General features: G+C 45.7%; 2 protein-coding genes across 7 annotated transcripts; one reads left to right on the top strand and one right to left on the bottom strand.

Annotated features, from left to right (window-relative positions):
- Window positions 1–13633: 13633 nt before the first annotated feature.
- RBM7 (RNA binding motif protein 7) lies at window positions 13634–45373 on the bottom strand. Of its 6 annotated transcripts, none has more exons than XM_068123325.2 (7): window positions 45054–45373; window positions 43057–43223; window positions 34079–34138; window positions 29464–29577; window positions 19413–19491; window positions 18004–18094; window positions 13634–14866 (listed from the first exon to the last, which is right to left on the bottom strand). In XM_068123325.2, exons 1-6 carry the CDS (start codon window positions 45135–45137, stop codon window positions 18053–18055), a joined length of 546 nt encoding a protein of 181 aa, XP_067979426.1. In that variant the 5' UTR covers window positions 45138–45373; the 3' UTR covers window positions 13634–14866; window positions 18004–18052. The 6 variants fall into 6 exon arrangements, with proteins under 6 accessions (XP_067979426.1, XP_078638493.1, XP_067979423.1 ...); XM_078782367.1 differs by having other exon boundaries at window positions 34079–34142; window positions 43061–43223; XM_068123322.2 differs by lacking the exon at window positions 19413–19491.
- Window positions 45374–45739: 366 nt separating this feature from the next.
- Window positions 45740–53371, top strand: REXO2 (RNA exonuclease 2). The gene is made up of 7 exons (XM_068123321.2): window positions 45740–46339; window positions 48159–48242; window positions 48337–48414; window positions 50407–50518; window positions 50630–50738; window positions 52443–52496; window positions 52623–53371. Exons 1-7 carry the CDS (start codon window positions 46034–46036, stop codon window positions 52732–52734), a joined length of 855 nt encoding a protein of 284 aa, XP_067979422.2. The 5' UTR covers window positions 45740–46033; the 3' UTR covers window positions 52735–53371.
- The last annotated feature ends 18235 nt before the right edge of the window (window positions 53372–71606 follow it).

The raw sequence follows: 71606 nt of genomic DNA, 5'->3' as shown, positions 1-71606 counted from the left end.
GGGCCACCCGTGGTGGGTGGTCGACGTCCACGTGCGCCGGCTTGAGGCGGTCCACCGCAATCCGGTCCGACCTGCCGCCGATGTCGATGACGAACGACTTGTCGTCCCGTCGCAGCACCCGGAAGGGCCCGTCGTACGGCGGCCGGAGTGGCCCCCGATGTGCGTCGTGACGCACAAAAACATACTCCGCTGTGCGAAGTGCTGGGGGGACGTAGGACTGGGGGTCGCCGTGGTGGGATGTTGGCACGGGGGCAAACCGTCGGGCGGCCTCCTGGAGGTCCGAGCGCTGGTGAGCTGCGGACCAGGGACTGGTAGCGTCGGGCACAAATTCGCCCGGGACGCGTAGCGCCTGGCCATAGACAAGCTCGGCGGTGGATGCCTGGAGGTCCTCCTTGGGGGCCGTGCGGAGGCCCAAAAGGACCCACGGCAGCCGGTCGGCCCAACCGCCGTCTTGAAGGCCGGCCATGAGCGCGGCCTTCATGGAGCGGTGGAATCGCTCGCACAACCCGTTTGCTTGGGGGTGGTAGGCCGTAGTACGGTGGAGCTTGACCCCCAGGTTGCGGGCGACCGCGCCCCACAGCTCGGAGGTGAACTGTGGTCCGCGGTCTGACGAGATGTCCGCCGGTGCGCCGAAGCGGGCGACCCAGGTGGCGATGAAAGCCTGCGCCACGTCGGCGGTGGTGGTGGAGACGAGGGGAACGGCCTCCGGCCACCTGGTGGTCCTGTCCACCATGGTGAGCAGGTGTGTGAACCCCCGTGACGGGGGGAGGGGGCCCACCAGATCCATGTTGATGTGGTCGAAACGTCGTTCGGGCACGGTGAAAGGTGCCAGCGGGGCCTGGGTGTGTCGGTGGACCTTGGCCCGTTGGCAGGCCGTGCAGGTGCTGGTCCAATCGCGGACGTCCCGACGAAGGCCGTGCCAGACGAATCGCGCCGACACCAGCTTCTGGGAAGCTTTCCGGCCGGGTGGGAAAGGCCGTGGAGGGAGGCGAAGATGCGGCGTTGCCAGGTGACGGGCACGATGGGGCGAGGCTGGCCTTGGGAGACGTCGCAGAGCAGGACAGTGTCCGCGAAGGGGATGTCGGCCAGGCGGAGGCCCGTGTCCGCCGCCCGGAGGGCTTGCACCGTGGTGTCGGTGGTTTGGTCCGCCGCCATAAGCGCAAAGTCCACGCCCAGGTGGACCGCGTTCGCGCTGGCCCGGGAAAGACAGTCGGCCACGGCGTTGTTTTTGCCGGCGACGTGCCGGATGTCCGTGGTAAACTCCGACACGGCGGAGAGGTGGCGCTGTTGGCGGGCCAACCACGGCTCCCTGACCTTGGCCATGGCGTAAACCAACGGCTTGTGGTCGACGAACGCCGTGAAAGTTCGGCCCTCCAGGAGGTGGCGGAAATGGCGGACGGCCAGGTGTAGACCGAGGAGCTCCCGGTCAAACGTGCTGTATTTGAGCTCGTTCGGCGGGAGCTGCCGGCTGAAAAAAAGCGAGTGGCTGCCAAACCCCGTTCACCCATTGCTCATGTACGGCGCCCACCGCGTAGTCGGAGGCATCCGTGGTGAGGGCGATGGGAGCGTTGAGCACCGGGTGAGCGAGCAGTGTTGCGTCGGCGAGGGCCCGCTTTGAGCTTTGGAAGGCCGCATCCATTGCTGCGGACCAGGCGATGTCGTGCTTGGCCGGCTTGCCCCGGAGGGCTTCGTAGAGGGGCCGCATGAGTTGAGCAGTGCGGGGCACGAAGCGGTGATAAAAATTCACCATTCCCAGGAATTCCTGCAGGGCCTTTATGGTGCGGGGACGCGGGAACGTGGTGATGGCCTCGACCTTGGTTGGCAGCGGCACGGCCCCGTTCTTGGTGATGTGGTGGCCCAAAAAATCAACGGCCGTCATGCCGAAGTGGCATTTGGCCGGGTTGACGATGAGGCCGTGCTCGCTGAGGCGCCCGAACAGTGTTCGGAGGTGGAGGAGGTGCTCGGCCCGGGACGTGCTGGCGACGAGGATGTCGTCCAGGTAAACGAAAAGGAACGGCAGGTCACGCAGCACGCCGTCCATCAAGCGCTGGAACGCCTGAGCCGCGTTCTTGAGACCAAACGGCAGCCGCAAGAATTCGAATAAGCCGAACGGCGTGATGACTGCCGTTTTAGGGACGTCGGCCGCCCTGACAGGTACCTGGTGATATCCCCGCATGAGATCAATTTTCGAAAAAATGACCCGTCCCGCCAGACGGGCGGAGAAGTCTTGGATATGCGGGATCGGGTACCTGTCGGGGGTGGTAGCGTCATTGAGACGGCGGTAGTCGCCACACGGGCGCCATCCACCCCCCGGCTTTGGCACGATGTGCAGTGGCGAGGCCCACGCGCTATCGGAGCGCCGCACGATGCCGAGGTGCTCCAACGCGTCGAATTCGGCCTTCGCCACGGCGAGCTTGGCTGGGTCAAGGCGGCGGGCCCTGGCGTAGACCGGCGGGCCCGTGGTTGGTATGTGGTGCTCGATCCCATGCCGTACTGCGACGGCCGAAAACGTCGGCCGCGTGAGGGCCGGGAACTCCGTGAGCAGCCGAGCAAACTCGTTCGCCGCCGGGACGGCGCATGCCAGCTCGGTCGGCGCGGAGCTGCTCAATGTGCATACCAGGGAGCTGAAGGTTTCGGCGTTGATTAAACGACGCCGTTGGACGTCCACCAGCAGTCCGTGTGCGCAGAGGAAGTCGGCGCCTAGCAGAGCCATGGGCACGTTTGCGGTTACAAACGTCCAAGCAAAGCGTTGGCCGCTGAAGCAGAGGGTGACGTTGCGCGGGCCGAAGGTGCGGATGGTCGATCCGTTGGCCGCAACCAATGAGGGGCCGCAAACCGCGGATTGCCTGTCCTGGTCAGAGGCGGGTATGACGCTCAGTTGGGCGCCGGTGTCGCACAGGAAGCGCCGTCCGGACGCTTTATCCGTGATGAACAGTAAGTTGCCCGTGTGGCCGGCGCTCATGGCTGGTAATGAACGCCGGCCCGGCCGTTTCCCGGCCTGCCGAAGGTGCACGGGGGTCGGCATGTCCGGGCCTTCTGTCCGAACCTGGCATGATAGTAACACCACGCTTGGTCAGGTGGAGGCCCCGGTCGTCGTGCTGGAGGTGGTCGGCTCGGTGTCGCGGCCGCCAATTGCGTCGGCAGTTCGGTCGTCGACCGTGCCGGGTGCTCGGGCGCCATGGGTGTTGCGTCGGACGGCGGTGGGTCCCATGTCGCCGCTGCGATGCGCTGTCCTGCGGTGGAGATCTTGTCGGCTTCTCTGGCAAGGGCCCGGGGATCTGTGATCGTCGTGCTTGCCAGGGCGAGGCGTACCGGGTTAGGCAGCTGACGGAGGAACAGCTCCCGGAACAGGAATGCCGGAGAGTGCTCGCCGAGCAGTGAAAGCATGTAGTCCATTCGCTCGGAAGGGCGCGTGTCGCCGAGCTCGGGCAGGTCGAGCAGGCGCCGTGCGCGCTCCGCCGATGGGAGGGCGAAAGCGTCGAGGAGAAGCTTCTTAATTGCGCCGTATTTGTCAGCGGCTGGCGGGCTCTCGAGGAGGCTCAGGGCGCGGGCCGCGGTGGCCGAACCGAGCGCTGCTACCACATGGTGGAAGCGGGTGTCGTCGGCCGTGATGCCTTGCAGGGCGAACAGGGAATCCGCCTGTGCGAACCAAACCGCCGCGTGAGCCTCAAAGAAGGTAGGCAGTTTAAGGGCGACTGCCGTGTCCATGTCGGTAGGTCACCAATGAAGGAGCTGGGGCTCCCACGTCGATCGGAAGCATGGACGCGACAAAAAGCTGGAATTCATCCGAGTTGCTTTAATCAAACCAAACACTCAGGCACTCTGAAAAGCCCGTTTATCGGGCAGCAATATATATACCTATTATCCCGGAGCGTTTGCCCAGGAAAGGCGAGAGGGGGCGTGGCCCAGCGTCCTGGCTGCGGCCTGGCAAGTTGAGGGCGAGCCTGCCCGGGCATGCCCGGGCGTCCCGACCGAGGCCTGGCAAGTTGAGCGCGGGCCTGCCCGGGCGTCCTGGACGAGCCCGGCATGGTGATCGCTCCGCGTCCTTGATAGGTGCAAGGCGATTGTGAAAACCCAGCGGTAGCCGCTACACCAACACATTTATTGCTATCCACATCCTCTTCACCTCAACACACAATATAACGAGAGCAAGAGAACACACAACAACAAGAGCAAGAGAACGCACAATAAGGAGAGCAAGACAACGCACAATAAGGAGAGCAAGAGAACGCACAACAAAGAGAGCAAGAGAACGCACAACAAGGAGAGAAAGATAATGCACAAGGAGAGCAAGAGAACGCACAACAAGGAGATCAAGAGAACGCACAACAAGGAGATCAAGAGAACGCACAATAAGGAGAGCAAGAGAACGCACAACAAGGAGAGCAAGAGAACGCACAACAAGGAGAGCAAGATAACGCACAACAAGAAGCAAGAGAATGCACAATAATGAGAGCAAGAGAACGCACAAGGAGAGCAAGAGAACACTCAATATAACGAGAGCAAGAGAACACACAACATAACGAGAGCAAGAGAACGCACAAGGAGATCAAGAGAACACACAAAAAGGAGAGCAAGAGAACGCACAATAAGGAGAGCAAGAGAACGCACAAGGAGAGCAAGAGAACGCACAATATAATGAGAGCAAGAGAACGCACAACAAGGAGAGCAGGATAATGCACAAGGAGAGCAAGAGAACGCACAAGGAGAGCAACAGAACACACAGCAAGGAGCAAGAGAACGCACAATAAGGAGAGCAAGAGAACGCACAAGGAGAGCAAGAGAACGCACAACAAGGAGAGCAAGAGAACGCACAACAAGGAGAGCAAGAGACCGCACAACAAGGAGCAAGAGAACGCACAATAAGGAGAGCAAGAGAACGCACAAGGAGAGCAAGAGAACACTCAATATAACGAGAGCAAGAGAACACACAATATAACGAGAGCAAGAGAACGCACAACAAGGAGAGCAAGAGAACACACAAAAAGGAGAGCAAGAGAACGCACAACAAGGAGAGCAACAGAACGCACAACAAGGAGACCAACAGAACGCACAAGGAGAGCAAGAGAACGCACAACAAGGAGAGCAAGATAACGCACAACAAGGAGAGCAAGAGAACGCACAATAAGGAGAGCAAGAGAATGCACAATAAGGAGAGCAAGACAACGCACAATAAGGAGAGCAAGAGAACGCACAAGGAGAGCAAGAGAATGCACAATAAGGAGAGCAAGAGAACGCACAATAAGGAGAGCAAGAGAACGCACACTAAGGAGAGCAAGAGACCGCACAATAAGGAGAGCAAGAGACCGCACAATAAGGAGAAAGAACACACAATAAGAAGAAAGAACACACAATAAGAAGAAAGAACACACAATAAGGAGAAAGAACACACAATAAGCAGAAAGAACACACAATGAGGAGAAAGAACACACACTAAGGAGAAAGAACACACAATAAGCAGAAAGAACACACTATAAGGAGAAAGAACACACGATAACGAGAAAGAACACACAATAACTTGAATCGAAATTTAATTGAAGGAAAATATTAAATAATTATATCTCTGAAACCACTCACCCTATCGATGTGAGATTTTACAAATATCATCGAACAGCACTGTTGCATACAGTTTGAAAATGATGACGTCGTAGGTCACGTGATTTGGCAGCCATCTTGGACAGAAAAACGAACCTTATCCGATCAACATGAAACTTCACAAACGTGATCCCATACTCATGCATATGCAGTGTACATTTTTAAAGGTCATATGTCATGTGGTATGGCAGCCCTATTAGCTTGAAAGCTGATATAAAAAAAAAATTCCTTCTCTGAAACTGCTTCACCAATCGATGTGAAACCTGTCATGGCTGGTGAAAATGTGATACTTCAAAACAGCTGAAGGGATTTATATCAAATTAGTTCATTTTTAGGACAGTGAACGATGGCATCTACCCGTTGTGGGACTATGCCGTGGCATATTGGCGACAGTCGTGTTGTTCTCGTTATATATGTATGTATATACTCTACATGGCCAAAAGTATGCGGACACCCCCTTCTAATGAGTGGATTCGGCTGTTTCAGCCACATCCATTGCTGCCAGGCATACGTAAATCAAGCACACAGCCATGCAATCTCCATCAACAAACATTGGCAGTAGAATGGGCCCACTGAAGAGCTCAGTGACTTTCAACGTGGTACCGTCATAGGATGCCACCTTTCCAACAAGTCAGTTCGTCAAATTTCTGCCCTGCTAGAGCTGCCTGGGTCAACTGGAAGTGCTGTTATTGTGAAGTGGAAACGTCTTGGAGCAACAACAGCTCAGCTGCAAAGTGGTAGGCCACATAAGGTCGCAGAACTGAACCACCGAGTGCTGAAGCACGTAAAAATAGTCTGTCCTTGGCTGTAACACTCACTACGGAGTTCCATACTGCCCCTGGAAGCAACGTCAGCACAACAACTGTTCGTCGGGAGCTTCATGAAATGTGTTTCCATGGCAGAGCAGCCACACACAAGCCGAAGATCACCATGCGCAATACCAAGCGTCAGCTGGAGTGGTGTAAAGCTCGCTGCCATTAGACTCTGGAGCAGTGAAAACGCATTCTCTGGAGTGACGAATCACGCTTCACCATCTAGCAGTCTGACGGACGAATCTGGGTTTGGAAGATGCCAGGAGAACGCTACCTGCCCAAATGCATAGTTTGGTGGAGGAGGAATAATGGTCTGGGGCTGTTTTTCATGGGTTGGGCGAGGCCCCTTGATTCCAGTAAAGGGAAATCTTAATGCTAGAGCATACAATGACATTCTAGACGATTATGTGCTTCCAACTTTGTGGCAACAGTTTGGGGAAGGCCCTTTCCTGTTTCAGCATGACAATGCCCCTGTGCACAAAGCGGTCCATACAAAAAATGGTTTGTCAAGATTGGTGTGGAAGAACTTGACTGGCCTGCACAGAGCATCAGTGCCCGACCTCACTAATGCTCTTGTGGCTGAATGGAAGCAAATCCCCACAACAATGTTCCAACATCTAGTGGAAAGCCTTCCCAGAAAAGTGGAGGCTGTTATAGCAGCAAAGGGGGGACCAACTCCATATTGATGCCCATGATCTTGGAATGAGATGTTCGACAGGCACATACGGGTGTGATGTTCGGGTGTCCACATACTTTTGGCCATGTAGTGTATACAACAACAACATGCATTTTAAGGCCATGTTCCCTGCTAGAGCGGGGGTTAGCCTTGCGGTCCCCATGACAATCTTCTCCATTTTGCTCTATTTTCTGCATCTCTCCTTGTTAACCCCCTTGCCCGCATTTCTTCTTCCACCATCTTTAGCCAAGTCTTTCTCGGTCTTCCCCGTCCTCTACTTCCTTCTACATTAACTTCCATCACTCTTCTCAACCAGTCACTTTCATCCTTCCTCAATACATGACCAAACCATCTCAACCTGTTCCTCATCACAGCATCAATCACAGGCAATATTCCCATCATCTTTCGCAATTCATCATTTGTCTTCCTCTCTCTCAACGATACTCCGCACATCCATCGAACCATTCGCATTTCCACCCTTTCCAGCCTTCGTTGCTGCTCTACGTTCATTACCCATGTCTCGCTCCCATAAATCATAACACTTCTCACACATGCAGCATACACCTTTCCCTTCAGCTTCAGCGACACTCTCCTCCTCATCAGCACGCCACTCAGTTCCCGAAACTTCTTCCATGCACATCTCACTCGAGCAACCGTTGCCGAGTCTGATCCACCTTCTCCATTCAGCATGTCTCCGAGGTAGCAAAATGTTTTCACACCTTCCAGCTTCACGCCGTCTCCAAGATCCAACTCAACATTTCCTCCATCTGCAGCTCCCTCTGTGCACACCTTACATTTGAATGTAGCTGCCACACTGGTTAATGACCCTCTCAGACCACTACATTTTTGATGAACCCACTCAGCACACATTGTACATTGAATGGAGTTCACTCCGACACCCTTCCTGCACACAGCACACGGCCACTTCCCAGTTCTTTCCACCTCACCACATGCTTTACCACTTGCCATCACCTTTGTCTTTCCGATATTCACCTTCAGACCTTTTGTCTCCATACATTCCTTCCACTTGTTCATCTTTTCCTTCAGTCCATCCATACTTTCCGCAATCAACACCAGATCATCTGCATACAACAACTCCCACGGTAAACCCTCCTTTACGGTCTGAGCCAGCACCTCCATCACAGCTACAAATAGTAGTGGACTTAGTACCGACCCCTGATGCACTCCCACCTTCACCTCAAACTCACCACTGTTCCCGTCCTTCGTCCTTACAGCTGTGCGTGCTCTTTTGTACATTGCCGTCACTACTCTGATCAACCATTCCTCCACTCCTAACTTCCTCAATGCCCATGTCAATACTTTGCGTGGAACCCTATCGAATGCTTTCTCCAGATCAACAAACCCAAAAAACAACTTCTTCCTCTTATCCATGTACTTCTCCTGCAACTGCCTCACAATGAAAAGCGCATCTGTCGTTCCTCTTCCTGGCATAAATCCAAACTGCATTTCGTCGATCTTCACTTTCTTCCTTATCCTCCTCTCCAACACCCTTTCCAATACCTTCATTCCATGCTCCAATGACTTTATCGCACGGTACGAGCCACACTCCAGAGGGTCACCTTTCCCCTTGTATAGAGGGACGAGGGTACTCAGTTCCCAATCCACTGGAATGCGGCCTTCTTTCACCACCAGATTACAGATCTCTGTCATTCTCTTCACACCCCAACTTCCTGCTGCCTTCAACATATCTCCCACAACTCCCGTCGGCCCTCCCGCTTTTCCACTCTTCATTGCTTTTATCGCTTCCTCAACTTCCTTCTCAGTTATCTTCTCTTCTAGTAGTGTATCTAGTAGTGTATCTAGCTGTATCTAGTAGTGTATCTAGTATCTAGTAGTGTATGTAGGTATATACAGTGCATTCAGAAAGTATTCAGACTCCTTCACTTTTTTCACATTTTGTTATGTTGCAGCCTTATGCTGAAATCGTTTAAATTCATTTTTCCCCCTCATCAATCTATACTCAATACCCTATAATGACAAAGAGAAAACAGGATTTTAGAAAGTTTTGCAAATTGATTAAAAACAAAAAACTGAAATATTACATTGGCATAAGTATTCATACCCTTTGCTATGACACTTGAAATTTAGCTCTGGTGCCTCCCATTTCTCTTGATCATCTTTGAGATGTTTCTACACCTTGATTGGAGTCCACCTGTGGTAAATTCAATTGATTGGACATGATTTGGAAAGGCACACACCTGTCTATATAAGGTCTCACAGCTGACAATGCATATCAGAGCAAAAACCGAGCCATGAGGTCGAAGGAACTGCCTGCAGAGCTCAGAGACAGGATTGTGTCGAGGCACAGATCTGAGGAAGCCTACAAATTTTTTTTTGCTGCATTGAAGGTTCGCAGAGCACAGTGGCCTCCATAATTCTTAAATGGAAGAAGTTTGGAACAACCAGGACTCTGCCGAGAGCTGGCCGCTCGGCCAAACTGAGCAATTGGGGGAGAAGGGCCTTGGTAAGAGAGGTGACCAATAACCCGATGGTCACTCTGGCTGAGCTCCAGAGATCCTGTGTGGAGATGGGAGAAACGTCCAGAAGGACAACCATCATTGCAACACTCCACCGATCTGAGCTTAATGGCAGAGTGGCCAGACGGAAGCCTCTCCTCAGTGAAAGACACATGAAAGCCCACTTGGAGAATGCAAAAAGCACTTAAAGGACTCTCAGACTGTGAGAAACAAGATTCTGTGGTCTGATGAAACCAAGATTAAACTGTTTGGCCTCAATTTTAAGCGTCATGTCTGGAGAAAACCAGGCACCGCTCATCACCTGCCCAATACCATCCCAACGGTGAAGCATGGTGGTGGAAGCATCATGCTGTGGGGGTGTTTTTCAGCAGCAGGGACTGGGGGACTGGCCAGGGTTGAGGGAACAATGAACGGAGCAAAGTACAGAGATATCCTAAATGAAAACCTGAAACAGAGCGCTCAGGACCTCAGACTGGGCCGAAGGTTCACCTTCCAACAGGACAATGACCCTCAGCACACAGCCAATACAATGCAGGAGTGGCTTAGGGACAACTCTGTGAAGGTCCTTGAGTGGCCCAGCCAGAGCCCTGACTTGAACTCAATCGAACATCTCTGGAGAGACCTGAAAATGGCTGTCCACCGACGGTCCCCATCCAACCTGACAGAGATCGAGAGGACCTGCAGAGAAGAATGGCAAAAAATCCCCAAATCCAGGTGTGCAAAGCTTGTCGCGTCATACCCAAGAAGACTCGAGGCTGTGATCGCTGCCAAAGGTCCTTCAACGAAGCACTGAGTTAAGGGTCTGAATACTTATGTCAATGTGATATTTCAGTTTTTTTCTTTTTAATAAATTTGCAAAACTTTCTAAAATCTTGTTTTCTCTTTGTAATTATGGGGTATTGAGTGTAGATTGATGAGGGAAAAAATGAATTTAAACGATTCCAGCATAAGGCTGCAACATAACAAAATGTGAAAAAGGTGAAGGGGTCTGAATACTTTCTGAATGCACTGTATGTATGTGCATGTGTGTGTGTATATGTATGTGTGTATGTATGTGTGTATGTATGTGTGTATGTAGGTGATTGTATTATCAAAACACGACTCAGCTCTGTTAGAAGCATCACAATTTCTTAACCAGGTATCTAGAATATTTAATCAGACATTAATTTTAAAAGGAAGACAATCTTTTACAGTTTCTCATTTGATTACAACTTTGATGCGTTCTGACTAATGTAAAGTTAGTTGTGCCAAATACGTATCAGAAATACAATCAAGATAAAAATTCACCTACCCAAGGAACTTCCAATGCTCGAATGAATGAATGAATGATCGTTTTAAGGCCATTTTCCCCGCTAGAGCGGGGGTTAGCCTTGCGGGCCCCATGACAATCATGGTTCCCTGTTTGAGGCAATGTTTTTATGGCCGGATGCCTTTCCTGATGCCAACCCTTGGTCGCCCTTACGATGCGCAGGGATACGGTGTACCTATTCTAAATCGGGGTACGATTCCTTCAAAATAGGCACTTTATAAGAAAGCGCATTTTCAGGTCTGGTATTATGGCCTACAGGTACGCACACACACCTCTTAGCTGTCTAGCCTTGGTTCGAATCCTGACTCAGCTACAAACTAACATCAATGTGTGACTTCATCAATTCTTGAATGGACGTTAAACTGGGTATCCCATCTGCCGGCATTAGTTGGTGGACATTAAAGATCCTGTAGTGTCGTTCCTGAAAAGTGGCAGTGGCACCATGGCCCAGTTCCAAATTAATTCCTGCCCTGACTCTAGTCGAGCGTCAGGCCTGGCCTGCCGGTTTGTGAAAGACTTGGGTCAAAAACATCCCCTGGCCAATCCGACAAGAACGTGGGAATAATTGTGGCCGTCAAGAAAGAAGAGGCGGAAGGACATTTGAGCAAGCAGGCCTACGGTTGTAATAACTATTTTGAGGGGCTTCCTTTGGAATACTACATGGTTGGTTTCTAATTACCACTGTCATGTTATATGTATTTTTTTATTTTTTTTATTTTTTTTTGGTATACTGAATCGAGGCTCGTGAAAGAGCTAACATTTATTCCACAAACAAATCAACCAGACAAACAAAACATACAAAAAGAGGGAGCGGAACACAAGATGGGGAGAGGAGGGGAAGCACACAAACACAACACCTGAGAGCAGGGAGAAGCGCGGGAGGGAGAGGGCCTGGGGGGAGGAGGCGTGGGAAGTGGGGGGGGGGGGGGGGGGGAGGTATAAAACACAAGGAGACCAAGGACCTCCAGGAAAGAAGTTGGTATTTCAAAAAAATGTAGGATTTGGGGTGAAATTAGCAGGGGGATGGGATGGTCCGAGTATCCTTTAATCGAGGGAAATGTTTTCAGTAACGGGAAGAGGGGAAAATCACTTGTCAATATAACAGATGATGATAAAGGGGTAATGTGATGCTTTGCCAAAAACTGGTAAGCTAATCTTTGTGGCCAAAATTCAGAGTAATAGAATTTCCCCTTTTATCCCAACAATCACAGCATATTATTGCTGTCGTGGAGACAAATGCACTGACCCTAAAAGTGGGAATTGGAGTACGCCACACTTTAGCTATCAAAGAAACAACAAACAACCTGTTTGTCTCTTTTCAAGCATAGCCTTCCACTTCCACTTTATTTTGCCTAAATCAGAAGCAAATGTTTTAAAGGGAAGCTATGAGAAAAGATAAATAAATAAAGACAGCCGTTCTTGTTTGCATTCTTTGACATTTCAGTTCAGTTTGTATGCATTCCCAGAGTTTGACACAAAATGGGAGATCTATTTTCTGGTTCATCTAGTTCATGCTCTCATCTTCACATTGGCAGGGATAGGCCTTATGGCTGTATGCCAATAACGAGAACGGCAAGGAGTCATGTCAGCCTGTCTCCTTTTTAAGATCACCGCCTCCCCAATTCCAAGCTTGACTATCTAACCCGACCAAGCACCTCAAGCCTAATTTGGCCAGCATGGGGAGTATTTTATATAATGTGTTGCCACACCAGTTCGGATGGTAGAAAACTCACCCCCCACCCCCATGAAAAATTACAAAAAGGAAGCCCACAGGCATAAAGACAGAAGAGAAGATAGAGTGAAGTGGCAGCTGAATTACAGTTGGTTGAGAACAGAGCATAGCAAAGAGAAAATACGGGAGAGACTGGAGAGACTGGAGAGCAGGAGCAGTTTTCGACCGAGCACGAGTTGGATGCTGAACATGCCTCAGTCTGATCCCCGAACCAGCTTGCTGTACCTGTGCCGCCCACCAGTGTGGACTGTGAGCTCACCTCTTGGCGATTGCCATTGGTTGAGGACAACGTCTGGTAAACATTCATCCTTCGCGGGGTGAGATTTTAAACGTGTCATGCCCTTCGGTTCATCTAATCACCCCTCCAACTTCCCCTCAAGGCAATTGGAGGCATATCTTGAGAAATGTCAACACAACAAAATAAATAAATAAATAAAAGAAGCGCGGCAGAGCATTTATCAATGTAGAACCATACTGGAATATATAGATTATAGTAGATCAGAGAATCAGTTCACACTCAACACTTTGGGAGTGAGTGTAGCTCTGGGGGAAATGAATAATTTTGCAGATCAAATTTTGCCCTTTCAACATTTTGCAGATCAATTTTTTTTTTAACTCGCATTTTATTTAAAATGCAAAACGTATACAGCAACACCACTTTACTTCAGCACCGTACAAAGCTGTGTGTGCATGTGCAATTCTTTTTAAGCCCCTTTTAATGTACATTATAAATTGCAGTAGATATTCACCAACTTGGAAAGCACATTCAAGGTATAAAATCAGCTTGTGGTTAAATTGTCCATAAAAACGTTATGGTCAAATCAGACAACTCCAAACTGTGCTCACGGCTAATTGGGAGCGCAACGTTAAAGTCGGTCTGCGTGCGGACTCGCAACAAACCGAGTGTTTTCAGCACCTATAAATAAACCAGCCCAGGGAGTAACAGTACAAACCTCCAAATTAATCACTCCTTTTCCCACAAGCCAATCCAGATAAATAGAATAAGCCTCGTAGAATCGGAAACAATTTATTTGTCAGACAACAGTCCAAAACCGATGTAATGAAACAACCCAATCAAAATGCTTGATTTTTGTAGCTTTTCTTTTTCCACCCACTAAAAAACTCCAAAATGTTAAAAACAAAATGCTTTACAGTAAAAAAAGTTGTACAATTTACAGTATCACTTTCTTTTTTTTTCACCCCCGCATTCCTTCACACATTTACATCCTTTGTTTTTCAATACAAGTATAAACACTGGGTGACAATACTTTACATTACCTTTGGGATGAATTTTTTTTTTCCATTTGCTGTGAGGAAAGTATGCAAGGTCGTTCAAACCTATGCAGACGTTTTCAAATTTATCGGCATCATAAACTTGTACACCAGATGGGGAGATATTACGAGAAATTGATGTTGCAAATCATCGTACACCACTCCCCAAAAAAAAAAAAAAAAAAAAAACCCAAAAAAATAAAATAATACAAACCTTTAAAACTCGGTAACGCTAACAAAGGAAATAATCCGAAGGCCTCACATTTGTGCCCCATATATTTTTCGTTTGACCACCATGCCAATATTTTCAACATTAGCTTTTAAAACAGTTAAATATTCCTCGTATCCAGGACGGTATAATCATGGAAACTAAATTGGATAGTTTGCTATTGTTCATCGATTCGTAAGGTGTTTGATAAGTCATTGGCTCAAAATGGTTACAACTTAAAGGACAAAGGTTAGTTAAGTATTTGCTGGAAGTATGACATCCCAAGTTAGTGATCTCTCAATCAAAAGTCCAATACTCCCTCTCCGACAATGGTTTACCATGACATCCAACCCTGAGAATGTGCCAGACTCCCAAGTCAGGGCATAAAAAATGTGAGCAATCACATCATCTGTTAAGGCTATCTTACCCATGCTGTATTTACTAGGAAATATATAAAAGCCCATTAAGGAAGATTGAGACTTGTAAATGTCACTGGGAAAAAAATTCCCCCCCCCCCGCCCCCAAAAAAGCAACCACAGACATGGTGGGGTGACGGTTCACAAATTTGTCCATTGGCTGGCAGACAATCTGTATAGCTGGTTCGGCAATGACGCATGCTAGTACATGCGTGTTGCATATGACATTGGCATGCGGCCTGGCCACATTCCATTCTGTGGAGGTATACCTGGCTGAAGAAAGGGGAATGGCTGTCCAGTAATGGGCCCAGGTCTACCGATGGGCCGCATGCCTCTGTACTGGTTCATCTAGTAAAGGAAAAAAAAAAAACACATGGTAGACTAATTAATTAGCGTTTTCATTTGCCATCGAATAGTGTGGCGCAACGGCCAGCCTTTTAATTCACCAGATCGTGTTGTTCTTTTGCTAAAAATACGTCGTGCCGACGAGGTCCTTCAACAAGCTCGTAATCCTCAACAACCTCACCTTCATCAATGGCCCCCTCTCAGATTGCTCCGCTCACCTCTTCCGTACCATTCTTATTGTAACGACTTATTTCCGCTTCACATTCACAAATAAACACAGTTGCTGAACCACTGCAGTTAAACTCCTTTTGTAAGCTGTGCAATTTAAAACGTTTCATACTTTGATTAGAATTTCAAATGATACACAACAATGCAGCATTTTCTGTTGTTCTATTTCATCGGCTGTATTAAACCATGGTTTGGGTACAAGCTTTCATTTTGTATACATTTAAATAATTATAAAAAGCCCCATTGTCCAGGAAATGCAACTATTGGACCAAAACTGTTTGATGTGACATTAGCTTTGATTGCCATTAACAACTAACAATCAAATGATCCTTGCGAATTAAAAAGTATCTTCACCTTCAAATTCCCATGATCAAAGTCTATAATCTTTAAAATGCATTCACTATCACAGTCGTCTAATCTTCTCTTTTCCTACAAGGCCTGGTTTTCTCCTGTATGCTTCAAGTGTGAGTTGTGAATCAACAAAATGCATTATTTTTACTCAATATCATTTTTGTACAACTAATTTCTAATTTTTTGCAATATAAAGCAATTCATCGAATCTGTTGTTCTTGGGTTACATATGAATAAAAAGATATCCAAAATGAATGAAGGTAAGAGAGGATTGTGTCGGTTCAGGAATTGGTACGGTCCACAAGCCAATTGAAGGTTACTTCAATTAAAGAGCAAAAGGAAATATGATGCAATACTTAAATTGTCATTCATAATAAGCTTTGCTGTTTAATTTAGTTATTCTTGGTATTTCTTTCAGCCTTAATATTCCTCTCCCTCCTGAATCTATCTATCACCTACCCACATAAAAAATTTTTTAAAAAAAGATTTAAGGACAACTTTTCATGGAAGGAACTTTTTTCTTTTTTTTTCAAAACATACCCTGTAATATGGGAAGGGGCAATAGGTCAGTTTTTAGGTCCAACCAGCGGAGAACAGCATTAGCAAGGTCCAACAGGATGGAGCGGTGGCAGCACATTTGCCTTTGAACTAGTGCTGTTAGCTAGATTCAAAATCCCGTCTCGGAACCGTCTCGATAAATTTTCAATTTTCATAACGGGATCTCGGATCGGCTCGGTTCCCGGCAAAGTAAAAAAAAAAAAAAAAAAAAAAAAAAAAAATAAGGCTTCAAAAATAATGGAATTTCATTACAATATATAAACAACAATGAAAAAAATTCATTTCTGATGTTGAGTACTTAAATTCCGACTTAGCTTCCATTTCCCGGGATGAAATAAAATACACCGCCTACATGCAGATGATCAGCCACCGATGGGACCGGGTTATCTCATTACAGTTTGTATTGTCGTGTAATTTCTTGCTCGGAATGTCAGAGAGAGAAAATGTTTCTGCCCAGGCATATTCGAGTCCCGGTTGGAGTTTCATTATCATTTTGTGAGTTGTGATCGCCAAGGGGCTCGCTCCCCCGCCCGGCAGTGCCGGGTACTTCTGCTAGTAAATTATAAAGCAGGCGGTGTAGTGACACCCCCCCCCCCCTCCTTATTTTGACTCTGTGACTAAAGTAAACGTAATCAACTTATCAGGCCTAAAGTGGAGATAAGATAACCAAAATACTTTCACATTCAAACCGTCAAACCAAACCCCGAGGGATTCTTACAATTTATAGATTTAGCGTTGCAATTAAACATAAACGTTCATCAAAAACTCATTTCATAAAACTACATAATGTATTGTACTTGTATTAATACATTGTGTGTAGAATAATCCGTTATAAACGTGTTTTTAATCTAAATAAACATCGTCCCTCCATTCACGGAGCCTCGAGCGAGTCCCTCAATATTAATGTGCAAAAGACCATAGCAACCACATTCCGTAACTCGTCTCCAAGGACGGACACGTGACCGCAGCGTAAAGCGGAGCGAGGCGGAGTGATACAGCGGAAGGATTCAACGGTTTAAATAAAGCAGCGACGCGGCGGATTTTCATTGGGACCTTTATCCTGATTTCGTTACTTCCGCCACCAAAGGTGGATGGAGGTTATGTTTTCACTCCTGTCTGTTTGTCCGTTTGTTTGTGAACACAATATCTCAAAAAGTTGTGGACGGATTCGGACGAAATTTTGTGGAGATGCAGCGTGTGTGACAAGGACGAGCTGATTAGATGTTGGTGAAGATCCGGATTCGGAATTCGGATTCGTTTGCAGTGCATTGTTTGTTGACAAGGGGAAAATCCTGGAACAGTGAGTTTACTTTATCTATCAAGTATCATCGTTTGTGTCAGTTCAGCTGCACTTGTGAAAAATGATGCTTGTGCAGAAGCAGAGTAATGAAAGCAAGGCTCAATAAATGCCTCTATTATGGAAAATATCTGCAAGAAGTTGGAATTTTAACCGGGATTTTTTTACCGAGAAATTGCGTCAATCAATTTATCTCGGGACCGTCCCGAGACCGTCTCGAAAGCCGAAACCGCCGGGATTTCGTCCCGGTCTCGGCTCGGTTGACAGCCCTACTTTGAACCATCTTGTCTGGGTTCAATTCCCGTTCCAATGAGATAAACTTTCAGATATGTGCTTCATGGGTGGGGCGTTGCTCACAAAATGCACCATCAGTCAGATGGATATTAAGCTGGATGTCCCATGTGCTAGCAAGAGTTATCTCACATCTGCGAGATGTTAAAGATCCCACGATGTCATTTGTGAATATAGTAGGAGAGTTACTGCCTGCACTCTGAATAAATTAAAAATTGCTGTTCTTTTTAGCTGGACGTCAGGCCCAGCCAACTGGTTCGTGAAAGACATGAGTCAAATATTTTTCTTGTCCGACCCCACAATAAGGCGAGAATAAATGGGGCCGTTATACAAGTAGTAGATAATTTCACCAAGAGGACCACATTGAAACCAGTGACCTAACCAGCAACAAAAACAAAAAGAAAAGTTTACTGACCATCGGCCCCCAGGGCACTGCTCCATGGTGGTGCTGGGAAGCTGCATTTTCATTGTATGGAACTGCTGACCAGTCTTTCATTCCCTTTGACCTGCAGAAGGAAATAGTTCAGGGAAGTCAGGCAAGAGATAAAAGTGAACATTGAATAGTATAAATGCTTCACAAAGTGGACCTGAGATTGAAATATACTAGGGCATTGCCCGTACGTGGGTGCCCGTTCCGTGGCCAAAAAAAAAAAAAAACGCTACCCGTACGCTCTACCCCGCCCGTACGCCCGTAAACAAAAAAAGCAACGCTCTTCGCTTCCGCCCTTCGCTCTGACTGAATTGGGAGAAATAATGCGCATAAGAAATCGAATTACGTACCGTAATGGCGGTCAGCTCGTAACGCGCTCAGCTCCGCTCGTCTCACATCGGCCACGCCTACGCAACAGAGCGTTCTGTGATTGGCTGCCGGAAGATAAGTCGTCACTGTCCGGAAGTTCGCAAATCGCAGTTAGGATGAATCGTTTTAATTTAATCGCAGTTTGAATTCGTTTTAAAACATAGTTTAACGGCAACATAGTTTTCCAACGTGAAATAAATGAATACGCTGTCAAATGTGCCGTCCGAGGCAGAGTCTGATCGCCACGTTCGGCACACGTGATAGCTCGCTGCTCTCTGATTGGTTGAAGCGTTTTTTGGACATATCTCGGTAAGTAATTGTCCGATTAATATGAAACCTTGAAAAGGCACATCCTCGGGTCCCCAGCAATATACCTGGCAAGTTTCAAGTATATCGGACCCGTGGTTGTCGAGAAACAGCGGTCACAGACACACAGACAGACACACAGAGATTGCTGGAATTATAGATAGATACCTGCCTCATCCAAGAGCTGAAAGATTATAAGCTTTATAAATACAGTACATTACAACTTGTAACTTTTGTTATGTTATAAAAGACGTTATAACTTTTGTTCACTGCACATTCCAGGCCGTCGTGTGGGACAATAACGAATGACTACTGTGGAATTCACCTGTTCTTGCAATTGCTATTAGCCATCACCATGACACCATATTTCAAAAGTATACAATTTTCATATCAGCATTCTTACTATACCTGTACAACTCTGGCCGACCTCAAATGAAATCCACTCTTCTACAATGTAGTGACGTATTGCTATTTCATGAGAAGACAACTGCATATTACACATGAAAAATGATGGAATTTTAGACCCCTCCTCCCCACCCCCACCCACCACACCTCGTCCCCCATACACGATGTTCAAAATTACTTAATACACCCCAGGATACTCAGAAACCCCAGGTATTCAGGGCATCATAAAGTATATTGGGTGGCGGAGATAAGTTGTGTTAACTAAAATGACTCACAAAACTTCTGAAGTAATCTGAATATACTTGGAAAAGTACCTGAGAGAAAGAGCTGTGCCTCTGCAAAATGAAAGACTTGGAGAACTTTCTCAGGTCGCCGAATGGGCAGCTGGTCGTACTGCAAACAACCGACCACGTGGACTGGTGCAAGGCCCAAGGGGATGGACATTTGCTACTCAATCCCCTCCGACGGATCGCTACCAGTGAATGGACCGTGTATCTGGATTAGTTTCTTAACACCAATGGCAAGGACATATTTGGAGCTTGTGAATGTACAGGGTAAGTTTTAAAATTTTGATATTTACTATTAATCATGTTGGGAGGTGGGAGCTATGGGTGCTGCGAGGGCTGTTATACAGTCGTAGAAAAAAATAAACCTCGCACTTTTTTCAAATAACTGACAATTTTCTCTATAATGAAGTTGAAATTGACAAAAGTATTTGGTCTCCACAATTCCTTATTTCACTGTTAATATTACAGAACCTTTGTTTTTGATTCAGAACTTAATATATCCTTTTAAATCAGAACAAAAGAAACGTCAGACAAAATTATTGACACCGTAAACGTAATATTTGGTAGCACAACCTTTGGACAAAATAACTGCAGTCAAGCGCTTCCTATAGCCATGAATGAACTTCATACACCTCTCTACTGGCAGTTTGGCCCACTCTTCTTGAACAAACTGCTCCAGTTTTCCCAGATTTGAAGGGTACGGGTGCCTTCTCCCAACTGCTGTTTTCAGATCTCCCCACAGGTGTTCAATGGGATTTCGATCTGGACTCATTGCTGGCTACTTCAGAACAGTCCAGCATTTTGTCTTGAACCATTCCTGGGTGCTTTTTGAAGTGTTTGGCATAATTGTCCTGCTGCAAGACCCATGACCTTCGCCGGAGACCCAGCTTTCTGACACTGGGTTGAACATCGTGCCCCAAAATTCCTTGGTAATCTCCAGATTTCATGATGCCATACACACATTCAAGGCACCTAGTGCCAGAGGCAGCATAGCAACCCCAAAACATCTGTGAATCTCCTCAATGTTTGACTGCAGGAAAGTTTGACTGTCTTTTCTTTGAAGGCTTCATTTTGTTTTCTGTAAACATAGAGATGATGTGCTTTACTAAAAAGCTCTAATTTGGTCTCATCTGTTCACAGGACATTCTTCCAGAAGGATTTTGGCTTGTTCAGCTGTTTTGGAAAACTCCAGTCAGGCTTTCTTATGTCACTTTCTAAGCAGTGGGGTCCTCCTGGGTCTCCTACCATAGAACCTCCTTTAATTGAGTTGGCGATGGATGGTGCGAGTTGAAACTGTCGTACCTTGTGTCTGAAGGTCAGCTTGAATATTTTTGGCATTTGATTGAGGTGCTTTCTCCACCATTCGAACAATCCTTTGCTGCAATCTTCGATCAAGTTTTCTCTTGCGGCCACGCCCAGGGAGGTTGGCTGCAGTGCCATGGGCCTTAAACTTCCTGATAACATTGCGTACGGTGGACACAGTAACATCAAGGTCTCTGGAGATGGACCTGCAGCCTTGAGATTGTCCATGCTTGGCTACAATCTTGTGTCTGACCTCCTCAGACAATTCTCTGGTTTTATTTCTTTTCTCCATGTTCATTGCGGTACACACAGTGACACAAAACAGCAGAATGACTCCTTTTCTTCAAATTGGTTGAATGAGCGATTTATATATTGCAGGGACCTGCAACTCACCACAGGTGAGTTCAATTCCAAAGTAAAGGAGAATCACCTGCTTGAAATCGAATTATTTCTCACAACTTCTAAAAGGTGCCAATGATATTGTCTAGGCCATTTTAGGATTTTTGTGTGGAATAAGCCAAGATTTAGTATCTTTTTCTTCATCTTTTATTGTTTTGTTCCACTGCAAACCAAAGAAATACATATGTGGATAACAAAAGATTTTTAAATTTCAACAATTTTCTGGAAGAAATGGTGTACTTTTTTCAGTTAATGCAAGGGTTCCAATATTTTTAGCCACGACTGTAAATATATTGCTTGTTTGGTTCCGGGGCTAAGAGAGAAATTGTACTTTTTGCATCTACTGCTAAAAGTTGAAGTGTCCGTGTGTGTCCGATTTGCATTCAGGAACAGAACAATCACAGTTAACCATACCGCAATTGCCACTCTTTTCCTCTAAATGCTGAAAATTTTTGTTAAGGCGATTTGAATTTGATTTTGCGCGAGTAACAGCAGGTTAAAAGTGCCCGGCGAGAGGAACCGAACCACTGTAAACACACAGAGCATGCATGTATAAAAGGCCTCATTTAGCATTCACACGGCATTTCGAAAGTCACGTATCGAGTTGACAGGATAGCTCAGAAGCTCTTATGTATGTCCTCTTTTATGCAATTTCGTTCAAATTTCATTCCTGGTTTGACTACAACCGGCCATCATATTGCCTCATAGGCAGAGCATTACATCTTTGATGAGTACACACTCCTTAGGTCGTTTTCTCTGCTAGCATTGGCTTCTGGATGTTAAAGATGTCATTCTAAATTTGTACTCCAACTAACAGAATTTTGGGGAGAGATGCAGAGAGGTTTGGATCTCATCCATATAATTAGCCTGTCAGCCATGCAACGGGAGATGGGATTTGCAATAATGTGTTTTGTTGGTTGTCATCGCCATATGCGGGTTTCAGAAGGTGGAACAGAGCTCTCCCAGGTCGTGTGTGTGTGTGTGTGTGTGTGTGTGTGTGTGTGTGTGTGTGTGTGTGTGTGTGTGTGTGTGTGTGTGTGTGTGTGTGTGTGTGTGTGCCCAGACCAGAACATTTTTACCAATTTAGCTTCTGTCATGGAATTTTCAAGAAACCCTTATGATAATGTTATGTTTGTGGGGGTAGGTGATGAAATACCACAGTGGAGATAGAACTGTGTTGGGTAGCATGGACCATGGATGCGAAGGAGCCAATGTTGATGTATTTAGGTAGAAAAACTGAGCTTAAGGTTGTTTATGAGTTCTTCACATGGGGGGGGGGGGGGGGGGGGGTGAAGACATGCTAATTAGGTAGGGCCTAAGGGTAGTTCTCCCAGTATGTGGTTGCTCCCTGTGGTTTTTACCCTCGCCTGTGGAGAGGGTATTGCATTTGAGTCCGTTTGTTTGTATGTTTGTCTGTTTGTTTATCCGCACAGAATAAATATGATTTTCTCTGCAACTGTTGGTCCGATTGACAGGAAATTTTCACCACAGGTGCAACTCCACCTGTATAATTTTTCATGATAATTATGATGCCATAGGTCACGTGGTATGGCCGCCATCTTGGAAAAAGGGAAAACTTTGCACCTCCATATCTCCGAAAGCGATGTATAGAAAAAATTGAGACATGGCTCATTGTAAAGAACTCTCCATAGGGAATAAAAGATGTTAATGATTATGTCACAGGTGCCTCCATTATGACGTCATAATTCGACAAGTACAAAACTTCATCTTGTGAAGATAAAATTTCTTGAGCATCATCTAAGGATAAATTGGTGGAGAAAAAAAAAAGACGACGTCAAGACGACGGCACAATGTTATTTCTGCGGAAATAGACGACATCTGAGAACACTGTCCGGCAAGAGATGTGTTGTGCCATAATTGTGGCCGGAAAGGCCATTATGCCAAAGTCTGCCATTCGAGCAAAGCCAAGCGGGTGACTCTGGTGGGGACCTTCATGGTCAAGAACTGACCCGCTCACCACAACTGCTCTGCGCGGGCCCGCTGAAGCAGTGATGCCTGTGGAGATTAACGGTCAGGATGCTGATGCATTGATTGACACGGGGAGCAGTGACAGTTTTGTCAGCCACACTCTGGTTCGAAGTCACGGCTGGCCCATCATGCCGACACGGTAGCCTACCCGGGTCGAAATGGCGTCCGCGTCACTGTGTCAGAACACCAAAGGAATCTGTGTTGTAAATCTGGTGGCCAACGGAGTAATTTATGCGGATGTTAAATTGTTAAAAACTGCAAAATTTGTGCTTTGATGTCCTGTTGGGTCATTATTTTCTAAATAAACATGGGAGACTGGAAATGCAATTTGAGGGAGCGAGTGCCAAGACCTTCACGGTATGCAGTTTGACGGAAATGGCGATCGACCCTCTGCCGTTGTTTCCGTGTTTAACTCCCGACTGCCATCCGGTCATGGTAAAGTCCAAACGATATTCACGGGCGGACGCTCAATTTATCGAAAGCGAGACCAAATGATTGTTACGAGAGGGAATTATCGAGACCAGTATTTCGCCGTGGAGAGCTCAAGTACTCATGGGTCGCTAGTCCTAACCACCGGAAACAAATGGTAATCGACTACTCACAAACGATTAATCATTCTACTCAGTTAGACGCCTTCCCCCTTCCAAAGATGGACAATATGGTCCAGGAGGTGGCTACCTACAGGGTGTTCAGCACCTTAGATCTTCGCTCCGCGTATCATCAAATACCGATTAGAGAAGCCGATCGACCTTATACCGGCTTTGAATCAGGGCAGCGGTTGTACCAATTCCGAAGCATTCCTTTTGGAATCACGAACGGGGTTTCCTACCTACTTCCAACGTGCGCTCGATGACATCATAGCCAAAGAGCAAATAAAGGATGTGTTTGTGTACGTTGACAATGTGACGATCTGTGGCCGTGATCAAGCCGACCATGACGCAAATTTGCAAAGATTCTTGGCCTTGGTGCGAAAGTACAATTTGACTCTCAACGAAGATAAGTGTAAATACTCAGCCAGAACTATAGACTTGTTAGGGTGCACGGTGACCGACGGGGAGATTAGACCCAACGCAACTCGGCTACAACCTTTGCTCGAGATGGCCCCTCCCCCTGATCGGGCTGCGCTTCGCCGTGCACTCGGCTTATTCGCCCATTAATCAAAATGGATCCCACGGTACTCAGAGAAGATCAGACCGCTCGTGGAATGTAAAGTATTGTCACATGACTCCCCTTCGTTAATAACGGGAGTCACGGATAGCCAAAGCCAGCTTTAACTCCAAAGGCGTTCAGTTAAAATAATGGATTTCACTATATATGCGCAGGAGGAAGAAAGAAGCAGAGGAATCTGAAGCGCTTACCTGAGCGATCCCGCCGGGCAGTCTCAAACCTGCGGAAAATAAACTCAAACAAAAACCGGGTTTATAAATGTACAAAAAATAATGAAAGGGTTTATTAAAAGAAATGCCAATAACAAGAAAACGCGACGGTAAAACTAAATTCCTATAGGATCCTTCACACCTGACTTATAACACAGACAAATGGGGAATAAACTAGAAAATAAAAATGTGATTTAATTGTAGCGCTCAACTAAAATCAGTGCCTCATCGGCAATCGTCCAGGCCCCAACGCACAGTCTTGACGCGGCTCCGGTGTTGGCGGGAAACTGCATGTCATTTGGCGCGCGCTCACAAAGCCAGGCGCTGCACAGTCCGTCTTGGACGGCAGGCGCGCAGCTTGTCTCCCCAGCCGTGCCGGCCTTCGTTCTCCTCACACGCCAAAGGATGGTGTTAGCAAGAGTGTCGAAGACCAGGGGTGAGCGAAAGGCAGAAACGTCGAGGGAGAGAGGAAAATGCGAGAGGCGAGGAAGGGTAAAATGAAGGCGTGAAGGGCAAAAAGCAAGAGTTCAGGGTCAGAGAGAGAGGGCAAGAGCAAGAGACAGCAAGGGGGAAAATGTCGGTCCTCCAGTTCTTTTAACGTCGGGTCGTGATGTCGTCAGTGCTTCTCCACCAACCAGCGCGCCGCTTCTTGCTCGCCTCTGACGTCATTGGTGGTCCTCGCCAATCGGTGCTCTGCTTCCTCCTCGGCCTTCCTTCCACCAATCAGCGGGTAGCTTCTTGCTCCATCCTGGCCAACCATGAGTCCCTTTTTACCCCAACCTTCCCGTTGGTCAACTCCCGCCCAATAGTGAGTCACTTCTTGCTCCGCCCTGGCCAATCATGAGTCCTCGGGGCGTGTCTTCGGCCTGCCTGTCTTCCGGGCGATGTAGCTGGTGCGTTCAAATGGCCGTGCTCAGAACTGGCTTCCGGTTGGTTTTATTATTTATTTAGTACAATAGATGGGCATGTCCTCACTAGTGTCTATGGTGCAGTGCCAAAAGAGCCAAAGGGTAAATCACTGAGGTTTGACGAACAGGGGAATTAACATAATCCCGATACTAGATAACATGCCCCATTCCTCGTGCCCCTTTCCGGTCCCTCGAGCGACGGGGCTTGCTTTGATCTCTCCACGGCATCAAAGTTTGAGTGTTTTCCCGTTCGTTTCTTTGTCAAATTTCCGCTGCGTATTTTGTTGTGTATGTGTTATTGTGTGTTTCTATTTGGTTTTGGTTTTGTAGTTGTTGCAAATTTGTGTGTAATTAGTCGTTTCTTTGTCCGCGCCTCGTGCGGCCTGGTGGCTCGTGCGGCCTCCTCGTCTCGACTTGTGCCCCGCCCCCTATATTCTCGTTTGTTCTTTCACCTCTGCTCCTGCTTTCTCATATCCACGTTCTCACTTAGAGACTTTTCCCAGATTGTTTTCATGGTTTTGTTTAAATATTTATTTAAATATGTTTAAACCGCAGCGGTGATTCCCCCCCCCCCAGGATTTCCATGTTTTAAACGTTTCCCAGTGTGTACCCTGGATAAGAATAGGTACGCCGTATCCCTGCGTGTCGTAGGAGGCGACTAAGAGGGTTGGCGTCAGGAAGGGCATCCGGCCATAAAAAAAACAAAACATTGCCTCAAAAAGAGAACCATGACAATTACAACTACATGTGGGCAGGGTACAGCCCAAAGTGGAGATCGGTTTCTGAGGTTTGGGACATGGAATGTAGGGACAATGACAGGGAGATCAGGAGAAGTGGTGGAAGTATTGGTCAGAAGAAGAGTGGACATATGTTGTGTGCAAGAGACGAGATGGAAGGGAAGTGGTGTGAGAATGGTGAAGGGTAGGCAGGGACAGAAATACAAGTTTGTGTGGCAAGGGTGCCTGGAGGGCGTGAATGGTGTTGGTGTCCTGTTTTCTGAGGAGTTTGTAGACAGTGTGGTGAGTGTGACTAGAGTGAGTGATAGGTTGATGATGGTGAAAATGATGATTGGAAAGCTCTTGGTGAACGTCATCTCGGGATATGCTCCGCAGGTTGGTCGGAGCGATGAAGAGAAGGACAAGTTCTGGTGTGCGATAGAGAAGCTGATGGAAAACGTGAAAGATGAGGAAGTTGTTGTGGTAGGAGGAGACCTAAATGGACATGTGGGAAGGAGTATGGATGGTTTTGACGGTGTTCATGGGGGTTACGGATATGGAGTGAGAAATGGAGAAGGTGAAAGGATTTTGGAGTTTGCTGATGGAGCTGATTTGTTGATTTGTAATACTCAGTTCCAGAAAGAGGATAATAAGCTTGTTACATACACGTCATGTGGGTCGACGACAACCGTTGACTACCTGATGGTGCGTAGGCGAGATAGGGGGCACCTCCGAGACACAAAGGTGATCCCGGGGGAGGAGGCTGTTTCACAGCACCACTTGGTTGTCTGCGACGTAAGGGTGAAAGGTGCGAGGAGAGCTCGGCGGGTGAAGTACCAACCGAGAATGAAGGTGTGGAGGTTGAAAGAGGTGACAGTAAGGGAGGCATTAAAAGAGAGGCTGAGTAGGGTCGAGGATGATGTGGTTGAGCTTGAAAGTGGTTGGATGTCAATGAAAGCTAGTCTGTTGGGAGCCGTTGGTGAGGTATGTGGATGGACAAAAGGACCACCGAGGCACTCGGAAACATGGTGGTGGGATGATGAAGTTGGAAAGAGGATTGACGAGAAGAGGAAGAAGTTCAAGGAGTGGCAGAAGGCGAAGGGTACAGGAACAGAAACAGCAGAGCATGAAAGTTATAAGGCAGCCAGGAAGGCTGCAAAGAAAGAGGTAGCAAAGGCGCAGGAGGCATGTAGGAAAATGTTCGGAGAACGCTTGGATTCGGAAGAGGGTCAGAGAGCGGTATTCAGGATTGCAAAGCAGATAGCGAAAGAGAGGTGTGATGTGATGGGGGTGAGCTGCTTGAAGGATGAAGTGGGACAAATCGTTGTCGACCCAGATGGAATTAAAGGAAGATGGAAAAGATATATGGAAATGCTGTTGAATACAGAGAATGAATGGGATGGCAACATAGAGAGTAACCCAGTTTTAGGACCGGCAGAGAAGATAACTGAGAAGGAAGTTGAGGAAGCGATAAAAGCAATGAAGGGTAGAAAAGCGGGAGGGCCGACGGGCGTTGTGGGAGATATGTTGAAGGCAGCAGGAAGTTGGGGTGTGAAGAGAATGACAGAGATCTGTAATCTGGTGGTGAAAGAAGGCCGCATTCCAGTGGTTTGGGAACTGAGTACCCTCGTCCCTCTATACAAGGGGAAAGGTGACCTTCTGGAGTGTGGCTCGTACCGAGCGATAAAGTTATTGGAGCATGGAATGAAGGTATTGGAAAGGGTGTTGGAGAGGAGGATAAGGAAGAAAGTGAAGATCGACGAAATGCAGTTTGGATTTATGCCAGGAAGAGGAACGACAGACGCGCTTTTCATTGTGAGGCAGTTGCAGGAGAAGTACATGGAGAAGAGGAAGAAGTTGTTTCTTGGGTTTGTTGATCTGGAGAAAGCATTCGATCGGGTTCCACGCAAAGTATTGACATGGGCATTGAGGAAGTTAGGAGTGGAGGAATGGTTGATCAGAGTAGTGATGGCAATGTACAAAAGAGCGCGCACAGCTGTAAGGACGAAGGACGGGAACAGTGGTGAGTTTGAGGTGAAGGTGGGAGTGCATCAGGGGTCGGTACTAAGTCCACTACTATTTGTAGCTGTGATGGAGGTGCTGGCTCAGAACGTAAAGGAGGGTTTACCGTGGGAGTTGTTGTATGCAGATGATCTGGTGTTGATTGCGGAAAGTATGGATGGACTGAAGGAAAAGATGAACACGTGGAAGGAATGTATGGAGACAAAAGGTCTGAAGGTGAATATCGGAAAGACGAAGGTGATGGCAAGTGGTAAAGCATGTGGTGAGGTGGAAAGAACTGGGAAGTGGCCCTGTGCTGTGTGTAGGAAGGGTGTCGGAGTGAACTCCATTCAGTGTACAATGTGCGCTGAGTGGGTTCATCAAAAATGTAGTGGTCTGAGAGGGTCATTAACCAGTGTGGCAGCTACATTCAAATGTAAGGTGTGCACAGAGGGAGCTGCAGATGGAGGAAATGTTGAGTTGGATCTTGGAGACGGTGTGAAGCTGGAAGGTGTGAAAACATTTTGCTACCTCGGAGACATGCTGAATGGAGAAGGTGGATCAGACTCGGCAACGGTTGCTCGAGTGAGATGTGCATGGAAGAAGTTTCGGGAATTGAGTGGCGTGCTGATGATGAGGGGAGTGTCATTGAAGCTGAAGGGAAAGGTGTATGCTGCATGTGTGAGAAGTGTTATGATTTATGGGAGCGAGACATGGGTAATGAACGTAGAGCAGCAACGAAGGTTGGAAAGGGTGGAAATGCGAATGGTTCGACGGATGTGCGGAGTATCGTTGAGAGAGAGGAAGACAAATGATGAATTGCGAAAGATGATGGGAATAGAGCCTGTGATTGATGCTGTGAAGAGGAACAGGTTGAGATGGTTTGGTCATGTGTTGAGGAAGGATGAAAGTGACTGGTTGAGAAGAGTGATGGAAATGAATGTAGAAGGAAGTAGAAGACGGGGAAGACCGAGAAAGACTTGGCTAAAGATGGTGGAAGAAGAAATGCGGGCAAGGGGGTTAACAAGGAGAGATGCAGAAAATAGGGCAAAATGGAGAAGATTGTCATGGGGACCGCAAGGCTAACCCCCGCTCTAGCAGGGAAAATGGCCTTTTAAAATGCATGTTGTTGTTGTTGTATTCCTCGTAATGGGGGGACAAAGATACACCTTACTCCGACATTCGGCTAACCAGAACTTATTACATGGTGATGGTTCTTACCCGACATTCGGAGCGTGATACCTACACAAATCCACCTGACTCTACATATCACTACCCCCACAAACATAACAGTATTTCCGTTGACCTTGTCGGCTAAAGCTGCTTTTCAACAATTCAAAATCAGACATAGCAGAGGCTGTGGTAACCTCAATAGACGAAGCGGTACCTTTCATGATCGAGACGGATGTCAGCGACTGCGCGATTGCTGCTATGCTCAACCAGGTGGGACGCCCCATCGCATTCTTTTCGAGGACCTTGACTGAGAGCAAACGGCGACATTCTGCGAGAGAAAAAGAGGCGTAAGCTGTCGTCGAAGCAATGAAATGGTGGCGTCACTTTATCCTTGGGAAACATTTTCAACTGATAACCGATTAACAGTCAGTTGCTTTCATGTATAACGTCCGGCATTCTCAAAAGATTAAGAATGAAAAAATAGCTCGCTGGCGCATAGAACTGGCCGACTCCAGTTTCGAGATCGTGTATAGACCTGGACGGGATAATGTGGCGGCCGATGCACTGTCTCGGCCTGTCTGTGCTGGCATGACGTCAGAAGATTTACGTGGGATCCACGAATCATTGTCATCCGGGCGTCACCCGGTTAGCCCACTTTGTACGATGTATAAATCTGCCCTTTTCCATCGAAGATGTCCGGCGACTGTCGGTCGTGTTCTGTGTGCGCCGAAGTAAAGCCGAGATTTTATAAACCTCCCATGGGGACTTTGATCCACACGGGATGACCGTGGGAGCGACTACATGTGGATTTTAAGAGGCTGTTGCCGGCGCTTGGCCCGCGACGATACATTCTTACAATTGTTGACGAGTACTCATGATTCCCGTTCGCATACCCCTGTGCTGATATGTCATCCACGACTAATATGTTGTCTTCAGCACCTGTTTGTCACGTCTGGTTACCCCGCTTATGTGCATTCAGACCGGGGCACTGCATTTCTATCCAGGGAAGTTAAGCAATTCCTCCAGGAACGGGGAGTAGCCTCCAGCCGTACTACCGCGTATAATCCCCAAGGCAATGACCAGGTGGAACGATACAACAGTATTGTATGGAGCCGTTACGATGAGCTTGAAGACGCGCGGGTTACCTGTGCAATCATGGGAGCGAGTGTTACCTGAGGCATTGCACGCCATCCGAGCACTACTCTGTACCTTAACGAACAACCCCCCCCCCCCCCCCCCCAATGAGCGTTTATTTCGCTACCAGCGACGCAGCGCCAGTGGGCAATCGCTACCCTCGTGGCTGGCAGAGCCCGGTCCAGCTCTGCTGAAGCGAACGGTTAGGCAAAGCAAGTACGAGTCAATGGTAGACCTCGTACACATCTTATAAGCCAACCCAGAATACGCTCACGTCAGATTACAGGACGGGCGAGAGACTATGGTATCAGTCCGACACCTCGCGCCCTGCGGAGAGATGCTGAATGAGAGGGACACTAAGGCGAATGGGATTGCAGGGCCCGATCAATTGAAGCCGTATGATTTGCCGGAGGTTGAGAACGGGATGATCAGGGATGATACTTTGTTACCGAGATCGCCGATTTGAACGGTGACAGCTAGTCCGCAAAGAATCCTATTGGGTGAGGACGAACTTCCTGCTATGGGTAGTGAAGGAACTGACAGGGAGGGGATATATCGCACCCGTTCAGGCCGTCTGTGACAGCCTGTCAACTTCGAACGGTGACGTTGGTTGGTTGGTAGGAATTGTGTGTTATTAGACTGCTCCATATTACTTGGAATTGCTTTATGGCTTGCTTGATTTTTTAATGGAGGGAGAATGTGATGAAATATGTTGTATTGTCTGGAGCTGAGTGGATAGACTATCCACGTGAAGGGATGACATTGAGGGGGCTTATATAGACTGTGTCCATTCGGTGCGCTAGGGGTGGCATACTGTATCCCAGCACTGTAGACTACTGAGATTTGACAGGTACGTAAAGGCTTGCTTGCAAGGAACTAGAATGAGATGTATGCTTTGATTGTCTTTTTATGGAACTAATAAACTGTATTCTTGTGTTTTAGGATTGGTATGAGAAATAGTTCAATAAAGCCTCAATTATTGCCAGAGATTTGAGTTTGATTCCACAAAAGCCCACTTGGAGTTTGCAAAAAAGCACCTAAAGGACTCTCAGACTGCGAGAAACAATATTCTGTGGGCTTTCATGTGTCTTTCACTGAGGAGAGGCTTCTGTCTTGCCACTCTGCCATAAAGCCCAGATCCATGGAGTGTTGCAGTGATGGTTGTCCTTCTGGAAGTTTCTCCCATCTCCACACAGGATCTCTGGAGCTCAGCCAGAGTGACCATCGGGTTCTTGGTCACCTCTATTACCAAGACCCTTCTCCCCCGATTGCTCAGTATGTCCGGGCGGCCAGCTCTAGGAAGAGTCCTGGTTGTTCCAAACTTCTTCCATTTAAGAATTATGGAGGCCACTGTACTCTTGGGAACCTTCAATGCAGCAGAATTTTTTTTGTAGGCTTCCCCAAATCTGTGCCTCGACACAATCCTGTCTCTGAGCTCTGCAGGCATTTCCTTCAACCTCATGGCTCGGTTTTTTCTCCGATATGTATTGTCAGCTGTGAGACCTTATATAGACAGGTGTGTGCCTTTCCAAATCATGTCCAATCAATTGCATTTACCACAGGTGGACTCCAATCAAGGTGTAGAAACATCTCAAAGATGATCAAGAGAAATGGGAGGCCCCTGAGCTAAATTTCAAGTGTCATAGCAAAGGGTATGAATACTTATGTAAATGTGATATTTCCGTTTTTTCTTTTTAATAAATTTGCAAAACTTTCTAAAATCCTGTTTTCTCTTTGCCATTATGGGGTATTGAGTGAAGATTGATGAGAAAAAATGAATTTAAACAATTTCAGCATAAGGCTGCAGCATAACAAAATGTGAAAAAAAGTGAAGGGGTCTGAATTCTTTCTGAATGCACTGTATGTTTTTATATTTACGAGGCCGGCCATACAAAACCTTCATTAAATCACCGACATCCATTAACCAAAACCCACCCCCGCAGACAGGGCCGAACATTCCCGATCGGAAAATTAACTCCGCACCACCAACCGACTAAGGAACAAGGCCACACCACCAGTGGGACAAGGGGCGTGGAATCTATCGTGGCCATCAGACCATGCCCCGAGCTTCGTCATTCATCGAGCCTGACCATGGAGCCATTGAGCGGAACTCGGCAATTGGTCGGGGTGACGTTAGAGCTAAGGTTCGAGCAGGAGGAGGAAGAATCTCTCAATCGCTCTCTCTGTTCTGGCTTTCGTCTCGGGCGGTCGCTGTTTTCCCAGGTGCGATCGTGAGGAGAACTGTTCGGAGCCCAGCAAACCTTGCAGCATTGGAGGGGTTATTGTTGCTGGTGGTACTCTTCGGAGAGGGAGGAGGTTGCAAGCAGACCGAAAGAGGCTGACCTGCCTGCTTGCCTCACGTCTGCGGCTGGCTATGGGCATGACTCCACGCCATCTTGTGCGCTTCCCGCACGGTGACTCGGGTTTGACGACCACCGAGCACCTCAAAGTCCTCATTAGGACGCAAAGCTGAGTACCAGCTGGCTTAAACTATTCATTTTGATTTAATCTTTCCCCTTGTCTGTTTTGTTTGTCTGAGTGGAGACATCTCAACTTAGATATGAGGATTTGATTTGACCTCAACATTCTTTTTATCGTATTGCATTTATTTTCATTAAATCAATCATTGTACATTTAATTTGTTGTGTCGTTTTTCTGGGTTTCGGATATAAACCCCATGAGCTCTGTGCAGGTAAGCACCCTGTTGCCTTTTGTCTCGCGCGTGCCAAAAAGTACCGCCAATTTTCGGCTTGACCGCCGTAAGACTACCCAACGATCCATCCAAGGCTGGTCTTCATCGGCCACAGACTTGGCAATAATATAGACTACCAATTCATAATTGGGTCAAAATGTCAAAAGGGCAAACTCAAAGAAGTACAAATAGTCCTTATCAGACTGTCCACCGCTGTACAGCACGAGCAACAGGGAGTTTTTTTTTTTTTTTAAATCACTTCCATATTTCTTTATTTTGTGCACTTGCATTTTACGATGCTTTCTAGTTTACCATTTGAGCTATTGTCAATTTTTAACAAACCTTTATTATGAGAATACATATGGAGAAGGCCAATTTTTTTTTTTTTTTTTTCTTTGCAGTTTTTGTCTCGTTTACTTTGAGTACAATGTGGACGCAGACGGGCTTTGCATTTTGAGATGCTTTCTCGTGTCCAATTTGAAACCCCACATACATAATTTCCTTCCTTTCCACACATTTTCCCAACTTCACTTCCTTTCCCCACCTCTGTTAATACCTTCTTATTTAGAACTACGGGTTGGGAATCAAGAAAAAGCAGAAGTAAAACTAGAGCAAAGTCAATGGCATGCAATACACAAGTTAACACAGAATAAACGTTTTTCATTAAACATTTACATTAAACCAAACTAAAGCAGCCAAGATGAACATGAGCATGGCATTAGCCATTGGTTTGGGTGGGGGTGGCAGGTGTTTCCATCAAGGGATAAATTTGGAGACACTTTGTTTTTAGATAGCAAGTATCATGTTATGTATGAGAAAAACACCAAAATAACTATTCAAGACTGGCTGTTGATTCAAGCTTGTGAAAACGCACATGGGCAGTCACACCTTCTGGGTGGTAGTTTGTGATACTGGGCTTTTACCAAAAAAGAAAAAATATTTGCATGCATTCGTCTAAAATGAATATGAGCAATAAACAGACACGATCAGACCTTCTTCATACCTGCTGTGTATGGTCATGGTGGACGGGTTGTTGCCACAATTGTCCATGCCCTCATGTGCACTCCCTGCAATGTTAGTGTGTATACATGTTAGCCACTTCACCAATCACAACACTGCCATTACTGTACTTTGTACCCAAATTTCATAGAATTTACATAAAAGTAAGGAAACAAGCAAACCTTTTTGGACACAAATTCCTACAAGCCATCAATTTGATTTTACTACATCTGGCAGAAGCAATGTTGGAGTATTTGTGCTTGGCTACAAGTCAACAGAAACAGATCAGAAAGCTTTACAAGAACAAACGAGAAAAAAAAAAATCCAAAAAAAAAAATCACCCTCACAGCCACCGATATAAGATATAAATGAACAAACATGGCTTTTTGTACATTGGTAGGTGCAACCAATAATCATCCACAAATCTAGTACCAAAAAGGTGAGGTTTGAGATCTCAGAATGGAGAAACCCTTGGAGAGATGCCAGGGTTGTGTGTTGAATGTTTTATCAATTCAACTGCAATCAAATATGATTGGTGGATAATGAAATGTGGATTCTAATAATTTTGAAACTAATGAGCAAAATAAATTGCTGTGTGCAGTTGTGTGCTTCGGGTCATTGTCATGCTGAAAGGTGAACTTCCGTCCCAAATTCAGCTTACTTGCAGTGGGCAAGTTTTTCCTCGAGGATTTTTCTGTATTTTGCTCCATCCATTTTCCCTTATATCCTGACAAGTGCCACAGTTCCTGCTGGCGAAAAACACCACAAAACCATGATGCTGCCACCACCATGCTTCACAGTAGGGATGGTGTTCTTTGGGTGATGTGGTGTGTTGGGAATGTGCGAAACGTAACATTTTGCATTTAGGCCAAAAGGTTCCATCTTGGTTTTGTCAGACCACAAAACCTTTTTGCCACATGGCTGCAGAATTTCCAGTGTTTTTTTGCATACTTCAAACGGGACTCAAAGTGAACTTTTTTGAGTAATGGCTTCCTTCTTGACACCCTACCGTACACGCCAGACTTTGCTGTGCCCAATATTTCGCTTAGCAGGCTGAGCTGAGTCGGTCGTCCTGTATATTTGATTGATTCTGTTGGATTTAGCGTGTGCTGTCGTGTTGTGCTTTGTGTGAATGATTGTGATGGATCCCTGTTTAGTTTCCTGGCTTATGGCGGCGTCTGCCCGTGAGATTTGCAGTACTTTGGTTTTTACTCGCCACCAAGTTGAAAATTTCGAACTGTAAGTACCCGCCATGTTTTTTCGTTGAGCCTCACGCAGCCCCGGTGTGCGCCTCTCAACAAGACAGTCCTTTTCCCCGTCTCGCCCCATCGCCCGCCCCATCGCTCGCCCCACCTCTGCACACACCGCTGCATGTACTGAGCTCGACTATCCGCTCTAACTCCTCTATCCCGAGGCCTATTCGCTACACTCGGCAAAAACTTTTGTCTTTAAACAACACCACTCGATTGACTCCTGGACTCGTGTCAGGCCTCAGAGAACTTGAAATCGGCGTTGGTCTCCAGAGAAAACGCACAAAGCGAGGCGGGAGGAGAAAGCAGAGAAAAATACCGATTGTGATTTCTCTTCGCGACCAGCGACGGCCCACATTTTAATAATTCCTGCGAAAAAGTGTCCCCTGTCAACTTAAATAGCCTCATCTATCCCTGTAGAACATACACAGCACCAAAACAACACCTTTCTGACCTGTCTCTCGCCTTATTCAACGCTCAGTCTGTAAGTAGTCCTGACAAGTGAACCAAAATTACCTCTTTTATTCAAGATAACGATATTGACGTGTTTTTTCTGACCGAAACTTGGCTCCGACCCAGCGGCGACGAAGCGAGATGTGCTGATCTCACCCCACCTGGATACACCCTGCAGTCATTTCCTCGCTCCTCGAGGGGTGGGGGCGTGGCTGTTATTTACAGAGACAACTTCTCTCCCTTTGTCTCCTTCACCACGACTTTTTCGTTCGACCATTCATCCTACGAGCTAGCCCATGTCACCTTCACTCTGTCAGAAAACACTCTTCATTTCTTCTGCCTCTACCGACCTCCACCTAACCGGAAAAACAAGCTTACTGACTATGTTAGTGACCCAGCTTCCTAATCTGCCCGACCACTGCAATACTCTTCCTGGTTTCGTCTTGATTCTTGGAGATTTCAATGTCCACTACGACCAACCACAACATCCTCTCACTTCAAAGATCATTGACCTCCTTTCTACTTTTAGTCTGTCTCAGTCTGTCTCCCAACCTACACACGTTAAAGGACACATCCTGGATTGGTTAGTGCACAGATGCGATGATCAGTTGGTGCAGTCCACGTCAGTGACCTGTGCTATCACCTCAGACCACTTCTGTGTCACCAGCCACCTGAGTATTGCTGTTCCTCGTCTTCAGCCCACCTTCATCACTGCCCGCAACATTCGTGCCATCGACCGTTCCGCCTTTAAAGAGGACCTTCACACCCATCTCTCTGGCCGTTCCATGTCACTGCAGAAGACCTCGACTGTTGCCTCCGCACAGCGTGGGACTGCCATGCTCCAGCGACACAACGCGCCGTTCCCAGACGCAGGAGTACTCCGTGGTTCAGCGCAGTCAGTGACGAAGTCAGGGCTGCCAAAAAGGAACGACGACGTGCCGAGAGACAGTGGCTGAAGACTGGCCTCACAGTCCATAAACAGTTGTATAACATACAGTCACGTGAAAAAGTAAGTACTCCCCATGTAAAGTTTTGACTTTTTCAACATATTTCAACATACAGCTATTTGATCTTCAATTCAACAATATTGACTGATAAAGGTGATATAATATAACAAATATCATGAAACATTTACATTTTGTAGTCCATTGTATAATTTAAATAAACATAAATGCAAATTTCGCATGAGGAAAAAGTAAGTACACCCTTGGCTCTAATAGGTGGTATTGCCCCCCTTTGGCAGAAACAACCTCAAGTAGGCGTTTCTTATAACTGTCTACCAGGCTCTGACATTGACTGGGAGAAATTTTTGCCCACTCCTCCATGCAGAATTCTTTCAGCTGTGCGATGTTTGAGGGGTTTCTTGCATGCACAGCTCGTTTCAAATCCCCCCACAACATCTCGATGGGATTTAGATCCGGGCTTTGACTTGGCCATCCCAGAACCCTCCATTTCTTTCTTTTCAGCCATTCCTTGGTGGATTTACTGGTATGTTTAGGGTCATTGTCATGTTGCAAGGTCCACCTTCGGTTGAGCTTCAACTTTCCGACAGATGGCCTCACATTATCCTCAAGCACCCTCTGGTACAATGAATAACTCATAGTGGTTTCTATGATTGTGAGCTGCCCAGGCCCTGATGCAGCAAAGCTGCCCCAAAGCATAATATTTCCACCACAATGCTTTACAATTGGTATCAGGTTCTTGTGGTCAAATGCTGTCTTTGGTTTTCACCAAACATGTCTTCTGGTACTGTGGCCAAATAGCTCTACCTTTGACTCATCTGTCCAGAGCACATCGTTCCAGAAGTGCTGGTCTTTGCCGCGGTGTTCATTGGCAAACTTTATTCTTGCCCTGATGTTCTTTCTGGACAGCAAAGGTTTCCTCCTGGCACACCTCCCATGTCGATCAAATTTGTGCAGCCTCTTTATAATGGTAGACTCGTGCACTTTGACATCAACAGTGGCAAGAGCTACCTGTAGGTCGCGTGATGACATTCTGGGGTTCTTAGAGACTTCTTTCAGCATCTTGCGGTCTGCTCTCGGGCTGAACTTGCTGGGGCGGCCTGGCCTGAACAAGTTGGCAGTTGTTTGGAATCTTCTCCACTTGTAGATGATCTTCCGGACAGTCGAATGATTGATTTCAAATTGTTTGGAGATCTTTTTAAATCCCTTCCCAGACTCGTAGGCATCTATAACCTTCTTTCTGAAGGCCTCAGAGAGCTCTTTTGATCTAGGAATGGTGACGCCGCACACTTCAACAACAAAGAGCAAACCAAACGAAATGTCTGAGATTTAAATGACAGGTTCCTCCAAGATCCTCTCTAACGATGTTCTAATCATTTGCACCTGAGCTGGTGCACCTGATTCTAATTTTACGTATTTGAAGTCGTGATAAATGTAGGGGTGTACTTACTTTTTCCACGTGCGAAATTTCCATTTATGTTTATTTAAATTATACAATGGACTACAAAATGTAAATGTTTCATGATATTTGTTATGTTATATCACCTTTATCGATCAATATTGTTGAAATGAAGATCAAATAGCTGTATGTTGAAATGTGTTGAAAAAGTCAAAACTTTTCATGGGGTGTACTTACTTTTTCACGTGACTGTAGCTAAAAGACTCGTCATAAAAATCATTCTGAAAGCAAAAACGTCATATATTTCTGATCGGATTACTAGGAGCTCCTCCTGCAAGCAACTGTTCAGCATTACCAACTGCCTGTTTGCCACCAAAAATAAATCCGTTCTTCCCACTGTATTTCCTCAAAACGAACTACCCCAACACTTCCTGCATTTCTTTCACAATAAAATTCAGTCAATAAGAAACAATCTTGACAAGCAGTCACGCCTTTCCTTCGATGATACTGAACACTGCTTTCACGGGCGACCTCTTAGTTCGTTTACTCCTGTTATTGAGGAAATTGTCAAATGTACAATCCTCAAGTCAAACACAAAAACATGTGATCTTGACCCCCTTCCCACCGATTTGTTTATTGAATGTTTGGACACCCTCCTCCCATTTATTACTGCAGTTATCAATGATTCTCTGACTACGGGTTCATTTCCACTTCTCTTTAAGCAAGCTCTTGTTAAACCACTTCTTAAAAGGCCCACCCTTGACCTTAACGACATGAAAAATTACTGTCCTATCTCCAACCTGTCTTTCCTGTCAAAGATCACAGAAAGAATTGTGCTATCACAGATGAATGACCATCTAGTTTCAAATAATCTTTTCAATTCTTGCCAGTCAGCATATTGACCAGGCCATAGCACCGAGACCGCTCTCCTAAGAATAACCAATGATCTTCTGACCTCTCTCGACTGTGGTAAGGTTTCCGTTCTTGCTCTTTTGGACTTGTCTGCCGCCTTTGACACGATTGACCATAGTGTCTTAATTCGTCGTCTTGAAATCACATTTGGTATAACTGGTACTCCCCTTTCTTGGCTGTTGTCCTATCTTACTGATAGAGTGCAAACAGTTGTTGTCAATGGCCAGAAATCAGCCCCTTCTCCGCTTTCCTTTGGCGTTCCCCAGGGCTCAGTCCTGGGACCTATCCTCTTTCTTTTGTACACTCAGCCTCTATTTGATCTTGTTGCCAGACATTCAGTTGATCACCATGCCTTTGCGGACGACAATCAGCTGTACAAAGGAAGCACGATTCAACAAATCGTGCCCACTGTTGAAGTGTTAGAAGGCTGTGTTGCTGACGTGAAGGCGTGGATGACCCAAAACAAACTTCAGCTGAACGATGCGAAAACAGAGTCCATGATTGTAAGATCACACAGATGTCCTCGACAATGTTCACTTCCTACCACTATTCATGTTGGTGAAACCGATGTAAACTTCGTTTCGTCGGCCAAGAACCTTGGTGAGGTTTTCGACTGTAACATGACATTTTCCAAGCAAGTACTTCAAACTTGCAAATCAGCATACTTTCAGCTGCGAAAGATCGCATCCATTCGCCACTTTTTTACTCCTCAAGCTGCTCTAACTCTGGTCTGTGCCCTTGTCCTCTCAAGGCTAGACTATTGTAATTCTTTGTATGCTGGCTGCCCTCAGTTTCTTTTGGATAAGTTACAAAAGGTTCAAAACTCTGCCGCTCGTCTTGTCTGTAAGGCGAAGAAGTCTGACCATGTTACTCCGCTTCTTCAATCTTTACACTGGCTGCCTGTCTCTGCTCGTGTGCAATACAAAATTTGCACACTATGTTGTAAATCATTGTGTGGAACGGGACCTCACTATCTCTCCGATTTGCTCACTCTCTATGAACCTCGGTGACGGCTTCGTTCAAGCGACGACTCTATGACCTTAGAGCCGCCGCGCACCAGCACCAAGTCGTTTGGCGAGAAATCCTTTTCCTTTGCTGCACCTCTGCTATGGAATGACTTGCCTTCCTCTGTTCGACATGTTGACTCTCTTCCTGCCTTTAAAACCTCCCTCAAAACCTATCTGTTTCACAAGTCTTTCAAGTCTAAGTCCTGTTTTCCCTTTAGTTTGAGGTGGGACAGAGATCGAGAGTCTGTCTGTGTACATGTGCGGGGGAGAGAGGGGAGGAGGAGGGGGAGTACACATCTGTGGGTTTTGAATGGGGAGGGAGAGGAATAGGGCAAGAGTGAAGGTGTGTCTGTGTGTGTGTATGTTTGTGTATGTGTGTGCGGTGTGTGTGCGTTCGCATGATAATGTAAAGCGCCATGAGGGTCGTTTACTCTGCTTGATGGGGCTATATAAGACTCCTTTATTATTGTTATTATTATTAATATATTGTTGTCACATGCACACAGTGACCAGTCTTTGCCTTAAAGGCCTGTAGCTCTGTCTAAGATGCCATTGGCCTCTTGGTGGCCTCTCTGATCAGCCACCCCCTTGCTTGGTCATCCATTTTGGAGGGATGGTCTGATCTAGGCAGGGTCTTGGTGGTACCATACGCCTCCCACTTCTTAATGATCGTCTTGACTGTGCTCCAAGGGATATTGAAGGCCTTGGAAATATTTTTATACTCATCCCCTGATCTGTGCCTTTCTAGAACTTTATCCTGGAGGTCTTGTGAAAGATCCTTGGTGCTCATGGTTGATTCTTTGCTGTGCAATGCACAACCCAGCAGGGGAAACCTACAGGAACAACCGATTTTATTCTGAAATAATCAGAATCTTCTAAGTCAGCCCACATGAGGTAAAATGGCTCCAAAATTCATTATTTTCACTCCTTTAAAAGGTAATTATTGTAGCCCGATTTTATTTTATCCTGTCCAGTGACATCGGTAGCGATATTTTCGGATTCAGATTCTACTTTTATTTTCCATTTCTAACGTATAGTGATACATACAACATGGAATCGCAGTTTGATTATTTTTGGGGTCAACCCCCCTCCTCTTGGCCCCCTTATTGAGCGCAGATTTTGAAGCTGTCAATACATCTTAGTTAGGCATCAGATATGAAGCTTGTAGCCAGGTTTCATAAAAATCAGCTGTGTACTTTCAGCAAGAGAGCAAATACCTATTTTGGGGGGGTCATAACCTTAACCAAAGGCAAAAGCTTATCAACAGTTTTGAATCGAGTGCTTGCTCCATGTCCGTTATATGGAGCAAGCTAGTTGAGAGCAATCTCAGCCGTGATGCATTACCTCTAACATCCTATCAGACAAGCTACAACACAATAGTCCGGCAGTCAGCCCACTATTATTGGGTGAAGTGTGCATTAGCGCCCGCACAAAGTTTTTTTGTTTTTTTTTGCCGTTTCATGACCTTTGGACGCCCCAGATCAACATTCCACCAGTGCCACCCTGTCACCCTTGAGCATTTGTTACAAAAGCCATTCATATGCAAATTAGCAGCCGCCATTATAGAAATTACTAATTATTGGGAAAACAATGCCCGATATGGTCTGTTCTATCTCCATTCCATGGAAAGATGAGAGGTGATGTTCTGGAGAGATTAATGAAGGGTGAGCATGCCATGTGACACAAGAAGGGTTTCTGGAATGGCATCTGGTCCAATATGTTTTTTCGAGTCCACCTTCATGTGCTATGGACATGGCCCCCGTGGCATTGTTGGATTGACAATGAAACCCGAAACCCTCAAGAAGTGGGCTTACACTATGCCTATACACAGCCGTATTTTGCATGATCTCTCAGATATGAAGGAGGGCTGCAGTGTAGCGGAAATGACAAGCCATAACGAGGAGAAGCCTTCAAGAATACGGTCTGATGTGGCAGACAGAATGAACATCAAGGAAAAAAACATATCGCTGAGGAGACGGCATTCATGAGTGCGTGCTTCGGCAGCAAAAACAAGGACAGTATGTTTGATGTGTGCAATGTGCATGGATATCTGGTCAGCAAAAATGGCGAGGAGGAAAGCTATAATGGCACCGGAGCTTAATAACTTACCACCTACCGCAGAGGCATGCGAGATTAATGTAGAAGAGCATATATTCAGATGGCCAAATGGAAATCTGCTTGTGAGGCCGATCCACCAACACTGGATCAGACATTTATATGACTGGACCGGTGAAGATGTTTCAAGGTCTCTGGTACCAATGTTACTGCCAGCAAACATAGCTCTAGCTCCTCCAGACATCTTGGTGATGGTTCACTGCGGCTGTACTTCTCCAAGACCATGCTTTATAGCACAATATCGTTGCACTGCAGCCAAGTTACCATGCACAATGTTCTGCGTGTGTCAGGGAGAATCGGTGTGCACCAATGAGGAAGAAAAAAAATAAAATAATAATAATAATAAAAATCACCGTTCAAGCCGCAGAAGAGGACGATGTCGATACTGAGTAGTTCAAAGAGTATCCTTTTAGAATAATCATGAACAAAAATAATCCGATTTTTTTTTTGTTATGGTATCGTGCTCAAGTACTTGTGTTTGATTTAATGCCTATTTATCATGAATATATGGTCTGAATATCTAATTTTGATGGATGGTGTCATCTATTTCACAAATAAGTAGGTTATAGCCAAACAGGATGGTAAATTCAGTGGTTTAATAAGAATTGTAGATGCTGAAAATGCAAGTGTAGATACCAATTTTTTTAAAGTGTGGAAAAGTACTTGTTGCAATACAAGGTAAACTAGCAATTCCTATTTTGGTGGCAGCTAATTTGTATGTTAATGGTTTTTGTGCAAAGGTGGCACCCAGCAGAATCTTGGTCTCAAGGGTCCAAAGGTCATGAAACAGCAAAAACAAATGCACGCGAATGCACGGAGCACCACCCTTGGACTGCCGGCTTACAAAGCCTCCCAGAGCAAGGAAGGCTATGTTTGATAAGAACTTGCCAGTGCGGAACTGTAGTTTGAGCGGACGGCCATACAGACGAATTCCATTGAGCAGGTTCAGGGCATACGGCACCGACTCTTCGTGCTTGAATGTGATGAAGGCGAATGGCTTTGGCTTTCCCTCCTTATCCTTCGCAATAGCCACCCGAAGCAGTGGGCCACCCTAGGGACAGCCAATCAACAATCAGGTCGACGACTTCAACTCCCCCCTGGTAAAGTTCAACACAATAAGCTTTCACAATGGCCTGTGATTTGCAATGGAACGGAAGAAAATCCTGCTTCCTCATACCGACATCAATGGTAAATAGTTGTACGGTTATCCAAGAAAAAGAAAAATGTATCCATTCAGGAGTCTAAATCATAAGCGACCGGTGTATCATAATGTAGAAACAAATCTGTGAAGAGCTCTACTAAATTGAGGCTTTATGGAGGAGCTAGAACATATAGAGATCAGAACTCTTGTTTCTCATCAATACAACTCTTCGAGTCATGTTCATTGCAAATTAATAGTCACAATTAATAGTCAATTCTTCTAATCATCTAATGGGTTCTTCTATTGGGTTCTTCTAATAGGTTCTTCTAATGGGTTCTTCTAATGGGTTCTTCTAATGGGTTCTTCTAATGGGTTCTTCTAATGGGTTCTTCTAATGGGTTCTTCTAATGGGTTCTTCTAATGGGTTCTTCTAATGGGTTCTTCTATTGGGTTCTTCTAATGGGTTCTTCTATTGGGTTCTTCTAATGGGTTATTTTAATGGGTTCTTTTAATGGGTTCTTCTAATGGGTTCTTCTATTGGGTTCTTCTAATGGGTTCTTCTAATGGGTTCTTCTAATGGGTTCTTCTAATGGGTTCTTCTCTTGGGTTCTTCTAATGGGTTCTTCGAATGGGTTCTTCGAATGGGTCCTTCTAATGGGTTCTTCCAATGGGTTCTTCTAATGGGTTCTTCCAAAGGGTTCTTCCAAAGGGTTCCTCCAAAGGGCAACTCGACTTCACGCTGTTGAAACCAAAGCTTTCAGAATCATTGGAATCTCACCGCGATGAAGCTAACTCAGAGGGCCTTTCACTCACTCAGCGCAGGCAGGTTCGTGGTCTTTCTGTCTTCGACCGACTCCTCTCCGGCCTTGCTCCCCCAGCTCTCTCTGGTGCTATGTCCCCCAAATATTCCTACAGGTCACACAAGATCTGCCAGCAACCCTCTTATGGTTAAACTGCCAAAATCAAGACTCTCTGCTCACCTTCACTCCTCTTTTCTCCCACCTCTGGAACAAATTCCCTCACTCCCTTCAATCCCACTCCACCCTCCAGGTCTTTAAAACAGCTGTTCACCACCATCTCGTATCTTCCCCCATCCAAAACCTTGATCTTTTCTACCCCCGTTAATTCACCCCAGATCTACTTCTTTGAAATACCGACTTCTTTCCTGGAAGTCCTAGCAGTGTCCATATTTTTTTTTTTTACCTCTCCCACCCCCCCCCCCCTCCCCTTCCCATGCCTCCTCCTCCTCCCACAGATCTCCCGATGTCCCTTCTCTCCATCTTGTTCTCCAGCTCCCTTTATCATATGTTTTATGTGTCAGTTTGTCTTTTTGTGATCAATGTTAGCTCTTACACGAGCCTCGATCTTGTATACAAAAAAAAAAGGTAACTCCAAAGGGGTTGTTCCAAAAGGGTTGTTCCAAAAGGGTTGTTCTAAAGACTAAAGAGCAACTCTAAAGGGTTTCGTTCGTTTCCAGGCTTTGCCTATTTCATATTAAAAATGCCAATCTGAACTTGCTTCCTTTGGACACGAGTGCGATTTTTAATTAATACAAATGTTCATAACAAGGAAGCGAGGAGACGACACGGGCCGGCAGAGGAATATTCACATGAGGCCTAAATGTCCTCCAGGAACTCTCACGATTATAATGTCGCAACAAATACGCGTGTTAATTATTCCAACTAACGTTTATCCATAAATGACAATAATTTAGACAAATGCCACACGTCATTAACGAACCTGCAGGAAGAGCTCGTAAAGAATTCCCTCCGTGACTCTGGCTTCCAGGTTTCCCACAAACAGGGTTCTGTTTGCCTCGTCCATGTTTCCCAACGCCTATTCGCGCACGTCTTTGGAAATCCCCACCAACCTTTAACAACAATCTTCAAATCACACCTAGCAACCTTGAGCAAACAATGTTTTAAATTACTCGCAACAACCTTTTAAAAAATCCCCAGGATGGCTCCACAGCCGGACCAACCAATCCACCCCCTTGAACGTGTCGTGGGGCAGAGACCTGAAAAAACGTCACAACACGTATTTGGATTATTTATTTATTTGTGGCTTTGCTGACGAAGTTTCCGATATGTACGCCAGTTTCGAGCTGTATGGTTAATATTTACTTTAAAGACTATATAATATATATATTTAAAAGCATATATGATATATCTTTAAAAGGCTATATTATATTTCTTCGACATATAAAGTCCAAATAAAAGTATTATTTTAAATCACTCTTTTTCCCGAACGTTGTCTACACCGCTGACAAAATGTTTATCGAGGTAAGTCAAACCATTTTTACATTATTTCTAAATATATACCTAAATATTATAAAAGTCTGCTTTATTTTATTGTTGATTTTAGAAAAACGACTGTGCGTGCAAAACTACTGACAATACACCGCATTCCTGTTGATTATACACCGCACACAATTTTGCGCCCATCGTTTTACATTGTTTTCGAGCAGATTTCCACTGGGTTTTCTTTGATATATCGCAACATGTTGCGAATTTTACGTATTTATACACGCTTTAAGTTTTCCAAACAGCTTTAAAGTTTTTTCTCGTTCGGGATGCTTCCGATTCTACCACCTTGAAATTGATTGCAAACGAGTCATTAACGATATGAAAGGATGCAGCGATAGCATAAGCGATACGGTATAAATGAAAGCGGAAAGAAATGACAAGTCAAGAGTAAGACTATGGTGATAATGAGGTTTGATGTTGAAGACGAGGAAGAGGATTAAAAAAAAGAGGAAGAAGAAGAATGAGAAGAAAAAGAATATGAAAACGCGGTGTCGAGCTCTCAGTTGCGGACTCAGCGCGGCGGTGCTCAGGTGCACGAATCAGCCAACGAGTTTGTGGCGGTTCTCGGGGAAGTGCTGGTCCGTGGGATTTATTGGCCATTCTGCGCAGAGTCCGGCATTGCGTTGCGGTTTGGCGTCTTTGGAGCCGCAGCGGAGCACAGCAGGAGCAATGGAACACGGCAAGGAAATGGCAAAGCGAATGGTGTGGGTGGATCTTGAGGTGATTATGGTCTAACACGTCGTGATTCATGTTGATATAACTTTTTATTTTAGGGCCTGAACCGCTGATGGTGTCATCTTTTACAATACTACGTCATTATTGCAGACTCACTATTATTATTTTGGAGATGTGTGGGATGGAGGAAGGCGAGGATGAATATCAGATCTGTGTTCATCCCACCCTTCTTCCCTCACCTTGCTGTACAAATTAGTGAAATTACTCGGTTCTGACACACACACACACACACACACACACACACACACACACACACACACACACACACACACACACGCACACACACACATTATATGAATATATATATATATATATATATATATATATATATATTGCGGTTCTGAGAATGTACATATTGATTAATAAAGGTTAAAGGTTTGCCCCCATAGTTAGTCCACATGCAACACGTAGGCCACCTTAGAACATTAGTTATGTCATAGTATATGTGAGAATAAGGCCATTTCCAATAGTGATACCTGCGTTGTGTAAAAGAAATAAGAGTAGGTCCCGTTCATTTTGTGGCCTACCCTCCAAATCGACCTCTTTGGGCAGCATCCATCCCGTGCCCTGATTCGGCTAATCCACCTCCTTTGCCAGCAGCGTTCGCTGCTCTTGGGTTTTCGCTCGAAACCAGCCAAATGCCACGAGGTAGGCCTGGAAAGGGGGAGGAGCGCAAGGTCGGGGTGTGGCCACGTCAAGCAGCACGTCAAGGGCGGAGCCGGTAAGAGCCAACAACCAACCAGGGCTCGGTTGGAATGGTGTGAGGGGCGTGGTAAGAGCGCGGCTGGCAAATTCCAGAGGGTTCGCTGGGTGGCGCTATATAACCGTGCGCACAAAGCCCTTCGAGAGGACTTGAGGACTGCCCTTGTGAGAGAACTGCACTCGTTGTAAAGGATTGACACGATTCGCGCATGAAAGAGGACTTATGAGCGGAGCACTCGTTGGAAGTTTGGCTTATTGAGGATTGTGCAAAGAGGCCTCGTGAGGGAAACGCATTAAGAAGCGTGTTCGAGCTGCCGATTATTACGTATGCGGTTGAGCCGCGAGTGTAACCGCCAAGCCAGCCTACCTTTCGCCCGCATTCCGCCCTGTAATTGTCCGCTCCGCGCAAACGACACGAGGAGAGTTCCTGGCCGCTGCCGCCTGACCATCTACACCACGGTACGAGTCGAGGACCGGAGTGAGCTGCCTGGACGCCATCATCCCTGGACCATCAACCCTGACCATCTACATCCCCGTGTGAGTGTGTCTGTGTGTGCGGGCCCGTTTGTCCTGGGATAAGTTAAGACTGTATAAGCTTCACTGTGTGTACTTCTCCTTCCTGTACAAATTATTAATAAACCAATCTGTTCTTCCTGTTTCTTCCTAATCCGACCGTATCAGTCTTTTCCTCCATTGGGTAAGCGTGGCATGATTCGTAACCGCTCGGATCGGGTTTAGTACCTGTTAACGGCCCGGATCACGGCTCGCTATCGCTCGGCGTTTCCACTACAACCGTGGTTCGGGCGGGGTTATTTCCTTGCTTCCTAGGAGGCGTTGGTAATTAGGTGTTAGGAATTCGGCCTTCGACCCTACCCAGCGCTGACCGGAAGGAACGTCATACTCATAGCCCCGGATCGCGTCAGCTAGATAAAAGACGAGAAGATTAAATCCCCCCTTGATAAGGGGGAAGGCCGACATTGAGATCCGCAACAATATATATACTGTATATATATATATGTATATATACACACATACATATACACACTCCCACTCATTGAGTCATTTGGTGAGAATATTTTTGTCTTATTTTGATGCCATTCAGATGACAGGACTGGATATAGACACTGAGGAGATCATTGAGATGGCGTGCATCATCACGGATTCTGATATGAACATCATCGCCGAGGTGAGGACATGTGTGTGTTGTTTCATTTAATTGCTGTTTTGTACACCTGGCCTTAACTTGAACATTCTAAGTAAAAGTTTGATCTGCTTTCCAGGGACCAAACTTGATTATCCACCAACCAGACTCTCTACTTGACAACATGTCAGATTGGTGCAAGAAGCACCACGGGGAGGCAAGTGTGTTTGCGTGTTTGTATTTAAAATGTATTTTTAAACTATTGTGTGATGCGTTAAGGGCACAAAATCGTCCTTTTGTATTTATTTATTAAAATACAGGGTCTAAGGATCCTCTGTCATAAAATCATGCACATGTAACACCAGACAACACAGGACTTGACTTCAGACAAACAGCTGTTGTCCTTGAGAGGGTGGTGTGTGAGCTGCACCTTGGGAGGGTAGTAGGTGAGCTGCATCTTGGGAGGGTAGTAGGTGAGCTGCACCTTGGGAGGGTAGTGGGTGAGCTGCACCTTGGGAGAGTAGTGGGTGAGCTGCACATTGGGAGGGTAGTGGGTGAGCTGCACCCCAGAACCGGCGGTGCCAGGTAGTGGAAGCGCTTTGCTCTTCGCAATCAGCAGGGCAATTTTGGAGAGAGATCCCCCTTGCAAAGAGAGACCGACCAACCCATGGGATTTTTGTCCAGACTCTATCCTATAAATTGTGGGTGTCTAGTGAGGAAGCAACACGTGCCATTTTTAAAGTCCTTGTTATAACTCCGCCGCGATTACAATAGAGCGAGCGACCTGCCAGACTCAGAGCGGGTGCCCTAAACACATTCATTGCAAAGGAGTCTGGTAAAATGTAATTCCTGGTTCAATTTGCTTGAGCGAATGAAATGTAATTCCAATCTTTCCAGATCTTTATGAACCCCATAATCCTTTTCAGACAGTTAATGTGGCTTGGAGGTTTTCTTTGTCTTTAAGAACAACTTTTGGTCATATTGGTTACTCAAACTATTGGGAGGTTAAAAAGTACTTCTATTTCACTTATTCTCACCACCTTGTGGGGGGGGGTCACCTGTGGAATATCTTTCAAAAACCGGCCTATCAGGCCTGATGTTCTGCTAGAGCTAATTTGGGCAGGAATTTGGAATTTTTTTCAGGGTCCTGTTGATAACTCGTCTACTTTTCGTGCAATACAGTACGTTGTGGGATATTTAACGTCCACAAACTAAAAACAACCGGCTTAACGTCTACCTGAGGGACAGTCCACTTTGCGATGCAATTTCTTGCCTGTGAAACACCAATCCGATAGTTTGTATCAGAGTGGGAAATCAGACCCCAATCGTTATTATTCCTTAATCGATATTTACATACAATTACTCATTTTGTCGGCGGACCCCTCCAACTCCTTTTGACAGAAAACTCTACAAACCCTTACCCAGACTCGCAAGGATGTAAAATGTGCAAAAATGTACAGGTGGTGTCACCACTTCTTGTAAGTCATGGATAATTCATTTGAGGAGTAGAACATGTCTGAATCGGTGATGATTCCAGATTGATGTTCGGATGATTGAAGTTATTCATGAGTAAATCCCATGCAACACAGTCCATTTGTGAGGTGACTTGTGGACCTTTTATATTTTGTGTGCAAAGTTAACGCTCGTGGAAGAGCGAGAACACTGGACAGATTACGACGTTTCAAAACAAAAGGAACAGGGAGAGGGAGGGGGGAACATCAACAACAGGGTTGAAGGACAAAATCGAAGGAAACAAATGAGTTATGTGGGGAAGACTGAGGCCTGAGGGGTAGGGGAGGACAAGACAGATAAAGAAGCAAACTCTTTGGAGTGAAAAACCGGAAATTTGGAAGGAGGTGGGTGGGTTAATGGGGATATTAAAGATCATGGTTTTCCATTTTAGATAGGGGATGATCTGAGATTGTGGTGAACACCTGTCTTGAAGACGGAGGGGAGAATGAGATTGAAGAGAATGTGGAAGTTGATTCGACAATCGGGAAAAGAGAGACTTATGAGTGGAAGTGGGCCATGATCCTGTAAAATTCCAGGAAGTGTGTGTCTTGTGTGTTGTGTTATTGGATCATTTGATCACTTCATGATCTTGTTAAACTATGTCGGAAATGTAGTTCCCTTCTTCTGTTGTTGTTGGGTTTGTCTTGTTGAATGAGCCAAGTCATTGAAAAGTCTGTTGTGCACATGTCTCATGCAGTCAGGGTTGACCCAGGCTGTGCGGAACAGCAATAAATCTCTTCAGGCTGCTGAGTACGAGTTCTTGTCATTCGTACGGCAGCACACGCCGCCCGGAGCCTGTCCCCTGGCAGGTACGATTCCACAGCGCTATTGGAACTACATCGTGTTTCTACAAAACGTTCAGTTTGGATGACCAGAGGTCCTTCTCTGTTGCACAATGCTGTTTGATTGTTCGCACACAGGGAACTCCGTCCATGCTGATAAAAAGTTTTTGGAAAAGTTCATGCCGCAGTTCACGAGACATTTGCATTATCGCATCATAGACGTGAGCACAATCAAGGAGCTTTGTATGTAAGTCTTTATTTCCTTTTCTATTCTTTTTAAAATATTTTTTTTGGCTTGGTGTGAATCATTTCCGTGAGTGTGGCAACGTCACTCATGCAGTATCTTCCATGGGCACAATATAGTCAGGTTCACTATGTCAATAAATTATATTTCGTTCAAAATCATGGTAGATTAGCAAACCTATACATTTTTGGAAAGGTTATAGCATAAGGAAACTAAAAATCAATGTTTACATTTGGAGAGATACCTGTATGGCGGCCATTTTGGATTTTCAAAATGGCCACTGTAAAATACATATTTTGTTCTATTTCTGCCTCTAATTACCATAAAAACTTTTTAAAATATACTAAACCTATATTTTCAGGGACAAGGAATCCAATGAAAGTATCAAATTAGTGCTACGGGGAATGGTAAGACACGAATCGAAGGTTTTGAATTGCAAAATACTGTCTTTATATTCGCGATAAGTTGCATAATCAAATACATGTTATCATTTTGTACAGGCAGTTAATAACATCAAAATGTGTCACAATAATTCATATCACCAAACATACACAGGCAGTCAGCAAAATCATATATACACATGCAGTCAGTATAACTTCACATCTACACAGGCAGTCAATGACAAAATATACACAGGCAGTCAATGGCATCAAACATACACGATTACAGAATATGCCATTTAGAGTTCGTCATCACTGTCCTGTGTGTCGTATCCGACAATATAGTCCGCATCGTTTTCACAGTCCGTTCCACACAAGCAAAGGTCGGTCAAATTGATTGGCAAATCGAATTGGTCGAATGGTCGATCGAATCGAATTCGATGAATCGAATCGAATTGGTCGAATGGTCGATCGAAGCGATTGGTCGATTGGTCGAATTGGTCGAATGGTCGAATTGGTCGAATGGTCGAATTGGTCGATTGGTCGAATCGAATTGGCCGGAATTGGCAAATGTAAACATTGATTTTCAGATTTTCCATGTAATAACGTTTCCAAAAATGTATAGGTTTGCTAATCTACCATGATTTTGAACGAAAAAACATAGTGAACCTGACTAATAGCCAATTCTTTTCAAGAAACACCTTGGAATCTTTGATGCCTGACAAGTGCTTTAACACTTCGCTTTTTAAAATTATTAAATTGCTAATCAACAAATAGGCTGGAAGGTTGGCTGAGAGGTACTCGCACTCGCTTCGAAGCCGTCTATCCTGGGTTTGAATCTTGACCCAGCTATAAACTGTCATCCTGGTGTTTCACAGTCTGGGAGATTCATCAATGCGTGCTCCGTCTCTCAGATGGGCGTTAAACGGGCGTCCGGTCTGATAGCATTATTTGGTGGACATTAAAGATTCCACGGTGTCCATGAAGAGAAGGTGAGCTATCGCCGGCACTATGAACAAATTGCAAATTCCTGCCGTAACTACTGCTGGGAAGGCAATGGCAAACCACCCAGTATAACCCTTGTCAAGAAACTGCTTCAGCAGCACCGATGCTCTGTAACAGAGTATGGTACATCAGAACCTGGGAATCGACAAACACTTTAATCGACAAACATTTTTGCTTTTATCAGATAATGTTCTTGGATTTTGAAAACAAAAGCAAGGTCAGGTATGCTGTTACAGCTCTGCTCAGGTAACAGGTATTCCTGTCTACTTGATCACTTTGCTTAATAACGCATTCAAAGTATGTGCAATCATGTGTTGCACAGGCGATGGTACCCAGAGGATTTTGAGCAGGCACCCTGGAAGCGTGCGTCTCACCGGTGAGTTCAGCTGTACACTTTGATCGTCGAACTTTGAGTTTTGATCCATTTTGTCGTTTACCTTGAAGCATATACAAGATGCATGTCTTGTGTGTCTTATCTTTATTTTTCTTGTTTTTGTTACAGAGCTCTGGATGACATACGAGAGAGCATCAAGGAGCTGAGTTTCTATCAGAAGCGCATTTTCCGTGCTAGACCTGATGTGTGCAAATCAGCCCCCTTTAATGGCCCAAACTGAAGCAGAAAGTAATTGTTGACTCTGCCCGCAATGGTGATTGGATGTCTGTCCATTTGACTGGTTGAGCATATTATTTGACTAGTTGAACTTGACTGGTAGAGTGTACATTTGGCATGGTAATGGATGCAAGGTCTGAATAACTAACTGATTGGATTGTTTGGAAACATTTGTAATTATTTGGTCAATTAACCACAACATTTGTAATTATTTGGTCAATTAGCCACAACATTTGTAATTACGTTAGTCCTTTGTTAGCCACATTACCTTCAGACCTACACATAAATATTTGCAAAAAATAAATGAACAACTCTCTGAATTGTAAATTTGATAATTTGTGTTAATGTCAAGCGAGATGTTTCTCTGCAAAATTTTGACAACCGTTGAAATGGCCAAATATTGAACCCCAGTCCTAATGCCAAGCCTTTTTTTTATAATCTTAAATATTTTGTCTGTCTTCTCCAAACTTCACAGTGCTGTTTAAACTTCGAGTTCCGAATCGCTTGAAGGAACTTTTTCACATGACGGTCCTAGCCCGTCATATGATGAGTTTTCTGTGAGGTGTGCAGTTTGTTACAGGGCGGTTGGTCAGCTATTGTGCCTTCATTTGTTTGTTTTATAAACCTTGCTTTGCAAATCATTTTGGGTTTGTCTTTGATTAGGATTTTTTATTTGTTTGAATCTTCGGAGGAATCGTAAAATAGCCAAATATTGCTGTTAAAAAATAAAAAAAATTAATATATATATATATATATATATATATATATATATATATATATATATATATATATATATATATATATATATATATATATATATTGTTGCGGATTTGAGAATCCTGTGTTTTTTTTTATTGTTGTAAGTGTAATGAATCTTGTTGTAAATATCACCCTCCGTAGTGTAAAGGTCAAAGGTCATCCTAGTTAATCCATATACATGCACGTAGCAAATCATATATCCTTCTAAATAGTTATCTTCTTATTCTATGTAGTTTAAGGCTCTGTTTCCCACTAGTTGACTCTGCATTACACCAAAGGACATAACATAGTTCCTTTTCCAAATTCTCCAAAGCCTCCATTTCCAACCGCATTTCCAACTGCATTAATGCCAACTGCATTGGGCGGTTTTCTTCACCCCAAAACTCCATTACGCACGCGGTCAAGTCGGGGAAAAAAGGCGTGTCTCCGCCCCTCGTCATCAGAGGGTGGAGCCAGCGAGCCCCCACCAGCCAATCAGGGCTGGTGAGATACCATCACGGGCGTGGCACGGATTGATCCAAGAGCGCGTTATAAAAGCGCCCGCGCAAGTCTATTACAAGGACAAGTGCGTAAGAGTCCAGTTGAGGAGAAGCGGAGAGAGGGATTTGAGGGAGGTACGCTGGACCAGAGGCAGATTCTGCGGAGTAGGAAAAGAGCGTCGGAGACGCAGGAGGTGGAGGACGCGTGAGACAGCTGCCGGTGTGAAACCGAATACGTGGAGCTGACGGCTCCTCGCTGCCAGCCCGAAGCGGAGCTGTGTTTGCCGGGTTTTCGCCTCGACCCCAAAGCGTGGATCGGAGCGCGTGCTTGGAGCCGGATCTCGACGCCTACCATCTGCCTGGACCCTCCTCTGCCGTCCCAAACCATTCCTGCCATTCCATCCTTTTGTGTACGTGAGTTTGTTTTGTGTGTCTTGTCCTGGGGTTAAGTAAGACTGCATAGTATAAGCTAGTAATTGCACTGTGTCTTCTGGTCCTTCCATCCTTTCTGTCTTTATTTTCTTATCTTTCCTCCTCCTTGGTTTCTTTTGACTTGTAAATAGTAGTAATAAATTATAATTGTATTTCCTACCTTCGTTCTTCTTCTTCATGCTCGTCCGGTCGTCTTTGTGATTTCCCCATTGAAAACCTGTGGCGCGATTTTGGCCAACGTTTCAGAATCGGGTCAGTTACCTGCTAATGGTTCGTGCCGCGGTTGCTAAACCGCTCGGCAATTAACATCTGTCCGTGGTCGCGAACGAGGTTGCACACCTGCCTCTCCAGAGGGAGCTTGGGCAACTTCAGGACTCGCGTCGGTCAGTCATACACAAGGGGATTAATCCCCCCTTCTTAAGGGGAGAAAGGCCGACGTAGAGATCCGCAACAATATATTGTTACGGATCTGGGGAAAGGCTCTCCCGTTAGCAAGGGGGGGTTAATCCCCTTGTCCTGTTAAGCTGGCCGTCTCCACCGGTCCTGGTACTTGTAACGTTCCTTTGCGAGGTGGGATTGATCAGGGTTATTGGTCAAGGTGTTCTCCCGAATACCTTCACCAATCCTTCCGCCAAACAGGGAGACAAGTACCGCTCGAACCCCGGTTTTAGATGTTCTCGTTGCCGAGCGGTTTTAGCAACACGACGTTCGAGCCATTAACAAAGACTAAACCCGATTCTGAGCGTTGGCCAAATCGTGCCACAGGTGTTCAATGATGGAAAAGACAAGGACGATCGGACGAGGAAGAAGAAGGCAAAGGTAGGAAGAACAGAGATTTATTAATTATTTACACAACCACAATCAAAGAGAAGAAATGTAATTTACAGGGAAAGATGGACACAGAGCAACTTATACTAATACAAACTTAACTTATACCCAGGACAGAACAAACAAGACAAACTCACGTACACGAATGGATATTATTGCAGGGGTGGATGGCTGGAAGGATGAGAAGGTGGGACCACAGGGCTGGAAGGACATGGTTCCGGTCCGTGCAAACGGCAAGGCTGGAGGTAAGTGGCCGCCGGCTCTCCGTAATCTGGTTCACACGGCGGCGTTGCTTCGCGGCAGCGCGTCCAAGCTGCGCGTGGCAGGAGCTTGTTTGAAACAGCAGGTCTCTCCTCGCCGCACCTCCTTGATGGTTCCGGAATCGGAAAAATGCCACAAGATGCCACAAATGAAAAATGCGCCTCTCTTCACAGAACTTCTCAGTGCGTCCTCCCTCACTCATCTCTCTAAGCAGTCCCTCCGCCACCCTTTTATTGCTTTTCCCGAGATCAAGCCGCGGGTTAAGAGGGCACGCCTCCCGGGTCGCTCTCCGCAGTGCCGATTGGTGGGCACGGGCTCTCCCTGGCTCCGCCCACGATGACGAGGGGCGGGCAACGCCCTTCTTCTCCGAGCTGACCACGTGCTTAATGGAGGGCGAATGCAGTTGGCAATAATGCAGTTGGAAATGGAGGCTAATGCAATTGGCAATAATGCAGTTGGAAATGGAGGCCAATGCAGTTGGGGAATTTGAAAAGGGGATCTATCTTATTTCACTTGATGCAACGCAAATGAACTAGTGGAAAAAACAGAGCCTTATACTGACATAGAATAAAGAGATAACTATTTAGAAGGGCCTATGATTTTCTACGTGTGTGCGATGGACTAACTAAGGGGACGACCTTTGATCTTTACAATTAATGGAGGTATTTACAAGGAATTATTACATTATTTCCAAACAATTACCAAAGTGCAGGATTCTCAAATCCGCAACAATATACAGACTAGGCATTTAATATGGAATTTTTTTTTTTCTTGACTTGGGTTTACTTTCTTAACTCAGTATATCAATCTGGTGAGTTTCTTTTACACTTTGGTGATTTATTTGTTAAAAGAACCATGTCACTGATTGTCTGTCGCAGCAAGAAGTCAACAACAGGATTATATCACAGGTGGCGTGGCAAAATGTACGGACAGGTGTATTTGATGATTGGCTTCACAGTCGGGTATACAAGGGTTGTTGCGTTCTGTATTAGTGGAAAACAACTGCTGCACGTCTCCAAAAGTTATTGCCGCTTCCTCTGGAGATGGTCCGTCAACTCGACAATGCTGTTTGTCATGGAGTGGTGGCTTTACGAAATTACGGCATGAAACAGCGTGCTATTGCTCGGCAGTATGGCATCACTCAAGGTCAGGTGTCAAAGATCCTGAAACGAAATGCTCAAGAGGGGTGTCCCTACTCCAATACCGAGGCTAGGACGTCCCCGCAGAACCACAAGGAGGGATGATTGCCAGCTGCACCGGTTAGTCCGCAATGGCCGTACCAAGTCAGCCAATCGGCTTAGGGCTGAGTGGCAGCAACTGACAAATGTGCCTGTATCCAGAAGGCTAGTCAACCAACGACTGGTTCAAGCAGGCTATCGTGCCAGGCGTCCCCTGAGAAAGCCACGCCTGACCAGACAACACCGCCAGCGCCGATTGCAGTGGGTCAGAGAGCACCGTCAATGGCAGCCAGGACACTGGAATCACGTGATCTTCAGTGACGAGTTTAGATTTCTGGTCTATCGTCAAGATGGCCGCGTCCGAGTGCGCAGACAAGTGCATGAAGCCTACAACAAAGATTGTATAGTGCCAAGAGTCCAAGCTGGAGGTGGTGGGGTGACCGTTTGGGCTGATTTTCATGCAGGGGGCAAAACTGACCTGGTTGTTCTGAATGGAAACCTGAACCAGTTCAGTACAGGGCCATTCTGGAAGAAACATTTCTTCCATTTGCTCGTGCAGCCTTTCGAGGAAACTTTGTCTTCCAAGATGACAATGCACGGCCTCATCGTGCTCGCATGATCCAACACTTTCTTGCTGACCGTGGTGTAGAGCATATGGAGTGGCCTGCCATGTCCCCGGATATGGATCCGATAGAGAACTTGTGGGCAGAATTAACACGTCAATTCGACCACTTGGACCAGCAGCCGACCTCTGTGCGTGAATTGCAGCAGGCTATTGTCACTGCATGGCAAGCGATTCCTGTCCAAACCTTGGCAAATCTCGTGAACAGCATGCCTCAACGTGTACGTGCTCTCCGGAATGCTCGTGGGGGTTACACGAAGTACTGAACTGTAATTTTACTGTCCGTAATCCCAGTCGTAATTTAACTTTTGTTTTTGTTAAAAAGAAATTTGGCTAATGTGAAAAATATAGAGATACTTCTGGAAAACGTACAGAAGTTTAACACAGTACTGTCCATGAATTGAGTTCGATATCAGTTTACATCACTTTCAAGGATCAATTTATTTGTTTCGAAATGTCAAATGTGGTTTTTGTTTCTTTTAAAGGTCGCATTAACAAAATCTAGAATAATTTCAACATAATTCCAATGAACTTTTGGTTCTAAGACATCTTGAAAAGTAAGTTCACCCCCACAAAAAAAATATTCCATATTAAATGCCAAGTCTGTATATCCAACTGCAAGTGACAGTTGATTGGAAATGGCAAAAATAGCAGGTGGATAAGTCCACTTAAAATATATAAAGAAGGCCTTATTTTATATCGTTAAAAAATTTTTTTTTTGATCAGTTTGTTTTGTTACCAACTCTGTAATTACTGACGCTATCCCTAATCCCTCCCCTGCCCTCCCCCCCCCCCTCTCCCCCCCCCCCCCCCAACTCTCCAAAAACCATGAGGCTACTCCACTCCAGGATCCATGTGGTCTGCCAGTCACCCACTTCTTGCTAAACTTCCAAAGTCCAGGCTTATTACCCCTGCCACCGAAGGTGGATGGAGGTCATGTTTTCACACCTGTCTGTCTATCTGTTTGCTCTTTGTCTATGAACAGGATATCTCAAAGTTGTGGACGGATTCAAAGGAAATTTGGTGGAGAGGTTTTGTTGTGACGAGGATGAACTGATTAGATTTTCTTGAAGATCCGAATCCCGATCCAGATATGTGAATATTTTAAAGTGACTTGTGGGCCCGTTGGTCCATTGAACCAAATTTTCATTGGTCTTCACGACCTTGTAGCATTCCTGCCTGCTGAAGTGCTTGAGCATTAGCTCGCCTTTTACCAAGCATAGATGTGCTAGGGCCAGGGTGGGGATTATATGTTTATTATTATTATTGCCAAATGATATTGCTATTATAATTAGTATTAATTAATATATGCTTTGTTAGTGTCAACAGGGTTTTTGTTATTTATTTTGTAATTAGAATTGTTTTGTAATTGAGTACCCATTCACTGGTAATTCCCTGTGTGCCGCAAGAGGCGACTAACAAGGTTGGCGGCAGGAAGGGCATCCGGCCATAAAACATTGCTTCAAAAAGGGGACCACGGTGCCCCGAAAAAGGCCAACCCCTGCTCTGCGGGGGAAAATGGCATCAAGGTGGTCATTTTGTAATTATAATGTCATGCTGTGGAAGGACATGTCAAGCTGCTCCATACACCTTAACATTGCGTGCGTTTAATACGTGGCAGTTTTTTTTTTTTTTTTTTTTTTTTTTTTTTTTTGTATACAAGATCGAGGCTCGTGAAAGAGCGAACATTAATCACACAGAAAGACAAACAGACACATAAAACAAATAACATCGGGAGCGGTAGACAAGATGGGGAGAGAGGGGGAAGGACACAAACACAACATTTGAGAGCAGGGACCGAGAGACATGGAGACATCGAGAGATCTGTGGGAGGGAGAGGGCTTTGGGTGGGAGGCATGTGAAAGGGGGGGGGGGGGGTGGGAGAGGTATAAACATATGGACACTGCCAGGATTTCCAGGAAAGAAGTTGGAATTTCAAACAAGGTGGATCTGGGGTGAATTAGTGGGGGTAGAAAAGATCAAGGTTTTGGATGGGGGAAGATAAGAGATGGTGGTGAACAGCTGTTTTAAAGACCTGGAGGGAGGAGAGGGATTGAAGGGAGTGTGGGAGTTTGTTCCAGAGGCGGGAGAAAAGAGGGATGAAAGAGTGAAGGTGAGCAGAGAGCCGAGATTTCGGCAGTTTAACCATCAGAGGGTTGCTGGCAGATCTTGTGCGACCTGTAGGAATATTTGGGGGACAGAGCACAGAGAGAGCTGGGGGAGCAAGGCCGGAGAGGAGTCGGTAGAAGACAGAAAGACCACCTACCTGCCTGCGGTGAGTGAGTGAAAGGCCCTCAGAGATAGCTTCATCGCGGGAGATTCCAATGATTTTGAAAGCTTTGGATTCAACAGCGTGAAGCCGAGCCAGGTGTGAGGTAGGAGCACCAGCCCATAGGGGAGAACAGTATTCCATTGAGCTGCAGATGAAAGCCTTGTATGTGGTGAGGAGCTCAGGTGTGCCGAGGAAGGACTTCGCACGACGGAGGATGCCCAGTCGGCGACTGGCTTTGGAGGCCAGCTTGGAAATGTGGTTTTCCCAAGAAAGATCATGGCAGATAGTGAGACCCAGAAGCTTGAGCGACAGAACTTCTTGGAGAGGATTGTTGAGAAAGTAGATGGGAGGGTTGACCAGTCGATCTTTTCGGAGAGACATAGTAAGAGAGTGAGATTTGTCAGGATTGAAAGACATGTTCCACTTGTTTGACCAGTCTGTGATTTTGTCCAGGTCTTCAGAGAGTGAGGAGGCTGCAGACTGCCGATCTGAGGGAAGAGGAATGGAGCGGCAGAGAGTGGAGTCATCAGCAAAGAGATAGAGAGGATTTTCCAGAGAGTCGGAGAGATCATATTGGATTTTTTTTTTTGGATTCGTTGTAGTTAATTAGCCCAATGAGCTCAGGAGATCATGACGATCATTTTGGTGTATCGTACTCCACATCAGAAAGCTCCAGTAGAACTGCACAAAAAATGTGCCGCACATACACACAAACTCGTCTATTTATAGTGGCTTATGCACCATTGAGTGATAGTGCTAAAATAATAGATAGCATGATATCTCCTAAACATATGGATCGATTTGAAAAGGCTGGAAAGGGTGGAAATGCGAATGGTTCGGTGGATGTGTGGAGTATCGTTGAGAGAGAGGAAGACAAATGATGAATTGCAAAAGATAATAATGGGCATAGAGCCTGTGATGGATGATGTGATGAGAAACAGGTTGAGATGGTTTGGTCATGTGTTGAGGAAGGATGAAAGTGACTGGTTGAGAAGAGTGATGGAAGTAGAGGATGGGGAAGACCGAGAAAGACTTGGCTAAAGGTGGTGGAAGAAGAAATGCAGGCAAGGGGGTTAACAAGGGGTGATGTAGAAAATAGGGCAAAATGGAGAAGATTGTAATGGTGCCCACAAGACTAACCCCCGCTCTAGCAGGGAAAATGGCCTTAAAATGCCTGTTGTTGTTGTATGGATCGATTTGGACAAAATTTGGTAGGCAGGTTGGGTGTGTTGCAAGGACGAATTGATTCGATTTCGGTGAAGATACAAATCCGGATCTATATATGATAATTTCTTAAGTGATTCTTCACCATTGCGATATGGGGCCAAAAATGATATATCACATGATATTTCAAAATGTTGTGGATGGATTATGACAAAACCAAGTGGACGAGTTTGTTAGATGACAAGAACAAGCCAATTAGGTTTTGGTTAAGTCCAGATCCGGACTATCGATGGGATACAAAACGTAAACAGTTCAGCCTGGTGCAGGTACAGTTTGGCCAAAAATATTGGCACCCTTGCACTTTTTTCAAATAACTCGCAATGTCTCCAAAAATAAGCTGAAATTGACAAAAGTATTTCGTCTCCACAATTCTTTATTTCATTGTTAACATTACAGAACCTTTGTTTTTGATTCAGAACTTAATATATCCTTTTAAATCATATAATAAAAAGAAATGGCATTGACAAAATTATTGACACCCGAGACTTAATATTTGGTAGCACAGACGTTGACAAAATAACTGCAGTCAAGCGCTTCCTGTGGCCATGAATGAACTTCCTTCACCTCTCTACAGGCAGATTGGCCCATTCTTCTTGTGCAAACTGCTCCAGTTCTCCTAGATTTGAAGGGTGCCTTCCCCCAATTGCTGTTTTCAGATCTCCGCACAGGTGTTCAATGCCATTTAGATCTGGACTCATTGCTGGCCACTTCAGAACAGTCCAGCGTTTTGTCCTGAACCATTCCTGGGTGCTTTTTGAAGTGTGTTTGGGGTCATTGTTCTGCTGCAAGACCCATGACATTCGACGGAGACCCAGCTTTCTGAGACTGGGTTGAACATTGCGCTCCAAAATGCCTTTGTAATCTTCCGATTTTATGATGCCATCCACACATTCAAGGCACCCAGGGGCAGTGCAGCAACCCCAAAACATCATTGAACTTCCTCCATGTTTGACTGTGGGAAAGTGTTCTTTTATTTGAAGGTTTCATTTTGTTTTCTGTAAACAGAGATGATGTGCTTTACCACAAAGCTCTAATTTTGTCTCATCTCTCCACAGGACATTCTCCCAGAAGGATTTTGGCTTGTTCAGGTGTGTTTTGGCAAACTCCAGTCAGGCTTTCTGATGTCTCTCTCTCAGCCTGGGTCTCCTACCATAGAACCCCCCTTTCATTGAGTTGGTGATGGATGGTGTGAATAGAAACTGTCGTACCTTGTGTCTGAAGGTCAGCTTGAATCTTTTTGGCATTTGATCGAGGTGCTTTCTCCACCATTCAAACAATCCTTCCTTGCAATCTTCGATCAAGTTTTCTCTTGCGGCCATGTCCAGGGAGGTAGGCTACAGTGCCATGGACCTTAAACTTCCTGATAACATTGTGTATGGTGGACACAGGAACCTCAAGGTCTCTGGAGATGGATGTATAGCCTTGAGATTGTCCATGCTTGGCTGCATTATTGTGTCTGAACTCCTCAGACAATTGTCTGGTTTTCTTTCTTTTCTCCATGCTCATTGCGGTACACACAGTGACACAAAACAGCAGAATGACTCCTTTTCTCTATTCAAACTGGTTGAATGAGTGATTTTTATATTGCAGGCACCTGAAACTCACCACAGGTGAGTTCAATTCCAAAGTAAAGGAGAATCACCTGCTTGAAATCTAATTATTTCTAACAACTTCTAAAAGGTGCCAATAATATTGTCCGGGCCATTTTAGTATATCTGTGTGGAACAAGCTAAGATTTCGTATTTTTTTTTTTTGTTCCCCTGCAAACGTGAAATACGTGGACACTAAAATATTTTTTCATTTCAACAATTCTCTGGAATAAATGGTGTATTATTTGAAAAAGGTGCAAGGGTGCCAATATTTTTGGCCACGACTGTACAGTGCCTATAGAAAAGCTACACCCTCTTTCAAAATTTTCACCTTTTGTTGCCTTGTACCCTGGAATTAAAATACATTAAATCAGACATTTTCCACCTTTATTTACACATCTTAACCCACAACTTCCAAGGGAAAAAGAAATTCTACAAATTTTAGAAAATAAATTGAATATACAAAAACTAGAATATCTTGGTTGGATTAGTGTCCACCCCTTCCTCTCTCCCACCCACCCCCAATTCCCCCATATAATGGCAATTGTAGATCAGCTCCGATGTCACAAATCACCTTCAAAATCGCACAAGTAAATTGGCCTCCACCTGTGTTAAATTGTCATGATTCTGATTATTTCAGGATAAAATCAGCTGTTCCTGTAGGTTTCCTCTGCTGGGTAGTGCTTTTCACAGCAAAGACTCAACGATGAGCACCAAGGAGCTTTCAAAATATCAAAATATAAAGTTGTGGAAAAGCACAGATCAGGGGATGGGTATAAAAATATTTCAAAGGCCTTGAATATCCCCTGGAGCACAGTCGAGACAATAATTAAGAAGCGGAAGTCGTATGGTACCACGAAGATCCTGCCTAGATCAGGCCGTTCCTCCAAACTGGATGACCAAGCAAGGAGGAGACTTATCAGAGAGACCACAAAGAGGCCAATGGCAACTTTGAAAGAGCTACATCCCTTTATGTCAAAGAGTGGTCACTGTGTGCATGTGACAACAATATCCCAAGCACTCCACAAGTCTGGCCTGTGCGGTAGGGGTGTCAAGAAGGAAGCCATTACTCAAAAAAGCCCACCTTGAGTCCCATTTGACGTATGCAAAAAAACATTCTGGAGATTCTGAAGCGATGTGGCAAAACGTTTTGTGGTCTGACGAAACAAAGGTGGAACTTTTTGGCTTAAATGCAAAATGTTACGTTTCGTGCAAACCCAACACAACACATCACCCAAAGAACATCAACCCTACTGTGAAGCATGGTCATGGCAGCATCATGTTCTGGGGATGTTTCTCATCAGCAGGGCCTGGGGCACTTGTCATGATAGAAGGGGAAATGGATGGAGCAAAATACAGAAAAATCCGAGAGGAAAACCTGCTGCCCTGTGCAAGAAAGCTGAAATTGTGATGGAAGTTCACCTTTTAGCATGACAATGACACGAAGCACACAGCCAAAGCTACAGTGGAGTGGCTGAGGAACAAAAAGATAAATGTCCTTGAGTGGCCCGGTTAGAGCCCCGACCTAAATCCAATCGAAAATCTGTGGCATGACTTGAAGATTGCTGTCCATCAACGCTCCCCACACAAATTGACTCATCTTGAACAGTTTTGTCCAGAAGAATGGGTAAATATTGCCCAATCAAGGTGTTCAAAGTTGATAGAGACCTATCACAACACTCACAGCTGTAATTGCTGTGAAAGTTGCTTCCACAAAGTATCAACTCAGGGGGGTGGACACTTATCCAATCAAGATATTCTAGTTTCATATTTTTAATTAATTTTCTGAAATTTCTAGAAGTTGTTTTTCATTTGGAGGTTTTGGGTTAGAATGTGTAAATAAAGGTGGAATGTGTCTGTTTAATGCAATTTATTTAACTAGGGCATGCCCGTACTATATATATATCTAAAATTATATCCCCCCCCTCTATTTACATGAAATGGTTTGGTCCAAAGCGAACGGCTTGCGAGTACGGTGACAATCCCCCCCTCTATTTACATGAAATGGTTTGGTCCAAAGCGAACTGCTTGCGAGTACGGTGACAATCCCCCCCCTCTATTTACATGAAATGGTTTGGTCCAAAGCGAACGGCTTGCGGAGTTTGGTAAAGAAATCGCCATAGCGTGCACAAACGCGCAGGAAAGCGAAAGAATCGCAAAGTAGTTTTAATTAGTTTTAAAACATAGTTTAACGCCAACATAGTTTGCCAACGTGAAATAAATGAATACGCTCTCAAATGTGCCGTCCGAGGCAGAGTCTGTTCGCCACGTTCGGCACACGTGATAGCTCGCTGCTCTCTGATTGGTTGAATCGTTTTTTGGACATAGCTCGCTAACTACTTGTCCGATTAATATGAAACCTTGAAAAGGCACATCCTCGGGTCCCCAGCAATATACCTGGCAAGTTTAAAGTATATCGGACCCGTGGTTGTCGAGAAACAGCGGTCACAGACATACAGACATACATACATACATACATACATACATACACACAGAGATTACTGGAATTATAGATAGATGCAATAAAAGTAGCCGTGTGTATGTGTGCGTCCGGGTTCCGCCCATTAGTTGAACCGTTTGTTCACCCACAATTTCTCAACTATGGCCACCATGTTGTTACTGCTATGTAAATCCAAAGACTTCTTGAATGCTGTTATATTCACAATCCACATGCCATCCCTATATGTTTTCCCTTCAGTGTAATATTACCAAAGCGTCATTTAATATGATTTTGAGCCGATAGGCATCACGGGCCTTGTGAAGAAAGGCCTCAGCAAACTAGACAACAATCTGTTGTTTATACACCTCCCAAATAACTATGTGACATTCTCTCAAGCAGGGCTTTTACCGCAATTTACACAGGTCCTTGTTATTTCCGACTATTTTCTCTTAAAGAACTCGGCCAGAGACCATAAAATCCATGTCGTTATAAAGTTCTTTGTTGAGGACTTCTGGGAATCTCGCGACATTGTGAAAGAAAACAACTCATTATTTACTTTTGGATATGATGTGTATATTATATGCATCACGAAGAAGATTAACTGGATTAGGGTCTCATGGTCAATGACAGTTGTACCGGTGTGTACCCCGGTTTAGAATAGGTACACCGTATCCCTGCGTGTCGTAAGAGGCGACCAAAGGGGTTGGCGTCAGGAAGGGCATCCGGCCATAAAAACATTGCCTCAAAAAGAGAACCATGACAATTACGACTACGTATGGGCAGGGTACAGCCCGAAGTACCCCGTGGGGGACCCCACTCCCTCTCGTCAAAACTCAAGGTGGGGAACCCGATCGAAGCAAGGGTGGAAATCATTCCATTTATGACGACGAAATGTCTGATGCCCGACGTGGAGGGAGATCAGGAGAAGTGGTGGAAGTATTGGTCAGAAGAAGAGTAGACATATGTTGTGTGCAGGAGATGAGATGGAAGGGAAGTGGTGTGAGAATGGTGAAGGGTAGGCAGGGACAGAAATACAAGTTTGTGTGGCAAGGGTGCCCGGAGGGCATGAATGGGGTTGGTGTCCTGTTTTCTGAGGAGTTTGTAGACAGTGTGGTGAGTGTGACTGGAGTGAGTGAAAGGTTGATGATGGTGAAAATGATGATTGGAAAGCTCTTGGTGAACGTCATCTCGGGATATGCTCCGCAGGTTAGTCGGAGCGATGAAGAGAAGGACAAGTTCTGGTGTGCGATAGAGAAGCTGATGGAAAACGTGAAAGATGAGCAAGTTGTTGTGGTAGGAGGAGACCTAAATGGACATGTGGGAAGGAGTATGGACGGTTTTGAGGGAGTTCATGGGGGTTACGGATATGGTGTGAGAAATGGAGAAGGTGAAAGGATTTTTGAGTTTGCTGATGGAGCTGATTTGTTGATTTGTAATACTCAGTTCCAGAAAGAGGATAATAAGCTTGTTACATACACGTCAGATGGGTCGACAACAACCGTTGACTACCTGCTGGTGCGTACCCGAGATAGGGGGCACCTCCGGGACACAAAGGTGATCCCGGGGGAGGAGGCTGTTTCACAGCACCACTTGGTTGTCTGCGACATAAGGGTGAAAGGTGCGAGGAGAGCTCGGCGGGTGAAGTACCAACCGAGAATGAAGGTGTGGAGGTTGAAAGAGGTGACAGTGAAGGAGGCATTAAAAGAGAGGCTGAGTATGGTAGAGGATGATGTGGTTGAGCTTGAAAGTGGTTGGATGTCAATGAAAGATAGTCTGTTGGGAGCAGTTGGTGAGGTTTGTGGATGGACAAAAGGACCATCGAGGCACTCGGAAACATGGTGGTGGGATGATGAAATTGGAAAGAAGATTGACGAGAAGAGGATGAAGTTCAAGGTGTGGCAGAAGGCGAAGGGTATGGGAGCAGAAAAGGCAGAGCATGAAAGTTATAAGGCAGCCAAGAAGGCTGCAAAGAAAGAGGTAGCAAAGGCACAGGAGGCATGTAGGAAAATGTTCGGAGAACGCTTGGATTCGGAAGAGGTTCAGAGAGCGGTATTCAGGATTGCAAAGCAGATAGCGAAAGAGAGGTGTGATGCGATGGAGGTGAGTTGCTTGAAGGATGAAGTGGGACAAATCGTTGTGGACCCAGATGGTATTAAAGGAAGATGGGAGAGATATATGGAAATACTGTTGAATGCAGAGAATGAATGGGATGGCAACATAGAGAGTAACCCAGTTTTTGGACCGGCAGAGAAGATAACTGAGAAGGAAGTTGAGGAAGCGATAAAAGCAATGAAGAGTAGAAAAGCGGGAGTGCCGACGGGAGTTGTGGGAGATATGTTGAAGGCAGCGGGAAATTTGGGTGTGACGAGAATGACAGAGATCTGCAATCTGGTGGTGAAAGAAGGCTGCATTCCAGTGGATTGGGAACTGAGTACCCTCATCCCTCTATACAAGGGGAAAGGTGACCCTCTGGACTGTGGTAAAGTTATTGGAGCATGGAATGAAGGTATTGGAAAGGGTGTTGGGGAGGAGGATAAGGAAGAAAGTGAAGATTGACGAAATGCAGTTTGGATTTATGCCAGGAAGAGGAACGACAGACACGCTTTTTATTGTGAGGCAGTTGCAGGAGAAGTATATGGAGAAGAGGAAGAAGTTGGTTCTTCGGTTTGTTGATCTGGAGAAAGCATTCGATAGGGTTCCACGTGAAGTTGTGACATGGGCATTGAGGAAGTTAGGAGTGGAGGAATGGTTGATCAGAGTAGTGATGGCAATGTACAAAAGAGCGCGCACAACTGTAAGGACGAAGGACGGGAACAGTGGTGAGTTTGAGGTGAAGGTGGGAGTGCATCAGGGGTCGGTACTAAGTCCACTACTATTTGTAGCTGTGATGGGGGTGCTGGCTCAGAACGTAAAGGAGTGTTTACCGTGGGAGTTGTATGCAGATTATCTGGTATTGATTGCAGAAAGTATGGATGGACTGAAGGAGAAGATGAACAAGTGGAAGGAATGTATGGAGACAAAAGGTCTGAAGGTGAATATCGGAAAAACGAAGGTGATGGCAAGTGGTAAAGCATGTGGTGAGGTGGAAAGAACTGGGAAGTGGCCATGTGCTGTGTGCAGGAAGGGTGTCGAAGTGAATTCCATTCAATGTACAATGTGTGCTGAGTGGGTTCATTAAAAATGTAGTGGTTTGAGAGGGTCATTAACCAGTGTGGCAGGTTTTGTTTTTTTTTTTTTTTTTTTTTTTTGTATACAAGATCGAGACTCGTGAAAGAGCGAACATTAATCATACAGAAAGACAAACCGACACATAAAACATATAACATCGGGAGCGGTAGACAAGATGGGGAGAGAGGGGGAAGGACATGAACACAACATTTGAGAGCAGGGACCGAGAGACATGGAGACATCGAGAGATCTGTGAGAGGGAGAGGGCTTTGGGGGGGGGGGGGCATGGGAAGGGGGGGAAGGGTGGGAGAGGTATAAAACATATGAACACTGCCAGGACTAGCGGGGGTAGAAAAGATCAAGGTTTTGGATGGGGGAAGATAACAGATGGTGGTGAACGGCTGTTTTAAAGACCTGGAAGGACGAGTGGGATTGAAGGGAGTGAGGGAGTTTGTTCCAGAGGCGGGAGAAAAGAGGAATGAAAGAGTGAAGGTGAGCAGAGAGCCGAGATTTCGGCAGTTTAACCATCAGAGGGTTGCTGGCAGATCTTGTGCGACCTGTAGGAATATTTGGGGGACAGAGCACAGAGAGAGCTGGGGGTGCAAGGCCGGAGAGGAGTCGGTAGAAGACAGAAAGACCACCTACCTGCCTGCGGTGAGTGAGTGAAAGGCCCTCAGAGATAGCTTCATCGCGGGAGATTCCAATAATTCTGAAAGCTTTGGTTTCAACAGCGTGAAGCCGAGCTAGGTGTGAGGCAGGAGCACCGGCTCATAGGGGAGAACAGTATTCCATTGAGCTGCGGATGAAAGCCTTGTATGTGGTGAGGAGCTCAGGTGTGCCGAGGAAGGACTTCGCATGACGGAGGATGCCCAGTCGGCGACTGGCTTTGGAGGCCAGCTTGGAAATGTGGTTTTCCCAAGAAAGATCATGGCAGATAGTGAGACCCAAAAGCTTGAGCGACAGAACTTCTTGGAGAGGATTGTTGAGAAAGTAGATGGGAGGGTTGTCCAGTCGATCTTTTCGGAGAGACATAGTAAGAGTGTGAGATTTGTCAGGATTGAAAGACATGTTCCACTTGTTTGACCAGTCTGTGATTTTGTCCAAGTCTTCAGAGAGTGAGGAGGCTGCAGACTGCCGATCTGAGGGAAGAGGAATGGAGCGGCAGAGAGTGGAGTCATCAGCAAAGAGAAAGAGAGGATTTTCAAGAGAGTCAGAGAGATCATTGATGAAGACCAGAAAAAGCACGGGGCCCAGAACACTGCCTTGGGGAACTCCAGCCTGAACAGGAAGAGGAGATGAGAGAAACCCATTCAGGGCCACACGTTGACGACGACTAGAGAGGAAGTCCGCCAGCCATGCGTGGAGATTTCCATGGATACCAAAGGAGGAGAGTTTGGTGAGCAGAGCGGGGTGCCAGACCGTGTCGAAGGCACGTGATATGTCGAGGGAGACGGCTCTAATTTCCTGTTTGGCATTGAGGACCTCCATCCATTGTTGAGACAGCAGAAGCAGCATGTCCAGAGTAGAGTGACCTGGTCTGAAACCAAATTGATGATCAGAGATCAAGCCATTGGAGAAGAGGAAAGATTTCATATCCGAAGCAATGATGGATTCCATGACTTTGCTGATAATTGGGAGAAGGCTGATTGGTCTGTAGTTGCTAGGATCTGTTTTTGCACCTTTTTTGTGCAAAGCGGTGATGTTGGCTGATTTCCAAGCAGATGGCAGTTGACCTTGAGCAAAAGAGAGGGTGAAGAGAACAGAGAGAGGGTGAGATAGAGCAGCAGAGCAGGATTTTAGGACCCGTGGGCTGATGCCGTCGGGTCCAGTTGCAGAATCAGAGTCGAGGGTTGACAGAAACTTTTCCACCTTGTCAGGAGGAAAGGACACGGAGTCCAGGAGCAGCAGGGTAAGACTGGGTATGGTGGGTACAGAGGGATGGATTTGGGACACAAGATTTAGAGGCAAACACAGAGTTGAGGCATTCAGCTTTTTCACGTGCGGAGTCAGCTGTGTAGCCATTTGAGGTAAGGGAGGGGATGGACGGGGAACAAACACCAGAAACGGATTTGACCAGACGCCACCAGGATTTGGAAGAGGGAGACAGATAAGAGAGTTCGGTCTTGAGAACGGAGAGATATTGTTTCCTGGCTCTCCTGAGGGTGGACACACACTTGTTTCGGACTTTGTGAAAGGAAATGAGATTTCCTTCCTTTGGATTTGCTTTCCAGGAGACGAAGGCTTCATTCCAGGCTACATTCAAGTGTAAGGTGTGCACAGAGGGAGCTGTAGATGGAAGAAATGTTGTGTTGGATCTTGGAGATGGTGTGAAGCTGGAAGGTGTGAAAACATTTTGCTACCTTGGAGACATGCTGAATGGAGAAGGTGGATCAGACTCGGCAACGGTTGCTCAAGTGAGATGTGCATGGAAGAAGTTTCGGGAACTGAGTGGCATGCTGACGAGAAGGGGAGTGTCGTTGAAGCTGAAGGGAAAGGTGTATGCTGCATGTGTGAGAAGTGTTATGATTTATGGGAGTGAGACATGGGTAATGAACGTCGAGCAGCAACGAAGGGTGGAAATGCGAATGGTTCGGTGGATGTGTGGAGTATCGTTGAGAGAGAGGAAGACAAATGATGAATTGCGAAAGATGATGGGAATCGAGCCTGTGATGGATGCTGTGAAGAGCAATAGGTTGAGATGGTTTGGCCAGGGGGGGAGGGGTGTTGAGAAGTTGTCAGAATTGCATGTGTAAGTTTACTCAGTCAGTGTGTGTCGTTGGTTGTCATCTCCATATATGGGTTTCAGAAGGTGGTACAGAGCCCTCATATTTCTCAAAGTATCCACCTTCCTGTGTGCACATGCTGTTGATTGTTGTATCCATAATTTGGGTTTCAGAAGGTGCAACAGAGTCCTCCCAGGACGCCAAGTATCCACCTTCGTTTCTGTGAAGGATCGTGATTCATGGGCTAAGTTGTGAAGTTGTGTTTTTCTCAGAGTTTTATTACGAGGGCTCTTTTCAGGATCGTCACTGAGCTACGGGCAGCCTCCAACTACAGTTCGTTTGTGGTAATGTTCCCAGGGATGGTTTTTAAGATCTTTGTGAGGTTCTTCTTTATCAATGCTGTAACTCCAGTTATTACTGGTACAATTACGGTGCTCTTCAGCTTCTGCGATTTCTTCACTTTATTCTTGAGGTCTTGATGTTTGGTTTTCGCTTGATTTCTGCGTTGGTTAGACCAAAATCGCCGGGTACTGAAACCTCAATTAGCAATGCCATCTTTTCCTTTTTGTATCTGAGTACTATGTCAGTCACAGTGCTGTGTTTGCTGTCTTCACGCTCAATGGGATCATCAGGTCGTACGTGAGTATTATGTCCTTGTTTTCAATGATTGCTTTTGGTTCATGTTTCCATGAGTTTTCTGGGACTGGGATATTTAAATTTCTACAGATGTGCCAGTGGATTACTCTACATACCTTGTATAGCTGTTCTGACACGAGTTTTCTACATCCCGAAAGGAGGTGACTCGTGCTTTCTGTTTCGACCTTGCAAAATCTACACCTGTCTGATTAGCTCAGTCCTGCCATTTTTAAAGCCACTCATGTTGTGTTCTTTAAGTGTGGCT

This window comes from Myxine glutinosa, chromosome 7 (assembly GCF_964187855.1).
Source record: "Myxine glutinosa chromosome 7, kmMyxGlut1.1, whole genome shotgun sequence".
Lineage (NCBI taxonomy): Eukaryota > Metazoa > Chordata > Myxini > Myxiniformes > Myxinidae > Myxine > Myxine glutinosa.
The sequence above is the reverse complement of the archived record's forward strand: the minus strand, read 5'-3'. Positions and strand labels throughout refer to the sequence as shown.

What these genes read in the sequence shown, in the direction of transcription:
- RBM7 (XM_068123322.2), bottom strand. Translation starts at nt 45,137, where the DNA reads ATGGACGAGGCAAACAGAACCCTGTTTGTGGGAAACCTGGAAGCCAGA. An exon ending in CTACAGTTCCGCACTGGCAA is followed by an intron (nt 34,139 to 43,056) that starts GTTCTTATCAAA and finishes CATTGCAGGGAG; the next exon opens with TGCACATGAGGGCATGGACA. An exon ending in CAGTGCCCTGGGGGCCGATG is followed by an intron (nt 14,867 to 18,003) that starts GTCAGTAAACTT and finishes TTCCTTTACTAG; the next exon opens with ATGAACCAGTACAGAGGCAT.
- REXO2 (XM_068123321.2), top strand. Translation starts at nt 46,034, where the DNA reads ATGTTGAAGACGAGGAAGAGGATTAAAAAAAAGAGGAAGAAGAAGAAT. An exon ending in TGGTGTGGGTGGATCTTGAG is followed by an intron (nt 46,340 to 48,158) that starts GTGATTATGGTC and finishes GATGCCATTCAG; the next exon opens with ATGACAGGACTGGATATAGA. An exon ending in TGGAAGCGTGCGTCTCACCG is followed by an intron (nt 52,497 to 52,622) that starts GTGAGTTCAGCT and finishes TTTTTGTTACAG; the next exon opens with AGCTCTGGATGACATACGAG.